The sequence below is a fragment of the Phyllostomus hastatus genome, unplaced genomic scaffold (genome assembly GCF_019186645.2).
Source record: "Phyllostomus hastatus isolate PE091 unplaced genomic scaffold, TTU_PhHast_1.1 phas_scaffold_55, whole genome shotgun sequence".
Taxonomy (NCBI): domain Eukaryota; kingdom Metazoa; phylum Chordata; class Mammalia; order Chiroptera; family Phyllostomidae; genus Phyllostomus; species Phyllostomus hastatus.
Window position 1 is genome coordinate 13,006,842 of NW_025334035.1, and position 61,052 is coordinate 13,067,893.

Below are 61,052 nucleotides of genomic sequence, written 5' to 3' on the forward strand. Positions count from 1 at the left end.
CCAGGCATGAGGCCACATGTGCCCCATCCCACCGATGGCTCTGGTTACAAGTGGTGTCTACTTCGGACCTCTGCACTCAGAGCTGGTGGGGGGCATTTGGCAGAGGGACATGGAGGCCAGTCCCTGCACTCTGTAGCTGGGCAGACGTTGTTCCGATGCCAGAGAGGCCAGGCCCGAGTGTGGCTGCTCCTGGCCCTGACCGACCATTCCACCTAGCCCCACCCCCTCTCCTGCTGGCCAGCTTCCAAGGGCTTCCCATGGGCAGCTAGAGGGAAGTCTGAGTTCCCCAGCTTCCTTCCAAAGCCCCAAAACCAATTCGATCCAGGCTCCCTGAAATAATTTTCAAAATAAAACATCAACCAACATTCGCTTAGCAATGCAGGGCTCACAATGTGTTGCAAATGAGCTGCCTCAGCCAATTCTCACAGCACAGTGACGACTGGCTCTGGTTTTTGAACAGGGAGACAGGCGTGGACAGCTGAGGAGAACCTTCCAGTGGCAGCCCCAGAAGGAAGACTCGGGTACCCTGGCCCCTAGGACTGTGCCGCCCCCTCGCCACGGCCACTGTGTGCCAGGTTTGCCCTAGCCCAAGGGTCTCCCAGCATGCCAAGCTCCACACCTTTGCCCCTGCCCTTCCCTCACCTAGAATGCCCTCACCATTCTCAGCCAGCTTCACGTAGGCTCAAACTTCTTGGAGGGAATGAATGTGCCCCATCCTCTCTCTCCTCCTGGCTCTTCCTCCTGTTTTGGAAATGCCTGGAACTGAATTCAGGGGCTACGACTAACTGACAGAGTCCCCACCCCCAGGAGCTCAGAGGCAGCGGCTCCCCAGCCTAGCGGGTGCTGGTGCAGAAGTCCAAGGAACCGTCGGATCCCCGGGGGGAAGCCACTCTCCCAGACTTGGGAGCCACTGAGGCCCAGTCTTACAGCACCAGTGAGAATTAAGCCCTTCATGGGAGGTGCTGGGACAGTCTCAGCACAGGAAACAACAGGCACAAAGGCCAGCACAAGGTGAGGGCCAGAGTTGCAAGTGTGGAGGCAAGGAGAGGGAACCAAGGCTGTGGCCCCTGAGCACAGCTCTCGGAGAGCCATGTGGCAGATTTTAGACTTTCCCTGCATGACACTGGGAACCATGTACAGTTTTAAGCAGGATGCGTGTGATCGGATTTGTGTCCCTGAATCATGACTTCGCCCAGCGGATGGAGCGGAGGGCCCCTGGTAGTTTGGATGGCCACTCCCCATCAGGGGCCTTTGAGTCCCCTACCCAGTCCTCTATGGATAGACATCTAGAGGGGCTCTAACATCAGGCTATAACCAGCATATTGCGTTGGAGCAGCGGTGGGGGAGCGCCCCCTCCCCACCCCCCGGCGCTGACTCGCAGTCTGACAGGCTCGTGGTGCATTCTTGGATGAAATGATGCCAAAGCAGGGTTGTAGAGGCTGAGGCCTGTTTTTAAGTTTACAACAGATGCTTTAAACAAAAACTCCCTGTGGCCATTCGGGTCTACGGTCTGAATGTGAGGCCCTCTGTAATTGGCCCTGCGTGGGTCTGCTCCGGGGCATGACTTGGCCCCACAGACTGGGGGGCTTAGACAACAGCAATTAATTTTCTCATGGTTGTGGAGGCCAGATATCCAGCTTGAGAGCAAGGTGTCCGCGGGGTTCGCTTGCTCTGAGGCCCCTCTCCTCGGGCGTGTCGGCGGCCGTCTTCTCCCTGTGCCCTCACATGGCCTTCCCTCTGTGAGTGTCTGAGTCCAAGTCTCTTCTTCTCCTGAGGACACTGTCACTGCGTTAGGGCCCACCCGCTTGACCTTATTTCCCTTAAACACCTATTTAAAGCCTCTGTCTCCAAATATGGTCACATTGTGAGGTCCTAGGGGTTAGGACTTTGATATATGAATTTTGATGGAGTGCATTTTGGCCCAGAACAGGCTGAGTGAACAGCAAGCATGTGAAGAGGGTGAAGGGAAGAGCTTGGAGGGCCTTGGATTCGGGCTGGGAAACCAGGCTCCATCCCCTAGAAACCAAGTGGAGAGGCAGCACAGTGGGGTTCTCAGTAGAGCATCTGAACCCTCACTCTGGCAGTTGGTAACATAGATCAGAAGGGGAGGGAAGCAGGGGGCCCATCTAAGGGGTGGGAGGAGGGGCAGGAGGCACCTGGAGGCAGGAGCCACCTCTTGCAAACCCTCACACAGCCCTGAGATGGGAATGAACCCCCTACTTTACAGAGGAGGAGACTGAGGTTTGGAGAGCTTAAATGATTCCCCAGTGCTCACACGGGTCTCTGACATTAATGCTTCAGCAGCTACAATGCTCGGGCATTACACTTGCTATGTGTAAAGAAAGAAATGGAGAAGCCACAACTGGAATACGGGGGACGGGATGACGGGCTGCAGGGGCAGGGCCCAGCAGAGCGTGCAGGTGGGGAGGTACTGAATGATGTGGGGGACAGTAGAAGAGGGGGTAGAGGTGACAGTGGTGAAACTGGGCAACCCCACAAGCACCTTCCTGGAGGTTCACAGCAGCTGGTGCAGTCCTAGGCTGCTGGCACCAACCCTCCCTCACGCTTCATCTTACCCCCAAGTCAGAATGTGGACTCGGCTCCAGCCTCTCCCCGGCTCTGTACCACCCTCTTTCTAAGGGCCATGCTGCCCACCCGGGTCTGAGTATCCAGGCAGTCTGCCAGGAAGCAGAGACATGGCCAGCTGTTGCCTGAGGAGCAACCTCCTCACCACAGACTCTGCCCAGTGGGGCCCAGGTCCCCCAGACCCCGCTGAAGAGAGAGGCAGAACCTCCCAGCTGGTCACTGGCAGACAGCCCAACTGAACCCCACTGGGGCCTGCTGCAGCCCCGACTTCTGCATAGGCATCTCCACGGGCCAGCTGGCCTGACTCTCCTCCAGTGTGGGCCAGACCAGCACAGTCGGAGGGTGGGCACACTGGGCAGCACCCAAGATTTGGCAGGGTTCAGATATAGATTCTTCCCAGCTCCCTGGGATGAGTTACTCCCCTCACTAAAGCTCAGTTTTCCCAGAATTCAACTGAAGATAAAAATTACCGCTGTTCAGAGTTATTGCATAGAGCCTGACAGGCAACTGGTGTTCAATAAATACCAGCCATTAATATCAGCCTGCCTTGGAGGCCAAGGCAAGCAAGCCTGCATCACACACCTGACTGTGCCCACATCTCCCCAGGTCCCTGACTTGGTTCTCAACCTCCCTCCCCAAGGCCTCACTCCTTGTTCTTTGTCAAGTATAAGCCAAGAGACTCCTACAGAAGCAGGACCTTAGAGAGTGCATGAAAACAGTTGCCCCACAGATCAAGTACCATTGATTTGTCACATTGATAATAATGACCACACATATCTACTGGGCTCCTAAAATATGAGTCCTTGTACAACCGAATCTCCAAGTCGCCCTGGATTCTTCTAAATGTAGAAATATCAGCTGCATTTTACAGATGATGAAATAGTGCCCAAGTGACTCACAGCCAAGCCCATCTTGTCTCTGCCTGTCTGTCTCTCTCTCTGTCTCACACACAGACACACACAGTGTTTCTCCTTCCTCTCTCAAACCCTTGGCCAGTTGCTCCCCCCACCCCCACCCATGACCCAGGGCTGGGCAGAGCAAAGTGGCCCCAGCAGCCAGGCCCTTAGCAATCCATGGCACAACCTGTTTGTTGATGAAATGAATGTGGAACACTGTGAAGAAAGATTAGGTAACAGGAAGTTAAGAGTTGACCCCAGAGGTCAGAAAGGGAGTGTCCAAAGGCTGGAATTTGCTTCTGCTTTCTGACGATGAGTCTGGTGGCAGGGAGAACAAGAGGTCCCCACCCCACTCAGATGGTCCAGGTTGCTCCAACCCAACTGATGTCCTAGTGCCAAGAAGGAAGGAGGAGAGAAGGCTGTCAGCTGAGAGGCAGCTGTGGCTGAGCAGACGTGGGAGCCTCCAAAGGGCACAGGCCACCCATCCGATGCACAGGGCCCACCTGAAACAGCCGACAGGCTTGAGGACCTCAGCTCCTCGCTCCCCTGCTGCTCAGCCACCCATCTCCACCTGCAACCAGCCCAGCTTCTGAAGACTGTTCATCAAAATGTGTCCTGTCAGGGCAAGGGAGCCTGCTGGGCTGCCAGAAACGTTTGCTCTGGGTCATGGTGGCAGATGTACATATCTGCACGTGACATTTGTTTGAGGGACTTCCACTTGCAGGAAAATGGGGTCGATGTGCTTTTTCCTATTCCTGTGCAAAGTATGACTAAACAGCCTGGACATTAGATATAAAACAAGGAAACGCTGAAAGGAGACATGAAGGCTGATGGGCTGGGGCCATCAGTGGAACTACAGGGAGCTGAGGGCCCTGGGTTTTCTCCTGCCTCACTGTCCCAGGCTTAGACACCAGGAGCAGGCAACCTGGAAATGCCAATGGGCACAAACAAAACAACCCCCCACCCCTCACAAAAAAACAAACCCTGCTCTCTCTAGCCAAAAAGCCAGGAAAGGGAAAGTCTGGCAAGACAGAAAACTAGACAATATATACTCTGTTCCAGCCACACACCACAGAGAAGAAGCAACCCCCCCTTCACCTGCCAATGAGGTCCAGGTGGAAAGCCCAGATGTCCCCTGTCACCCAAGTGTATTGGAGAAGACCAAGTAGGGGCCCTAACTTTCCAGCCAGTAACAGCTCTCTCCCTGACCCCAAAGTGTTAGTGGAGGTCACATAGGGAGCCAAAACTCTGATCCCATGGAGCAGTCACAGGACTCCCCACCCCAGCCACTGGATGTCAGCAAGGCAGAATGAGGACCCTGGACTTCTGCCCCCATCTGGCATGCCAGGGCAGTACCTGGCCCCCACCTCCCGCCAGAGGGGTGTCAGAGAAAGCCAACTAAGACTAGTTTAAACAAGATAACTGTTTAACAGTGATAACTGTTTAACTCATAACATGATTTAAAACTGTACAGTTTTCATTTGAAAATCACTCATCATACTAGGACCTGGAAGATCTAACACTGAATGAAGAAAATGACAGAGGTGTGAGAACTACTGACAAACTGGTTAGAGCAGCTGTGCTAAAACACTCCAATGGGCAATACAAAGGCACTTGACACCAATGAAATATAGAAAGACTCAGCAAAAAATAAACACTGTGCAGAACAACCAGATGGAAACTGTAGAACTGAAAAATACAGTAACTGAAATAAAATGTTCAGAGGATGGGCTCAACAGCAGAACAGAGGGGCAGAGGAGAGAATCAGCAAACTGGAAGATAAAACAATGGAAATATCCAATCTGACAACAGAAAGAAAAAAGACAAAAAAAATTTTCTAGAGACTCAGGGACCTGTGAATCTATAACAAAACATCTAATGTTTGTGTCATTGGAGCCCTCAAAGGAGAGACAAAGGAGGAAAGGGCAGAAGAAGAACTCAAAGAAAAAATGGCTGAAAACTCCCCAAATTTGACAAGGGGCATAAACCTATACATTAAAGAAGATGAACAACCCCAAACAGGTATCCCAAAGAAATCCAGGCAAGACAAATCATAATTAAACTTCTGAAGACTAAAGATAGAGTATTTAAAGTAGCCAGGGAAAAATAACATTTTATCTATAGGGGAAAACAATCAAACAACAGCAAATTTCTCTTCAAAAACCATGGAGGCCAGCCCCAGCCTGTGTGGCTCAGTGAGTTGGGTGTCATTCCAGAAAGCAAAAGGTCATGGGTTAGATTCCCAATCAGGCCTGGGTCTTGGGCCAGGTCCCCAGCTGGGGCACGTGTGAGAGGCAGCCGATTGATGTGTTTCTCTCTCACACAGTGATGTTTCTCTTCCTTTCTCCCTCCTTTCCCTTCTCTCTAAAATCAATAAATAAAATCTTTAAAAAAACCCATGGAGGTCAGCCATGCCCGGTGTGGCTCAGTTGACTGGATCTTCACCCCACGTACCAAAAGGTTGTGGGTTCAATCCCCAGTCAGGGAGCCTACAAGAGGCAACCAATTAATGTTTCTCTCTCTCCCCCCACCCCACCCCATGCCCTTCCTCTCTCTCTAAAAGTACAATGAAAAAATGTCCTTGTGTGAGGATTACAAAAACAAACAAACAAACACACACACACACACACACACACATGGAGGCCAGAATGAAGTGGCACAATATTTTCCAGGAAAAAATCATCTCCAGGATCACATGAGTTCCCTGGAGAATTCTACCAAACTTTTAAAGAATTACATGAGTTCTGTATATCTCCCAGAGAAATGAAAGGGAAAGGAAACATTTCCTAATTTATTTATAAACCTAGTACTGCCTTACATTAAAATCAAAGATAGTTCTAAAAAATAAATGCCCAAACCAATATGTCTCATTAATAGATGCAAAAATCCTTCACAAAATATTAGCAAATAGAATCCAGCAATATTTTTTAAAAAGGAATTATACACCATAACAAAGTGGATATAAAACAAGGCAAAACTGAAAGGTAGAGAGAAGATAAATTAGATTTAATAATCCAGGGATGAAAAATTGGTTCAGTGTTTGAAAATCAATCAATGCAATCCATCATATGAACACACTAGGAAAAAAATCACATAATCATATCAGTTGAAATAAAAAATGTATTTAACAAAAGTCAATATCCATTAATGATTTTTTTTAAAAACCCCTCTTATTAGAATAGGCATACAGGGAAGCTTCCCCCACTTGATAAAGAACATTTACAAAAAACCTACAGCTAACATTATTTATCATGGGGAAAGACAGAAGGCTTCCCCCTGCACCCTGAGAGCTAGGCAGGGATGTCTGTGCTCACCACTCTTACTCAAAATGGTACCGGAAGTTCTAACCAGTGCAATAAGGCAAGAAAAGGAAATTAAAGGCACACAGGAAAGGATGAAATAAGCCTGTCTCTATTTGCAGATGACATGGTTGTCTGTGTAGAAAATCCCAAGGGATCTATACACACACACACACACACACAACTAAAAATCTCCTAGAAGGAATAAATGAGTTCAGCAAGATCAATGGCCACAAGCAACACATACAAAAATAAGCTCTATTTCTCTGTGTTAGCAATGAACACATGGATGCTGAATTAAAAACACAATGCTTTTACAATATTTGAGTATTTATAACACTAAAAAATACTTGATTTCTTTGTGTTTATCTATTTGTTTAAAGATTTTATTTATTTATTTTTAGAGAGAGGGAAAGGGAGGGAGAATGAGAGGGAGAGAAACATCAATGTGTGGCTGTCTCTCACGCATCCCCCTACTGGCCCACAACCCAGGCATATGCCCTGACTGGGAATTGAACTGGTGACCCTCTGGTTCTTAGGCCAGCACCCAATCCACTGAGCCACACCAGCCAGGGCTCTTTGTATTTATTCCATATTTTGTAGTTATTTTGTAATTATTTGTAATCTGACAAACCACATGCAGGATTTGTATGCTGAAGACTACACAACTCTGAGAAAAGAAATCAAAGATCTAAATAAATGGAGAGACATACCATGTTCATGAATTGGAAGATTCAAGATAGTAAAGATGTTGATCAATGCTCTCAAAGTTGATATGCAGATTTAATGCAATTCCTATCAAAATCCCAGTAAGATATTTTTGTACATATAGACAAAATTATTATAAAATCTATAAGGAAGAGCAGAGAGATTAGAATAGTAAAAACAATTTTGAAAAGAAAAAATAAAGTGAGATAAATTAATTTATCCAATTTCAAGACATGATAGAGCTACAGTAACCAAGACTTTGTGGTGCTGGTGGATGGACAGACACATGGATCAGTGGGCCAGAACAGGGAATCAGAAACAGACTCACACCAATATACCCAACTGACTTCTGACAGAGGTATAAAAATAGCTCAGTGCAGAAAAGACAGCCCTCTCAACAAACAATGCTGGAGCAATTGAATATCTATAGGCAAAAAATGATAATAATAACTTTAACTTAAGCTTCACACCTTATACAAAAATTAATTCAAAATGGATCACCAACCCATTATAAAATTATAAAACTTTTAGAAAAAAATAGAACAAAAATCTTTGGAACATAGAACTAGGCAAAAAGTTGTTTTACATGACACCAAAAGCACAATCCATAGAGGAAAAAATTGATAAATTAGACAATCAAAATGTAAAATGTTTGCTCTGTGTAAAGGGTTGGTTTGCCAACCCTGTAAAGAGGTTGAAAAGACTAGTCACAAAATGGGAAGAAAATATTTGTAAACCACATATCTGACAAAAAAAATGAAACTAGTATCTAGAATACATAAGGATCCCTGGAAACTTGACTGTGAAAAAGCAAATCATCCAATTATAACATGGGCAAAAGGCATGAATAGACATTTCACTGAAAAGGATATGCAGATGGCAGATAAGCACATGAAAAGATCTTCAACATTATTAGCTATTAGGGGAGTTCAAATTAAAGTCCTGAGATATAATTATACACCTATCAGAATGGTTAAAATAAAAAATAATGATAATATCAAATGCTGGCAAAGATGTGGAGAAACTGGATGGCTCACACACTGACGGTGGGAATGTAAAATGATACAACCACTCTGGAAAACAGTTGGGCAGTTCCCTAAAAAAGTAAACATTCAACTACCATACAACCCGGCAACTGCACTCCCGTGTATTTATCCCAGAGAAATAAAGAATTGTGTTCACACAGAAGCCTGTACACAGATGTTTATAGCAGCTTTATTCATAATAGCTCCAAGCTGGAAACAACCCAGATGTCCATCAATAGGTAAATGATTAAGCCAAGTGGTCCATGAATACCACAGAATACCACTTAGCAATAAAAAGAAATGAACTATTGATACACACAATGACATGGTTGAATCTGCAGAGAATTATGCTGAATGAAAAAGCCAACCCCAAAGGGTTATATGTTGTATGATTCCATTTATATAACTTTCTTAAGAAGACAAAAATTATCAGTGGTTGCTGAGAGGCAGGGTATGGAGGGAGGTGGGAAGGGAACTGTGTGTAGCTATAAGTAGGCGGCAGGAGGGAGCCCTGTGGTGGCGGAAGCACTCCAAATCTTGTCTGTGTCAATGTCAATATTCTGGATGGGATACTGAACTATAATTTTACAAGTTGTTACCATTAGGGAAAACTGGGTAAAGACACATGGGATTTGTCTGTATTATTTCTTGCAACTGCACATGAATCTAACTGAAAAATACAAATAAATAAAAATTTAAAAGAAGTATGGTCTTTGGCCTTCAAATTCTCCAGCAGTTTGGTGTTGCCAGTCCACGCTCCTGTCCATGGCCCACCGCCACACATTTCTCCCTGCCCTCGCCACCTCCACCCCTCATTCTCTGCTCTGCACATACCAGCCTCCTCTCTGCTTCTCAACACAGCAAGCAGGGCCCAGGAAAGGCCCACTCAGCCTGTGATGCCTCTTCCCTCCTCTCTATGGCCCACTCTTACTCATCCTTCAGGTCCCTGCTTAGATTTCTCTTCCTCCACGTAGTCTTCCCTGAACATCCTGTGGAAGGAATCCCCTATTTCCCTCCCAGCAGACAACCCACTGGGGCCACATACTGGACTTCATCGGCTATCTCCATTTGTGACAAGTCGGGGCCTGCATGTAAGGCTGGCTACACTGAGTGTATTAGTGGGACTCCAGGACCATCCCCTAGAAAGAGCCAGGGTATGTGGGGGTGCCCTCTTTGGGGGAACTGGATGGTCCTCTAAATTAGCTGCAGTCCACAGCCTGGATTAACATCAGGTTGAGTCTCCTGAATCGCTGCTGGAGTTGTGAGCTGGTGTGGTCACTGCGGAGAGTGTGTGGCAGCCTCTCCCAAAGCTACGTGCTGTGTCCTGTGGCCCTGCAGCCCCACCTAGGCAACGTCTGAGGGGAATGAGGGCATATGAACATTCGTGGCCACAGAAGACAGGCCACAAATGTTCACTGCAGCCTTATTCATTATAACCACACTGTTAACAACCCAAATGCCCTCCAACATGAGGACAGACAGGGAAAGAAATTATGGCACATTCAGCTTTATTAGAAACTTTAGCTTGTTTCAGAGGTCACCTGTGAGGGTCCCAGCCCAAAAAGTCATGGCTACCCTCCCTAAGAGCCATGACTGCCCTCATCCAACCAGGGAAGACCTTGGAGGTCACAGGACACCCACCTGGCAATGCCACAGCTGGATCAGGGAGACCCAGTCCATCTGGGACCCAAAAGCAGCCCATATGACACACACCCCTTCCCCACTCCTGTTTGGCCCCACTGTCTGCTTGGCCCTGGGCAGGAGAGCCTACCCTGTGCTCCCTCCAAGGTCTGGAAGGTAGAGGAGGGTATTGAAACTGGCCTTGGTGTTTCTTATCGTGGTAAGTCTCTTTTTTGACTTACGACCAACTCTCTTAGCAGGAAAAAGAACCTGCTGTTAATTTGACCTCAGGCAGAAACTAGATGTTTAGTGTTGGTGTAACCAGATGAAACCGACTGTGCACAGGCCTTAGACTTACTCACAGCCCTTCCTTCCCACAGTTGACAATTATACAAGCCCTGAAGAACATGCCCTATCATCTCTTGAACTCTCCTACTACTGTCCCACTTTGGTCTCCTCTGCTCCAGCCACCCTGGTGGACTCACTGCCACCTCAGGGCCTTTGCACATACTGCTTTCATTGCCCAAACTGTTCTTTGCTCAGATATCCTCACAGCTCCCTCCCTTATTTCCTGTAGGTCTTTGTTCCAGGGGTCAGCACACTATGGGCCATATCAGCCCACCACCCGCTGCTGATCAGAGAGGCCACGTTGGAATGCCGCCGTGCTCATGTGTTCATGGGCTGGCCATGGCTGCTTTGTGCCACAGTGGCAGAACTGAAGAGCTCTGACCAAGACCATATGGCTTCCAAAGCCTGAAGCAATTGGTGTTTAGCTCTTTACAAAAATTTTGCTAATCCCTGCTTTAATCTCACTTTATATTCTCACTGAGCCTGCCCTTGCCCTGGCTAGGTCAAATTTCAGCCCCTCTCAATCAATGCCATTTTCATGGTTTGTTTTCCCTCCATGACACTCATCACCACCTAGCAAGCTATGTAAGTGACCTGTGAGCCTTGTTTATTGCTCTTTCCCCCACCCCCAAGAAATCACCAGATCCAGGAGGACCGGTGATTCCATTTGTTCAGAACCTTGGCGGGTCCCCATTGCCACAAGAGGGGCCATGTTCAGGGCTCAGTAAGATGAATGAAGGAGGATATGGGTGTGCAGCTATTTGTTTCATTCTGTTTCCCTGAAGTCTCAGCACTGTGAGCAGGGCAGGACTTACACCTTTCAGTGCTATGACCCTGCTGTCTCACACAGTGACTGACACGTAACAGGCGCTCCCTAAATGCTGGAGTTCTCAAGGAACGGAGGGATGATTGTGCAGGGGAGAGAAAGGGAGAACTTACATAGAGCTAAGAAAGTTTAGTGCTGAGAGAACTTACTGGAAATAGAATTCTGAGCCCATTAGTCCCTTACATCAGAGGCAATTACACTTGGGACTTGAGCCTGGATTCCCAAACTCATGCTTTTCCACTGTATTGTTTTTACTAAAGGAGGTGCTTTCCTTTGCTTTCCATTGCTTTTCTTTTTTAAAAATTTTAAGTATATTTTATTGATTATGCTATTACAGTCCCCCTCTTTATTTCCCCTCTACCCTGCTCCCCCAACCCTCCAGCATTCTCCCCCCTTAGTTCATGTCCATGGGTCATGCATATAAGTTCTTTGACTTCTCTGTTTCCTATACTATTCTTAACCTACCCCTGTCTATTTTATGCCTACTTATTATGCCTCTTATCCCCTGTACCTTCCCCCCAATTCTTCCCTTCCCACTCCCCACTGATAACCCTCCATATGATGTCCATTTCTCTGATTCTGTTCTCATTCTAGTTCTTTGCTTAGTTTTTGTTTTCGTTTTTTTAGGTTCAGTTGTTGATAGCTGTGAGTTTAATGTCATTGTACTGTGCATAGTTCCTGATATTCTTCTATTCCTTACATAAGTCCCTTTAACATCTCATATAATAAGAGCTTGTTGATGATGAACTCTTTTAACTTGACCTTATCTGGAAAGCACTTTATCTGCCTTTCCATTCTAAATGAAAGCTTTGCTGGATAGAGTAATCTTGGGTGTAGGTCCTTGCCTTTTATTACTTTGGAATACTTCTTTCCAGCTCCTTCCTGCCTGCAAGGTCTCTTTTGAGAAATCAGCTGACAGTTTGACGGCAACTCCTTTGTAGATAACTGTTTCCTTTCCTCTTGATGCTTTTAAGATTCTCTCTTTATCTTTAATCTTGGGTAACTTAATGATGATGTACTTTGGTATGTTCCTCTTTGGGTCCAATTTCTTTGGGACCTGGACTTCTGGAAGTCTATTTCCTGTGCCAGATTGGGGAAGTTCTTCATTATGTTTTCAAATAAGTTTTCAATTTCTTGCTCTTGTTCTCCTCCTTCTGGTACCCCTATGATTCAGATGTTAGAGCATTTAAAGTTGTCCCAGAGTTTCCTAAGCCTCTCTTCATTTTTTTGAATTCTTATTTCTTCATTCTGTTCCAGTTGGATATTTATTTATTCCTTTTGTTCCAAAGCATTGATTTGAGTCCTTGTTTCCTTCCCTTCACTGCTGGTTCCCTGTATATTTTCCTTTATTTCATTTTGTATAGCCTTCATTTCTTCCTTCATTTTGTAACCGAGCTCAATCAGTTCTGTGAACATCCTGGTTACCAGTGTTTTGAACTCTGCATCTGATAGGTTGGCTATCTCCTCATCACTTAGTTCTTTTTCTGGAGTTTTGATCTGTTATTTCATTTGGGCCATATTTCTTTGTCTCAGCACATCTGTTATGTTGTAAGGGGCAGGGCCTTAGGTATTCACCCAGACAAGGCAACTCCCTTTGCTGCCTTGTGGTGCTGTCCATGGGGGAAGGGTCAGAGAGGAAATGAGGCTCATTTGCTCTGCTCTAGCCCCACTTTCCAGCAAACTCTCTCATGTGAGCCTGGGAGTTTCTCTTGCCATGGCAAACCCCACAGTTTACCGCTAGCTTTGAGTCTTTACTTTCCTGTTTAGCCAGCCCCACCTTGCCCTTCCAATCCATCACCATGCATGCATCCTCTCCTCTCAGCTGCCCATCTCAGCCCCTTCTGCCCTCCTACCGGTTTGGGTGAATGTTTCTTTAACTCCTTGGTTGTTGGGGTTCCATGCAGTTTGATTTTCTGGTACTTCTGGCTGTTTATTGTTTTTGGATTGGTTGTTATCCCTCTTTCGGTTGTGGAGGAAGCAAAGCGTTTCTACGTACACCTCCATCTTGGCAGGAACTGCAACCACTTTTCTCATCGTTGTTAGTGTGGTAAGCCTGGCTGTCCGATAGCCAGAGGGACCCGCCACTGCCCCGCTAGGAGACAGGGAGGGACAGACTTGAGCACAGTGCGAGTCAGGCTTTAGCGACAGAGAAGCGGACAGTCAGCATCTGCCTGTGATCTTACCTGAAACCTGGGTACTTCTAGGCCTTTGGACCTTTCTAAAGTCTCTTGAGCATTTTACTTTTAAAATAAATGCTGGTTTTGAGAGCTTTTTTTCCTTTTAAGTATTTTATTTATTTATTTTTTAGAGAGAGTGTAGGGGAAGAAAGAGAGGAAGAGAAGCATCACTGTGCAGCTGCCTCTCGCACATCCCTCATTGGGAACCTGGCCCTCAACCCAGGCATGTGCCCTGACTGGGAATCGAACCAGCCACGCTTCGGTTCACACAGGCTGGCATTCAGTCCACTGAGCCATGCCAGCCAGGACTTGAAAGCTTTTTTAAAAAGGCAAAACATTGTGCCTACAACAGGAAATTATTTAGAAAAAGATGAAGTGTGTATATAACCCATGGGGTTAAATCTGGTGGATTCATCTCTCATTCTTATTTCCTCTTTCTCCTAAAACTCACTAAAAAGACAGCATGGAAGTGAAAAAAGTTATAAACACTCAAGTAGCCTTCCTCTGCCCATTTCTGTGTTTTGTGAAAACAAAAATAAAACACCTCCACCTGGTTGTGTTACTGTGGTCAGGTTTTCTGTTCTGTGGAGCAGCACATACTTCTAATCCATGAGCCACAGTGAGGCACAGCCTCACCTGGACCCACACAGCCCCTCAGAGGTTCCACAGCCTCTGCCTGAATCTGAACAAATCAGAGGCAGGCATCTGATGAAAGCCTCAAACACAAGAAAGGGTGACCAAATCAAACAAACTTAGAAAAGAGAGACAATGCAGGAAACAGAAGAAGAATTCACAAGTTATAGTTTATATCCTTAAAGAAGTAAAGGAAGATATGCATCTATAAAACAAAACAAACCCAATTAAAAATAATGCATGCTATTAAAAAGAAGCAGTTGATTAAACAAGAACATGAACAATCAAATTAAAAAATGGGATAAAGAGCTGAACAGACACTTCACCAAAAGAAGATATGCAGATGGCAAATACGCATATGAAAAGATGTTCCACATCATATGTCATTAGGGAACTGTAAATTAAAACCACAAAACTGCACACCTATCCGAATGGTGACACCCTGCCTGGTGTGGCTCAGTTGGTCGAGCGTCATCCCCTCAAGCAAAAAGTTGCCAGTTTGATTCCTGGGTTGCAGGCCAGTGCTTGGTTGGGGTGCATGCGGGAGGCAACCAACCAATGTTTCTCCCACACACTGATGTTTCTCTCCCTGTCTTTCTCCTTCCCTTCCCCTCTCTCTAAAAGCAAATAAATAAAATCTTTAAAAAACAAAAGAATAACGGTGAAAACCAGAACCCTGATGATACCCGATGCTGGCGAGGACGTGGAGCGGTAGGGACTCTCGTTCGCTGCTGGCAAGAGCGCAGACTGCACGGCCACTCAGGAAGACAGTCTGGTGGTTCCATACAAAACTAGACACACTCTTACCATGCAATCCAGCAATCACACTCCTTGGTATCTGCCCAAATATAGCAGCTTTATTCATGAGTGCCAAAACCTGGAAACAACCAAGATGTCCTTCAATGGGTGATGGATAAACTGTGGTCCATCCAGACAGTGGAATGTTAGTGCTAAAAAGAAATGGGCTCTTAAGCCATGAGAGACATGGGAGAAAGTGAAAGCATGTGACTAAGTGAAAGCAAACAACCTATAAAGGTGCATACTGTGTGATTCCAACTGTATGACACTTTGGACAAGGCAAAACTATGTAGGTCCACTGATTGTGACCAATTTACCACTCTGGTGGGGGGTGTTGACAGTGGGGCGGGTGGGGTGTGCATGTGTTATACAGAAATCTCTCTGTACCTGCTCCTTCCTCAGCTTTGTTGTGAAACTAAAATTACTATAAAAAATAAAGTCTATCTGTTTAAATGGGCAGTTGTTGAACTGTACACATACAGTGAGTAGATTTTACAATATGTAAATTATACCTCCGATAAGGCCTTAAAACAAGGAGGAAATGGAAAATAAAAATAACATGGTAGCCAATTTTTTTTACATCAATAGGAGTGTTCAATATTAAGGGCATGCTCCAGAAATTAGATTTAAAAACACAGACATGGAAAATGTCAGAGAAAAGAACAAATAAAGGTTCAATTTGGGAGGTCTGACATCCAACTAATAAAATTATCAGAAAGAGAGCAGGGAAAATGGAGGGGAGAAAGCAGCTAAAGAAGTGGTAATGGAGAATTTTCTCAGGATGAGGACACAAGCCCCCAGTGTGGCCAGCCACACAGTGAAATGGAAGAGACCCCTCAAGGTCTCCTCAAGCACCAGGAGGGGACCACTGTTTTCCAATAACAGACCTTTCAGTGCCCTTCTGAGTACTACGACATACATTCATTCAGTTGTTTAGAAAACAAAAAACAAAACCTTTCATCTGAATGTTTTCTCCCCAGTAGGCAACATGCATAAATGCACACAACATGCACACATCAAAATAAAACCGAGCATTTACGTCACATAAACCCTCAATGGTAAATAGGTGGGAAGGTCACATCTCCGCATACCCTAATCTCAAAGGCCTTTGGGGTCAAGCTCGAACAAATGCCTAGCCTGGCATTCTATACCATCACCATCTCCCGCCTGCTTCTTCTCTTGGTCACACTCTGAGCTCAATGGAACTGGCCCCAAACTACAAAAAGAGTGTGGAGAGACACCACATCCCTCCTAACTTTACCTTTTACAAAGAAAAAAAATCTAAGGAGGGAATGTGCTCCCTACCATAAGAGATCCTATGTTGGGCCTGGAACCCCACAGCTGCCATGGCCTCTCCTCACCATGGCCTCTCCCACGCCATTCACTGTCCCTTTCTTTTTCAAAACACTTGTTATCATTTTACTCCCCCCTCCCCCGCCCCCCGCTCTCTAGCTCCAGGACAGCCACCTCAACAGGGGTGAAGAATGCCAGATGCATCTAGGAGCTTGTTATGGGCTGAAATGTGTCCCCTGAAAGTCGTATGTTGAAGTCCTAACTCCCAACACCTCAGAATATGGCTCTATTTGGAGACAGAGGCTTTAAAGAAGTCACTAGACCTCTATTAAAATAAGGCCACTAGTGTGGCTCAGTTGGCTGGAGTGTTGTCTGTAAACCAAAGGGTTATGGGTTCGATCCCTAGTCAGGGCAGGTACAGGAGGTAGATGATTGATGTTCTCCCCCACCTCTCTCTCTCAATCTCTCCACCCCCCCACCCCGCCGCTTCCCTCCCTCCTCCTTCATAAATGAAAAAATGTCCTCAGGCAAGGGTAAAAAAAAATTAGGCCCATTAGAATGGGCAATGTGTTCTGACATTCCCCAGCACCACTGGGGAACATTCTTGTCCTGCCCCCCTGATGGAGCAGCCCCTGCCCCTACATGGCAGCTCCAGTGTTCACACCCTCTGGTTTCTCAGTCACCTACAGTGGCAGCCTCTGGGGAGGACTGGATTTGGGAGCTCAGCTGTAGTCTCTTACAGGCAGACAGGCCTGGATTGAGGGATACACCCTCTCCCCTCCTTGAGTGCTCTCTGCTCCTAGGAGTTCCCTCCAAAAATGCCCTTGCTCAAGCCCTCTCCAGCTCAGGCTGAATGTGGGGTGATAATCAGAGGAGTTTGAGGTATTGTCCTTAGCTGTTGTCCCAGACATTCCACAGGCTGCTGCACTTTTAAAACAAAACCAAAGCCCTTGGCAGGAAAAACAGCAGACTCAACTATTTTGTTTGTTTTTAAGAGAATTTAATGAAGGGACTATTTACTTGAATGTGGGCATTAAGGAGCCCAGTATGGGGTGTTGGGACACCTGGGACTAGCAATGGGGAGGTGGGGAGTCCTTACCCTCCCTGGCTGCTGAAGAGGGGTGGAAGAGCTGGTGAGGGGATACTCAAGAGCTATAAAAGTGTTGAGGAGAGGGCACAGCCATCACCAAAACCACACACCTGGGTAGGACCAGAGCCATGGAGAAATACCCCAACCTCTCTTTTCTCCCATCTCCTGCTGGTGCCTCCCATTGGCCAAATCCAGCTGGAAGCCAGTGATGTCCTGGGCACAGAGCAGGACAGAGAAAGGTGGGGTGGAGGGGGTTCAAGTGACTCAAGCAAGGCCAGTGGGATGAGGCACTCTTGACCAGATAAAGCCACAGGCCTGTGCAGTGCACAGTGTACTCCTGATGCTGTCCGCACAACAAGACCATGACCGAGGGCCTGCCTCCCAGAGCCCTGAGCAGCATTAGCTGCCACATACCCAATCAAGCTAGTCCTCCAGTCCTCAGCAGCTGCAAGGCCTGGAAAGCCTCCCAGCAAAGTCAGCCGGAGTTGGTAAATATCATCATCTACATGAGTTGGGTGCCTTTTTCTAACAGACCATTGGCAGAGGCCAGGAGGGCTCTGAGGACCAAGCTCTGGACTTTGCCACCAAAGCCCACACTGCAGTTGCAAAGTCACCACCCACCAGCCAGAGACCCTAGAACTCAGATGCCCCCAGGGTCACTACCACCCCAGGAATAGACTTTTCATGCTTCTGCTTCTGGAAACAACACCTCCCAAATGAAACCCAAGGGAGTGCATTTGCTTGGCTAAACCAAGGTCATAGGCCTTCAACCAAACTTAAAGGAAGCCTGGGAAAGCAAGTACCCCCACTTTCCAAGTTAGGGGGAAAACCCTAAATACTGGAAGATGTTTCCCAGGCTGGGCAGCCAACAATGTCCACTAATACCTTTCTCAACATTAGCGTCTTTCCTTCAGACAGTATTTCCAAAGTGGGGTTTCTGACTCCTGACTCTTGCTATGTTTTATTGCCAGGTTCCTTTCCCTAAAGAGTTAAACTCATTCACCACCACTTCCAGCAAGGAGAACGCCTGCCTGCTGGGCCACAGCCACAAACGTCAAAGCTTCTACAAAACTAACAGGCAAACTATGATGCATACCTCATTGCTTCATTCTTTTTTGTCGGGGCGGGGGTTTCCTACATTTGTTTATTAGTTGCATTCTGCAAAACTCTGATACTTGACTTAGAACACATTTTATGATTTGTTTTGATGACTGATTTTTCATTATTTTCCTTGTTGTAGCCTGTGCTAAAATTAGCTGGCATTGGTATTAGGATTAGACTCAGCAGTGTGTATCAGGAAAAACAACAGCAGGCTTCAGCTAGATGGACACTTGCTTCTCTCCCACATAAGACAGGCCTACAGGCCAGTCCAGAGCGGGCATAGACCCAGCTCCTCCTGGACCATCCCTCTGCCACCCCGAGGGGCCTGGGCCCCACTGTCTCAGGTGGCAGCTAGGGCTCCAGCCCTCACGCTCAGCAACAGGAGAGAGGGCAGGGAAAGAAGGAACGACTGCCTACCTTTACAACCCTTCTGCTTGCATCTTTTTGGCCAAAATTTGGACATGTGGCCTCCCCATGGGAGGCCAGACAATCAGCCCAGCTAAAAACCTGTCAGGATCTTACTGCTCAGGACTACGGGAAGAATGGCTATTGAGAGGCAGGCAACTATCTTCTCCACCAGCAAGGATAAGAATTCAAATGTGTGAGAAGAACCACAGCTTATGAAAATGACTCCCACTTTGTAAACAGTTATCAACTGTGGGCACTTGATAGGATCACCGGGAGGCCGGCTGGCCTTGTGGGGGCTGAAGAGAGGACCGGAGGCCGTGCTGCTTTCTTACTTCATACCTTTGAACATTTCATTTGTTCATCCACTCAACAAAGTTTCTTTCAAAACACCAATTACATTTTCACTGAGCTGTCTTACCCCTGTGTTTGCTACTCCTCGGGGGCAGATAGTGTGTCCCCAGTAGCCAGCACAGAGCATAGGCTCACAAGACACTTGGTCTGTGGATGAAGGCTTGCCCCAGCCTCTCCGCGCCAGGCTCTGCAATGGGCGCTGAAAGCACAGGAACAGAGGCCTGCCCTTCGGCACTCATGGCTGTGGGTGGAGGTTTGGGCCCCCAGGGAACAAACAGAGGGGGCACTGGTGGGGAAGTCAGTGTGGTTAGATTGTACTTCATGAGTGACAAGCCAAGAGGGAGAAGATCCTTAAGGTACACCAGACTTAAAGTTCCTCTCAAGTCCAAGGTGAGAAATTTAGCCTCAACCCTGAGGCAATAGGGAGCCACAGAGGCTATAAGCAGGTGGTGACAGAATAGCCATCTAGATTGTTCTGGCCGCTCTTGCAGGAGGGAGGTGTGTAGGGGGGACTGGACAAGACCTCCCCCACCCCCGCCCCTATGAGAGGCCTCCCAGGAGGCCAGACCAGTGAAAAAGGTACATGGTCCTCAGGGATGGCTGCGGGGCAGACAGGATGACACCGAGCTCAGGGGGGCAAAAAGGGAAGAGGTGAGTGCCCAAGGCTGGGGAAATAGTGTGATGGCTGAGTGGCAAGAGAGGGGAGTCTGAGATTGGATGGGGGCCAAAGCAAGGGGTTTGAAGAAAGGAAGGGGGGTGGTATGAGGTGAAAAAAATACAAAACAAAAGAGGCCCTGTGCTCCGGCAGCCTGTGAGCCAGACAGATTCCCGGGGGAGTCTGGAAGGGGGAGAAGGGGGCTGGAGAGGGGCCCTGGCTGGAGCCGGAGCAGACGGCTGTTGGACGCCTGCAAGCTGTGCTCACAGCTCAGCAATGTCCCAGCCCTGCCAGGAACCAGCCAGCCCCTGCGCCTCTTCATCCTCCTCACTGGCCTGCCCCAGCCTGGTCCCGGCAGCAGGAGCTCTGAAGCTGCCCCCCACCGAGGGGCCTCCCCTCCTCAGAACCCAGGCACACTCACATCTCTCCATCACCCCTCAGCCTTCCCCCAATGGCTGATGACGCACAGGCCCAAGGAGGGGGAGAAAATAAAGACATCGTCCGGGCTGAGCCAGTGAGAGTTAATGTCTGCGGTGCTTTGCCCCTGACAGGCCTAATGAGACACAGGTGGTCCCCTGGCTCCAGCCTATGCTGGTTCAGTGCCCGGGATGAAGAGGGGGGTTCTGCCGTTCCAGGGGGTGGGGCTGGGGCCGCTGGCTGGGGCCCAGCACATAACTCCGGCGGTTGCAGTCTGGGGCAGCAGACACCCAGCCGCTCTGAGCTGAACTGGCAGCATGAAGGTACTGGGCCCTGGGTGGGGGACTCATGTGTGGGAGACTCATGCGTGGGGGACAGAGCCCTTTGTGTGGAGAGGACCTTGACGAGAGAGGGGACCCTAAAGGCCCTGGGGGTTCGCACAATCCAGCTGAAACTCCTAATCTGCAAGGGTGCTGAGCCTGTCCCAGGGAGTGGGGTTTCTTGGGAAGGAAAAGAGGGCCAGAGGGCAGGCAAAGGGTTTCCAGCAGGGGCTGCTGTGGGTGTTGGCAAGTGGAGAGAAAGCTAGGAGGGCTCTGGGGCTGGAGGCATGGACTGTGCTGAGGTGACCCTGTTTTCCTGTCACCAGGCCCTCTTGGCCCTGCCGCTGCTCCTGCTGCTCCTCTCCATTCCCCACTGCGCCCCACAGGTCTCCGGAATCCGGGGTGATGGTAAGCAGCCCACGGTTGCAAATTCAGCCTGGCCAGCAGGCTGGGCAGAGAGGCTGTCTGAGCCACATCCCTGGGAGTCAGTCAGCTCTGCAGGCCCCAGTCTCCTGCTCTATAAAATGGGGCAGGTGGATGACATGATCTTCGAGCAACCCTCCTCTCCAAGAAATCTTGCAATGTCTTGTGACAGAGTACCCTGCTCCCAGGGACGGAGGCAAATTGTAGGGTGCCGAGGTGTGAGTTATGCCTTAGCCCCCTCTTGTCCTCCCTGCCCTGCTTCCCAGCTCTAGAGAAGTCTTGCCTTCAGCAGCCCCTGGACTGTGACGACATCTACGCCCAGGGCTACCAGGCGGACGGCGTGTACCTCATCCACCCTCTGGGCCCCAGCGTACCAGTGCCTGTCTTCTGTGACATGACCACCGAGGGCGGGAAGTGGACGGTGAGTGGCAGGAGGGGGACAGATGCCCAGTTCCGGTCCTAGTGTATGGCCCAGCTTCACCTCTGGGAGCCTCAGTCTCTTCATCTCCAATGTGAGGATAACAGTGCTGATAGCATAGTTTGTGAGCTGCTGCCAGCACGGAATTCTAGGTGCACATAAGCCTCACAATAACCCTGAGAGAAATGCACCCGCACAGACAAGGAACTGAAGCCCAAAGGGCTGAAGCACCTCATTCAATGTCACACAGCCAGCACAGCACTCCACCCTGGCGTTTGAACACCCTCCTAAGCCCTCCCCAGCACCGAGCAGCTGCCCCCTGGGGGATGCCAGGATACATCCTGTTTTAAGTCCCCAGCTCAGCCCTTTAACAAACCACTTCAGCACCATAGCGTCCACACCTGGATGAGGCTCCTCCCTGCCCAGTGGACCCTTGAAAACCCAGGCCTGTCGTCTCTGCTCCAGGTTTTCCAGAAGAGATTCAATGGCTCAGTGAGTTTCTTCCGGGGCTGGAATGACTACAAGCTAGGCTTTGGCCGGGCAGATGGAGAGTACTGGCTGGGTAAGGCGGGGCCCAGGTAGGGTGGGGGCCGCCCCAGAGCCAGGTCCTTGCTGACCAGTTGCCCTGCCTTCCTCCCCAGGGCTGCAGAACCTGCACCTCCTGACACTGAAGCAGAAGTACGAACTGCGAGTGGACCTGGAGGACTTTGAGAACAATACAGCCTACGCCAAGTACATCGACTTCTCCATTTCACCCAACGCGATCAGTGCTGAAGAGGACGGCTACACCCTCTACGTGGCAGGCTTTGAGGACGGCGGGGCAGGTAGCACCCTCCTGATAGACTAATGAGGGGATGTGGGGGGACAAGGCAGGGCTGGCACTGCCCTATTGGTCCCAAACCCCTTCAGGCCCCTCCTTTCCCCTCCTGGCCCAGAAGGGTCATGGCTGGCTCCCCACCAGCTCAGGCCTCAGCTTGGGGAGAGACCCTATCCACTCCACTCCAGGCAGCCCCATGGGGAGCAGCTGTTTCTCTTCACTGCAGAAGCACAGCTACCCAACATCTGGCGCAGGAAGGATGCCTCATCCCACCAGGCTGACACGTAATGTCTCTGACAGCATCACTGGTCACTGCCATAAACCCCTGCCCACAAGCCCAGGGCTCAGGTCCCTGCTTCAGTAGCCCCTCCCCTCTTCTTCTCTGCCAGGTGACTCCCTGTCTTACCACAGTGGCCAGAAGTTCTCCACCTTTGACCGGGACCAGGACCTCGTTGTGCAGAACTGTGCTGCCCTCTCCTCAGGAGCCTTCTGGTTCCGAAGCTGCCACTTCGCCAACCTCAACGGCTTCTACCTGGGTGGCAGCCACCTCTCCTATGCCAATGGCATCAACTGGGCCCAGTGGAAGGGCTTCTACTACTCCCTCAAGCGCACTGAGATGAAAATACGCCGGGCCTGAGTGGATGGCCCCATCGGGCCCCAACGCCCCTCTGGCTGCTCCATCTCCACGAGCGCTCCCTCTGCTGTGCCTGTCACCCCCTCACCCCCAACATCAGTTCTGCTGCTCTCTTGGCACCTGCTTCTCACAGGGGGCCTTATGGCTCTAGCCCCAGCTGATCTCTAAGCCAGGCCTCTGCTCCCCTTGACCTGAGGCTGTGCTGCTAACCGGTTTCCCAGGCCTCCTTGGAAAGGCACAGCCAGTCTGGACCTGGCTGGGCTCCACGAGACTCTTAGCTGCCTCTGCCCCATACCAAAGGCTAAGGGCTAGGAGCTGCCCTCCCAGGCTGCAGGCTCTCGTGTTCCACCTTAGCCAGCTTCCTTACTGTGGGCTCATCTGTGTGAGGCCACCCCAACATGTTTGTCTGAGCTGGTGCAGTCTGATCAACACCCAGCATATGCCAGACCACCTGTGTGTGACCACTATAACTACCCCCAGCAAGCCCCCAGCTGTTCTGAGTGTCTCTCATCCTTTGCCTGCCTCCCACCGACTTAGTCTCTAGTGGTGAGCACCATCAACCCCCTAGCCTCATCTCACTATCATACTCAGCTTCCCCTGCCTCCTGTCCCAGGCTCCCAAACCTCAAGGCCAAAACTGTATTTCACCACAGCTACGGCACACCACCCAAAAACAGCCAGTCAAGGTAGGCATAGATATAAGGTCCTCCCACCTGCCCCAGGGTTGAGGTTTGACCATGTGAGGGGGTAGCAGACAACTTCTGCGGGACTGGGAGCAGGTAGGGAGTGGAGTCTCAATAAACCTCAGGACCTGAATGAACTTGGCTTTGGCTGTTGTACATGCAAATGCATTTGTTTGGTCCCCAAAGGTGGGGACCTGCCTCCTCTGTTTCTTTACTGACAGCACATTGCCCTCCACTCCAAAAAATACCTGGAGTTAGGCACTAGAGAAAAACTTGTATTTTGCAGGCCTCATTTTGATGGCAAAAAGAATGACTAATAATAAAATTATATAATAAAAATATAATACTGAAAAGGATCGCCTGGAGAACAGGGATGTCCTGATCCTCTCATGGCTTCGTGGTGGCTCAGGTGGCTACTTAAGGCTGCAGGGTGGGTCTGAGATGAACCTGCAGAGTAATCCCAAGCCGAGCTTCCCCTGCAGGGCCCAAGGCTCCAGCCCTGGAGAATGCTCCTGCAGGCCTTGGGCTGGGTCTTCCTCCTGGCAGCAAGGCCCAGGCTGTGGGCCTCAGGGCTACTGGAGCTCAGGCAGGTCAGCCAGCAGCATCGGGGAATCCATCTGGATCTCACGCTGCAGAGACTCAATGTCGGAAGGATTCATGCCATGGCCCTCGAGCCAGTCAGCAAGCAGGGAGGCCGAGAGTGAGGCCGAGTCTGTCTGGCTGCAGGGGAAAGGAGGGCAGAGACCAATGAGCGTACGTTGGCTCCTCCTGCCCCAGGAACCCACAGTCCCACTCTGGAGGTTTGGTCCAGACAAACTTACCCATCCTGTGGCCCATCAGCCATGCCCATATCAAAAGACTGGTTCAGGAACTCTTCCAGGTCAAAGCCAACACCATAGCCAGCCCCACTGCCCTTTGGAGTGCCTGAGAACACGGGGGGCAAGGGGTCCTCCACCTGCGGGTAGAACGGCCGGTTACAATACAGGCACCACCAAGAGCAGGCAGAGTTCTGCAGGAAAGACGCTGTTCTGGTACTGCTGGTGACTCTGCCTGGATGCCCGTGGGGGACAGCACCAGCCCTGACAATCACCAAGTTCTGGCTGGGGTCCATCTCCAGGTCAGACACTTCCTAGATGCATCATACTTAAGTCTTAAGACCCTGCTCATTAGCATTATGCTCCTTCTATGAGCAAGGGGACAAGTTCAGAGACCAGCCCTAAATGCTGCTTAGTATTCATAGAATAAAACACACCAAAACCTCTTGTTTCCCTGTCCCCACTGAACAGCAAGGACTTCCCAAACCCATTTTTCCTGGGCCCAGATCCAGGTGTCCTCATAGTCTGGGTTTCTCCTCTCACCTGAGACTTGGACAGCTGCTGGGTCACCAGGTTGACATCGGGTGACTCTGAGGTGGAGGTCTGAGTGGTCCCCCTAGGGTCTGGAGGGGGTGGGCCAGACGGGAAATAAGGCAGAACACCCAGGGTGCTGGAACCAGGCATCCCAGGGGGTGGCATAAGTGACTGGGGAGCCAGGAGGCTAGAGGTGGTGGTGGTGGTTTGGAGTGGAGCAGGGCCAGGAATGGGCCCAGGAATGCCAGAAGCGTGAGGAGCAGGGCCAGGGGTGGGGCAGGCAGATTGTGGTGCAGGACCCGGAGTGGAGCCTACAGGTGGCAGTGGGTGTCGAGTGGGCTGAGCTACAGGGCCAGCGGGAGGACTGGTGGGTTGAGCTGGAGGAGGTGTTGTTACTAGGGCAGGGGCTGGTGCAAGGGTAGGGGCTAGGGGCTTGGCCATTCGAGTCCAGCGCTCCAACAAGCTTCGATCATTATCACTGAGCACTAGCCCAGCCAAGGGATCAGTGGAGGGGCCCCCAGAGGCCCCGGTCCCTCGCTCCTTGCGCTCCCGCTCCTGCCGCCGCTTTTCACGCTCCTTTGCTCGCTCCTGCCGCCGCCGCCGCTTCTCCTCCCGCTCCCGCTGGCGCTCCTGGGCTGTCACTGGCTTCCGAGGTTCAGGTGCCTCTACAGGGGCGCTAGGGCCATCTGCAGGAAGTTGGACAGGGAGAAAGTAAGAGCCTGTGGCCCTAAGCCCAGAGTCCCTCTTCTACCTTCCCACTCCCAAGTCAGCAACTGCTTCTGCTCTAGGCACCTCTGAGCCGGCTCCGCAAAGACTTGAGCAGGGCAGCTTTGAGGGCTGCCTTGGTGTTGTCTGAGATGGCACCCTCCCTCTTTGGAGGGGCTGGTTCACTGGCCAGCGGGGCGAGTGGCTGCAGGGCCATATCAATGGTGTCAGGCACAGAGCCAGGGCACGGCAGTGGAGCTGGTGGAGGTGACTCCATGGCACAGTCCCCACTGGGAGCCCAGGAGCTGGGCATCTCAATGTCGGGGCAGCTACGCTCACTGGCCACAGGCTGCAGAGAAGGCTGGAAGCGTATCTGCTGGCGAATGCCCTCACGCCGTTCATGAAAGTCCTCAATCTCAGCCACAATAGCCTCCTTAATCCGCTCCCGGGTGAGGGCTTCTCGGTCAAAGGCAAAGTCAAAGGGCGGTGCACAGTCAGGCTCATCATCAGGGTCGTGGTACTTGGCCAGGAAGGGGTGGCGAAGGGCAGCAGCTGCTGAGATACGGGCACTGGGCTCAAAACACAGCATTCGTCCCAGCAATGAGAGGGCCTGGCGGTCAGCACCTGGGTACACTGTCTCCCAGGGCACAGGCTGGCGTGGTGGCAGACTCTGGATATATGCCCGCACCCTTTCAGCCCCTACAGCTTGAATCACAGCTGGTGACGGGGTGCCCAACACCATCATGATCAGCTGCAGCTGGTGCACATAGTTTTTGCCTGGGAAGAGCTGGCGCCTGGCCAGCATCTCTCCGAAGATGCACCCCACAGACCACAGGTCAATAGCCTGCGTGTATTCGTGCAGTGAGAGCATGAGCTCAGGGGCACGGTACCAGCGTGTGGCCACATATTCAGTCATGAAGTACTGGTGCTCAGCAGGCGAGGTGCACAGGCCCCGTGCCATGCCAAAGTCACCAATCTTGAGTTCGCAGTTCTCATTCACCAACAAGTTAGAGGGCTTGAGGTCACGGTGGATGACCTGAGCTGAGTGCATGTACTTGAGGCCCCGCAGCAGCTGGTACAGGAAGTAGCGCACATGCTCCAATGTGAGTGGCTGTGAGGAGTGGATGATCTGGTGCAGGTCGCTCTCCATCAGGTCCAGGACCACATAACTAGAAGCGACAGGGGAGAGAGGTGTCAGCTATCTGGCCCACTCTCTAGCCCAACCTCACCACGCCCTCCTGACCCCAGACAGGTGGTAGCCTTACCATCAGACTCTGTAGGGGCCATGGCATGGTATGAAGATTCTAGAGTCTCTACAACTGTTCCATGAACTTAAGTGAAGTTAAATCCCTTTGTCTCCAGATCTATTTCCCCATCAGAGAAAAGATGAGGTTGGATTAAACCAGAGCTGACCAATGGGTTTAGTTTGGGGTATGTCTCCATTGTTTGGTAGTGGCTGCTTGAAAGACTATGATAAAAATTGTGGTGTCTTGTCCATTTTCTTTTTTTAAATTTTATTTATTTATTTTTAGAGAGAGGGGAAAGGAGGGAGAAAGAGAGGGAAACATCGATGTGAGAAACATCGACGGGTTGCCTCTCCTACATGCCCCAATTCAGGTACCGAACCCGTAACCCAACCCAGGCATGTGCCCTGACCAGGTACTGAGCCAGCAACCTTTTGCTTTTCAGGACGACACTCAACCAGGCCACATTGGTCAAGGCATCCTGTCCATCTCCTGCAGGAAAGTGTTCTATGATGTAGTTATAGTATGAGTGTCTTACATTTACCATCCTACATACTTACATTCTATGAAATTAGAACACCTGTATTCTTCCTTAAGGAAACATATTTGTCCCTGGCAAAGTCTTAAGGGAGCACTGGTCCTGGAATTGTGGGAATTTTCCCAGCCTGTCTGACATTAGGTTCAGCTGCCCTTCCGGAACTTCAGCAACATGGTCCCAGCCTTCAGAAAAGGTCCCAATTCTGCCTCCCTCTCCCAACCCCACTCCTTACACAGATTTGAACTCGCCATAGGGCACAGTGGGCCTCAGGATGTCCTTGATGGCAATGATGTTGTCATGCTTGAAGTGTTTGAGTATCTTCAGTTCCCTGAGAGTCCGCTTGGCATTGGTCACCACATCAAAGGCATTGGGGATCTTCTTAATGGCCACCTGCTGGCCTGCAGAGCAGGAAAAAGGCAGATACTATAATGTACCTTGGGGTAGCTGCACAGTGGCATAAGGCCCCTATCAACACCTCATGTCTAGAATGCAAACAACAGCTACTATGTACTGAGTACCTGCCAGTGCCAAGTCCTGTGCTAAGCACTTAACACACATTATCAGATTTTCCCTTCACATCTCCTGAGTTAAGAGATGAGGAAATCTTGTCTCAGGAATTCACTGGGGGTTGCATAGCTAGTTAGTGGTAGGGTCTAGACTGTATAATGCCTGTGCTCATTCTACCTCTCTCTCCCTCTCAGACCTCACCCATCCTATCACCAATCCCTTGTGCCATTTTCTGGCTCCAGAACACACTTCTCTTTTAGAAACCAAGGGTACGATCTCCAATCTTCTCTAATTGGGATTGTCATTTTTCTAAGGAGGAAGTAGACTGATGTGCTGGCTGAACCACCATGCCCGAGTTTCTGAGAACTGTATCCAATATAGAGACCAGCACCCGGATGGCACATAACCAAAGTTTGTTGACTTAAACCAGAATTTGCGTCCCAGTTTTCCTTCCTGGCTGTTTAAGATGGGGCAGCTTTCTCACTCTCCAGAAACTGGTTTCCACGTCTGTGAGCGGTACACCACAGGGAAGCTCACCCGTGAGACGACGGCGTGCAGAGGACACCACCCCGTAGGCTCCGTTGCCTATGGTCTCTATGATCTCGTACTCGTCCCCCACGTCAAAGGTCACATCGAAGGAGCGAGCTTTAAGGAGGGCCAGGTTCTTGGCCGCTACAGAAGCAGCGGTATTGGCAGGTTCCGCCTTCACCGGCCCGGGGGGCTCCCCGGAGCCATCCTCGCCGTCTTCCTCCTTCAGGGGCTCGGCCATGGCGTCTGTGTGAAAACGCTGGTGAGGAAGGGCTCGCCCCGCTCAGGACCTCAGTTTCCCCTCTGTGAGGCTGCTGGAGCAGGGAATTTCCAAGTTCCCTAAGCCAACAGGAGGCAACCGGATAGTGACAAAAGAGAGTGGTCGGCACGTAGCAGACGTCCCACACCCAGGACTCTGAGCTCAGAGCTCAGGTCCGGGTGGAACGCAGGGTCGGAGGTAGAGGAGGTGCCACAAGGCGCAGTCCAGGAAGAAAGGGAGGGGCGGGGCACTTCGCTTTCCCCACTCAACACTCACCGAAACTCGCCTCATCTGACGCCTCCTCGGGGCTTTCGGAAGTCCTCGGAGCTCCCGGCCTCGTGTCCCAGTGGAGACGGACTCCAGGAGTCGCTAGTTCACTTGTTCAAGGCCGCCGCCACCACCTCAACACCGCGCTGTGCCCCGCGGGTCCCAACGCCCCGCCTCCCAGGATCACGCTCCTTCCAGCCTGTGACCAATCGCTGGGCTGTCTCTGCGGAGGTTCCCACCCCTTCTGTTTGTTTCGTCCAATCCGAACCCATCTTCTGAGGAAAACACGCCTCTGTCGTCCCCGCCCCCGCGCGCCGCTGTCCAGCTCCACGGCGGGAGCCGCCCAAACTGAGCTCGGCTCTGGATAGGTGTGTGCTTCGGTCCAGCGCCGTCTTCCGACGCATGCGCGCTGTCAGTCCGGGGCACAGAGTGAATGGAAGGCTACGCCCGGGTGCGTGCCAGAGCGCAACACGGTCCCCTCTATCTTCGGCCGTTAGTAGCTGGTCTTGGGAGTCCGTAAGGGCTGAGGCTGCCGGCCCCTCAGCGACTATCCATCGCGGCTGGCTCTCGAAATCTCCCTCCTTTAGGCCCTCTTCCTTTATCAGCCCCCGTCGCTTAGATGCTAGTGCCCTGCCATTATCCCGATCGGCCCCGGGAGCCCGGCTCTGGAAATACACCATCCCGGACAGAGGGTGATCCGTCAAGTCCAAATGCAGAGTTCCCGGTCTTCCGGGATTCTAGAGCGTCCAGCCAGAAGCCGTCACTGACTTCCGGTGACTGGTCATTTCTACACAGTTTCCGGCGTCTCTGGACCTAGACTTGCTATTTCCTGGCTCCTGGCATATTCCCTCAGTGTGGTAGCTCCCTCTGCCTTAGGGCGGCGCGCTTTTGACGGGTTAAGTTGAGAGGGTAGCGGTCAGGGCTTTCCAGCCTCTAGCCGGGTCACGGGAGCCCAGAGGGGCAGAGCCAGCACAGGAACCGACCGCTGGGCCCTGACCCACTCCACAACCCGATAGTTGATTCCTTCGTGTAGCAAATGTTTATCAAGCACCATCCCTCTAAGGCTCGGTTCGAGGAGGCAGAGGTGGACGTGGTAGGCCCTGTGAGCTGAGAAAAAGGTATTCAGCAGGACGTTCGAGGTAGGGCTAAAAGGAAGGTTTTGGAGCTGGGACTCCAAAGATAGGTGTGTTTTCACCAAGTGAGAAGAAAAGGTAGGTTGATTAAACGTCGACTGACAGTATGGAGGTGGAGAATGCAGGTTCTGTGGGTTCTTACTCTGCCCTGAGTGATAAGGGTGGGTGGAACCCAATAGTTCGAGTCTGAGTGCCAGATTGAAGGTTTTTACCTGGAGTCGCAAACTAGCCGTGGGAGAGTGGACCCACATAAAAAATTAATTTTGATAAGCCTATACACTTAAATTTTTTCATTTTGTTTATATTCCCTGCTGTTGTTTTTGTTTTTTACTTTTTACTAAAACACATACAGAAAGTTCCACTGATTTTCACAAACTTAATACACAAGTGTACTGAATTCAGATGAAAAAAAAATTACCAGCCCTCCAGAAGATCCTCTTCTAATGGTGATAGTTTTTGTAAACTCTTTTCTATGTATATTTTTTTGCACTGAATTTTAAGTTTTATTGGGATACATACATTGTGATGAAAAGTAGATACTACATTACTACATTTTAAAAAACTCAACATAAGGAAAATATACTTCAGAGTATTAATATTAGGACAAATAGAAGACATAAAAATAATATGGGCCTCCAGAGTTAAGGTTAAACTATAAAATTTGTTCCTGGCCTTTGCTGGTGTGGCTCAAGTTGGTAGGAGAGTCCTCTCACAATGGAAGGTTCACAGTTTGATTCCTGGTCAGGGCACATACCTGTTTTGCCAGCCAATCCTGCCCCAGCACTACAATCCCTAGTCTGGGTATGTTTGGGAGGCAACCAATTAATGTTTCTCTCTCCCATTGATGTTTCTCTTCCTCTCTCTCTAAAAGCAATGAAAAATAAATAAATGTCCTTAGGTGAGGATGAAAAAAATAAAATTTGCTTCGGAAATTCTGACAGCATAGCAAAAAGCCAAATTATCTTTTACATGATTGGACATGAATAAAGGAACCATACCATGGGAAGTGAACATTTTCTAGCACTGAGGTCTGAAAATATTTCTTTCATGGCTTTTCTTTTGGTGATAAATGGGCAACCTTCCCCACCTGTGAAGTAGATGCAGTATAAGGCTTGTGGTGTCCTCCAGGGTATGGAGAGGGCATGCAAAAGGAGGAGACAAAAGCACATCTTTTCTGGGAACAAGGTGGACAGCTGCATGATGGTCCTGTCTGATCCAGGAATAAAACATAAAATATCAGAAGAAACTCAAAAACTGTATCCTTTAAACTCTCTTCAATTAGGCTGTGTACAATAGTACAAGTCACAGACTTCAACATTCCCTGCCAAGAACTCACTGATTCTCGTTTATTTTCAATCGACCATGAGCTGTTTTGCTCTACCCCCACTAGGCCCTGACTCTGTCCTGGAAAAGACATCAATTACTTAACTGTTGGGTTGGTCAAAAAGTCCGTATGGTTTGTTCCACAAAATAAAAGAAACATTTTTCATTTTCACCAATAACTTTATTGATTTGGATATTTTGAGTATGTTGGCTGTCTCCCACATGATACAAGGTTGATTGGTCTCAATGTCTTGATCACTATCAACTTCAACTGGTCTATCCAACCATGGAGCATCGTCCAGCAAGAGTAATCTCCAGTACAAAACTTCAAAAACCACTTTTGACACTTTTGATCAGTCACGTACTTTCTCCACACACCGCACAAATCTTTCTTTGCGTTTCAGTTGCATTTTTACCTTTCTTGAAATAATAAACCATAATATCCTAAGAGCGTTGCTTATTTTCTTCCATCTTCAATACTAAATGACTGTACAAAAATTCACCAATTTTGATAAGTTTTTAAAAATGCAAGCTGATATAACAGCTGCCACAATACAATCTAACAAAATTGTTTCAAATGAAGTTAAAAGCAACTAAGTGCTACTAGAGCCATTTTACAGAAAAAAGTAAACGAACTGTTCTGGCCAACCTAACATATTACATTGTTTGATTATACTGCATTCGGCTTATGATGGACATTTGGGCTGTTTCTACCTTTTGGTTATTAAGAATGTGAGAAATGTTATGTCTTTATGATTTTAATTGACATTTTCTTCATCATTAAAGCTGTCGAGCATCTTTTCATGTGCTTATTGACCACTTATCTTTTAGGAAATATCTATTCAAATTCTTTATTTATTTTTAATTGAGTTATTTGCCTTTTTATTACTGAAAGAGTTCTTCATATATTCTGGTTATAAGCCCCTTGTCAAATATACGATTTACAAATATTTATTCCCATTCTGTGGGTTGTCTTTTCCTTTCTTATTTCTCTCTCTCCCTCCCTCTCTCTCTCTCTCTCTCTCTCTCTGTGTTTGTTTAAACATCAATGTGTGTTGCCTCTCAGGCACCCCCACTGGGGCCCTGGCCTGCAAGCCAGGCATTTGTCCTGACTGGGAATCAAACAGGCAACCCTTTCATATGTAGGCTGGCATTCAATCCACCGAACCACAGCAGCCAGGGCTCTTTTCATTTTCTTGGTGGTATCATTTGAAGCACAAATGTTTTTAGCCCTGGCTGCTGAGGCTCAGTGGATCAAGTGCCAGCCTGTGAATCAGGGTTCACCAGGTTGCTTCCCATCTAGGGCACAGGCCTGGGTTGCAGACCAGGTCCCCAATAGGGGACACATGAGAGGCAGCCACTCATTGATGTTTCTCTCCCTCTCTTTCTCTCTCCCTTCCTCTCTCTAAAAATAAATAAATAAAATCTTTTTTTAAGTTTTTTAAATTTAAATTTTTAATTGAGATGAATTCTACTTTATTTTATATTTATCACTTGTGCTTTTGATGTCAAAACTAAGAAACTACCTCTTTCATTTTTGCAGCTGCATAGTATCCCTTTGTGAGTGTAATCTGACCAATGCCATATGGGTAGACATTTAGATTCATTCAAATTTTTCCTATTGCAAACAATGCTGCAATAAATTATCTTGAATATATCATTTCACACACTGCAAATATATCTGCAGGATAAATACCAAGAAGTGAGAATTCCACATTACAGAATATTGCATTTGAATTTTAACAGTTAATGTCAAATTTCTGTCCTTAGAAAGTATACCAATTTAGACTCCCACTAGGAATGTAGGGGAATGAGTCACACAGTGCTTTTTAACACCTTGGAATTATTTGCTTGTTAACAATGGGAGATATCTCAAAGAAATCCTAGTTTCTGGCTTCTTTCAGAAACCTGGGAGATCTGACAAGGTCAGACTTCCACTCCCACATAACAGCAATGGACCACACCTGGGTCACAGCCCTGCCCCTGGAGGGGTGTAGGCGCTGCAGCCTCCCAGGCTCTGCTCCTTCCTGGCACTTCTCTGGCACCGCCCAGGGGTCAGAGCCATTTATCCCTGTACTTGCTCCACTGTTTTCTACATGTCACTAAAGTTAGGGAGACAGAAGAGGCTGAGAGAAAGTGTGTCTCCAGAAAGAGAGAGAGAGAGATGGAGTATATCTCTTTGTGGAAATGAAGACAGCACAGGACTGTGTACACACAAGCTGCACTGTGGGCTTCTGTCTTCCGCCTGGCCACGGTGGGCTCCTAGGAGCCTCTGAGGAGTTTTGGGTAGGGAAACACCCTTCAGAATTGCCTTCCTGAAACATACTTTTTGCAAATAGCATGGAGGGTTTACTTGAGGGAGAGAGACTGGAGGTAAGGAGGGGATTACTGTGACAGTCCCCGTGACAGCCCTGATGGGGGTCTGGATTAGGCAGTGGCAGCAGGAATACAGAGCATGGGCCCTTGAAAGAGGTATGTGGAGGGAGGTGGTGGTGGTGCCAAAGCATTTGGGTAGACAGTGGAGGTGTCACCAAGATGAGGACCCTGGGAGAGAACCAGGCTGGGCAGTGGGCGATAAGCTTAGTAGTGGGTGCTTTGAGACTCCTTTAGTCATGTCTTATCACATGGTGATCCCTGTCTCTGATCCAAGCCCCAAGGACCTGATGAGCTTTCAGGAGCATCAGGGAGCTCCCAATGCCAGGGTCCTTCCAACGACATCGGGGGAACCCTAGTTGTGGTAATAGGCCCCCCTCTTTGTCCACAGTGCCAGCAAAGGTAGCGGGCCTCTCATGGGACAGGCTTGGCCAGGGAAGGGAGTGTGCTGATTGGCCACACCTCAGGTACCTGTCTGCCTCTGGAAGGGGGAGTGGGGAGGGGACTGCAGCCCCAGCAAAACTCCTCAGACTTACAATAGCTGAGGGCCATTTTCCCAACAGAAGCCTGAGCTCTGAGGAAGGTGGAATGGGCGCCCAGCCAATAGAAATAGCAGGTGTGTCCTCACCATCCACACCCTTCTGCCCTCAGAGGAGGTGGAAAGTTGGAGGACCACAGGGTCGGTCTCCATCTGAGGAAGCTACTCTACCAATGTTATTGCCTCCCCTCCAATCCCCAAGCTTTTTAGTTTTAAGAAGACATAGTTTGGGGTCAGAATCACCTGGGTTTGATCCTGCCCCACCACATTGTGACCAAGGCATCCTTTATTGTCTGTGCTGTGTTGGGGTCATAGCCATGAACACAGAGCCCCAGCCCACTCTCTCACCCAGGAGACTGACTCTCACCCAGATGGCTGCTGTCCCTGGTGATGGGAACCAAGGTGGGAGATGCTCAGGCACTGGGGAGCAAGGAGTGGCCCCTTGCCCAGTCACGGAAGTCAGGGCTGGAGACCTGGGTCGGGACCTAAAGGACAAGCACGATGCAGCCTCGTGAAGAAGCTGGGAGAGTGGAGGAGAAAAGGGGCTGAGGAGGTGGGCAGAGGCCGATCACGAAAGACCCTGAAGCCAGGGAGGGAGCTGGGACTGAACACCCCTGACCTCAGTGTCCTCATCTGCAGGGCAGGGCCGCTCAGACCTCGCTGGATAGCTTGTTTCATGGATTTGAGAAATGACCAGGAAAGCACCTGGATCAAGGCCTGGCCCTGCAGAGGTGCTGGACTCCCCACAGACCTGGAGCCCTCTGAGTAGTCGTTGTCTGGTTTATAGCTGAGAAAAGGGGTTCATTGGGAGAAGTAGAGTGAGGGGCCCCAGGCCACAAAGTATGGGGGTAGGGTGGGCTGCCTCTGCCCTAGCACTCCCTGTGGGCAATTCTCACTCTTTTGAAGACACTCCTCTCTGACTGACTCAGGCCTCCAGCACAAGGAAGAGTAGTGAGTTCAGTGAGTGACAGGACATGGCAGGGGTTGGGGGCCGGGGGGGGCGGGGACCCTGCGGCTCACATCCGCTTCTGCAGAGGCCAAGGACGCTGCTGCCTCTGAGAGCAGAGGGGCACTCTTACAGGGCAAGCAATCTTAGTCTTCCTAGGGCACTGGGGACTTCCCTGCTCTCCTCAGCTGGCCCTCCCCACCCTGCTCCTGACACCACCTGTTGGACAGGGTGGCCTATGGACAAAGCAGACAGGATGCCCCTTCCAAGAAGGGGGCCCGTTTAACAGGTGAATTTGTGAAGGACCCTGCCTCTCCTCCACGGGGGCATTTTAGGCACCAGTGCAACAGTATGGCAAGGGGAGTTTGGCAGCAAGAACCCTCTCCCTGAGCCCTTAAAACTCACCACAGAGATGAGGACTGAGTTGTGACTGCCTCAGCTCTGGCAAGCCTTGGCCCCCCAAATCTCATCTCCTCTGTGAAATGAGGGGAGTGACCTACTGCACCGTCATGCTGGAAGGAGTCTCCCTAAGACTGAAAGTAGGGAGTTGATATAACTTACACCTGGTGCTAGGCCAGATTTGAACATGGATCCTGCTTTAACCACACAGATGGCAGGGGCTGGAAGTGGGCAGGACTCTGAGCAGGCTAGAGGGAGGGGTGAGGGTGGGTGCGTGACCAGCCAGGATGACCAATTCTCCTTGCCCTCAACCTACAATGACCAGTTAAGACTACATCAGGCTTGTAAGTAACAGAAACCTACCAAATGTAGTTTCAACACGAACATTTATTTTTCTTTCATCGTAAAAAATCCAAAGGATTTTGTTCACCTTGGTTTAGCTGGTCAATAATGCTCACCAGGGACTATCTATCTTTCTGCTTTGCCATTATCCTAATGACATTTGACCTCTCTTGACTCATGGCTGCAAGGTGGCTGCTGCACTCCAGCCATCAGATTCATGCTCCAGACGAAAGAAAGATGGGAGAAGGACATGTTGCTATATCTGTCCCCTATTATCACAAGAGCCAACACCCTCCTGGCAGCCCCCAGCAGACACACACATCTCCTTAGAGCTACGTCCCATAGCTGCCACCAGCTGCCAGAAGGCCCAGAAATGAAGTGCTTAGATAGCTACATTGCCCCCCAAATCAAGGTGTGTTAGGAAGGAAGAAGAGGAGGAGAACAGATACTGAATAGGTAGCTCACAGGTAAAAGGCAAAGCTAGAGCTGCTGGTCAATAGGGTGGGTGGGAGGTACCCTAGTGTCCAAGACCAAGAGAGGCAGTCCCCTTCTAGGAGACCCTGAAGGCTGACACCATTGGGGGTGTGGGAGGTGTAGGTTCCCCAACCCATTGTCTATCTTCCCCCCACTCCGTGCAACCACCCTCCTCATCAGTTCCAGTCCTGCATGCTTCCATGCTCCTTCCGTAAAGTGGCTGCCCTCGGCCCCAGAGCCTAGTGTCTCCCAGGTGACAGGCAGGATGGCCAGGGGTGGGTGTGAAGCAGGGACTGGCTGGCAGCTTCGGCCTGCCACTCCGCTCTGCACCCACCCCGCCAGGCCCACAAGTCCCACATGGGCACACAGTGACACACCAGCGCACCAGCACAATTACACCACAGGGCTCACCTGCTTGCAGTTCACTTAGAGCCATAGGAGCAAGGACACACTTAAAGCCACACACAGGTGCACAAAGCACAGGGGCATTGCTGTGCACACACACTCACACACTCAATACTCTTGCATGCAATTTGCACAAACATGCAGAGGTTTGCACAGATGTGTATATGGGTATATGCACACACAGAACAACACACAGGGACACATACAGATCCACAAACTGTTGGAACACACACTCCAGGACACACGCCCACACACCCTCTCCTCCCCTCCTTGTTGCTTCTACTTGGTCTGACTTTGCCTCAGCACACAGAGTGACCAGAACAACCTTTACTACACAGTCCTGAGGAAAAGAGGAGCAAACATGGATGCACCTGACATGCTGGACCATGGCAGGCAACACTTACCCTAGAGCAGGGGCGTCAAACTCATTTTCACTGGGGGCTGCATCAGCCTCGAGGTTGCCTTCAAAGGGCCAAATGTAATTTTAGGACTGTATAAATGTAACTACTCCTTAACTAGGGGCAAGGAGCTTGGCGTTGCCGCCAGGTAGAAACAAGGTGCTGGGCCAGATAAAATAAGGTGAAGAGCCGGATTTGGCCTGCAAGCCTTGTGTTTGCCACTTGTGCCCTAGAGCGACCAAGGCCTGCTGAGAAAGGTGGAGCTTATAAGACTTGGGCAGCCAGGAGGGAGCTCCAGAGGCCTGTGACGCAGCAACCAGGAAGTGTGGCCTGGTGGCAGGGCAGACCTGCCAATAGGACACAGCAGTGGCAGAGCTGAGCCTCCCTCCTGGCATTCACTGTGCATGGCTGAGTACAGCTGGCAGCATTGGCATGCCAGGGTCCCCACGGGAAAGAGACTTCCCTAAGGCCAGCCTGTGAGTGGTTTTGGTGGAGAGGACAGCAGGCAGCCTGAAGGAAAGTGGCTGTCCCTGGCTGCCAGAGGCCCAGGTGGCTCCAGTGATACCATCTGTGGCTTTTTGGGGAGCCTGTGCTCATCACTGCCTCTTCATCCAGCACCCACAGGCAACTGCAGACCTGAGACGGGAGATCGGTGATGTCCTGTTACAGCTCCTGGGCCTCCACCATCAGTGCTGTAGCCCTTTGTAGGCCTGGTAGCCAAGCAAACATGCCAAGGTGGACACTGCCCTCCCCAGAACATTCCCAAAGCCTGCCTGGGCTTGCCAGGGGTCCCAGCATGGGGGCTTATATGTGCTCTCTGTCCTCAGAAAGGTCCCAGGTCTGTAAGAAAGACAGACACAGAATGAATGTCATCATGGATGTCAACACATGGCTGCACGCTTTTCCTGATGTCCCCCTCCTCCTGGTCTTCTGCCCTTCTCTGGAATGTTGGTGTCTTGAGGCCTGACCAGGGGGCCTCTCCTCACTTTGCTCCTTCTCCCTAAGTCTGCACTGACTACTGTCAGCCCTGCTCTGGCCTAGCCCTCTCCCCCGAGATCCAGACCCAAGCTCCTTAGATATCCCCAGGGGACACCCTCAGGCCCTCCAATCCCCACAATCACACCTCCTCACCAAAGCCCCCAGCCAGGCAGCCAGGGCCCATCCTCACCGTATCTACCACTCCAACCTACAACTCCAAAGCAAGGCCAAAGTCTAAATCTTTAGCTCAGCCAACTGAACATCTACGATGTATCAGGCACTGTTCCAGGTGCTGGGGATTTGGCAGTGAACAAGACAGACACAAATCTCTGCCCTGGAGAAATTGAGGCTTTGGTTGGGAGAAATCAAACAAGGGAAATCACTCAGTTATACAGTGTCTTAGAAGATGACAAGCACCATACAGAAAACTAAAGCAGGGACTGGAGGCGGGAAGTACTGAGGGGGGAGTGGTTATCATTTTTAATTACATAGTCAGGGAAGGATGACAGAGCAGCAAGGACTTGATGGAAGAGAGGAAATGAGAGATCTGAGGGAATAGCAAGTGCAAAGGCCCTGGAGTGGGGAGTGTGCCTGGTGTTTGAGAAGGAGCAAGGAAGCTGTGGCTGGAGCACAGTGAGCAGGGAAGACCAGGTAGGAGAAGCACCATGTTACCACTAGCTGCCTGGTTCTGCCACCCTCTTTCTCACCAGGACTACTGCAGTCACCTCCTACCATTCTCATGACTTTTCTTGCTCCTATAATCTGTTCTCTGCTCAGCAGGCAGAGTGATCTTTTGAAAAATGCAGATCAGATTACGTCCCTGCAATAACATCCCCATCTCATGGAATAGTCCAGTACCCAGTACCCAGTACCTTCCTAAAGGCCACGTTCAGGAAGAATGGAAAAGACCTGGAGGAGGTGGTAATCAGGACAGGAACCAGCTTTTCTCAGGCTGAGTCCAAGGTGCGGCAGCAGCTCCAGCTCACTCGGTTTCCTGTGAGATCAGTCCTTTCACCCATCTGTGCCCTGCCCCTGCCTCGTTTCCTCTGTCACATCTGGAAAAGCTCAGAAGTGGCTGAGGGGTGTGTTCAGATCCAGGATCAGTTGGGGTGGGGGCTGGGGGTGGGGTTGGTGTGGATCCTGCTCTGAACATCCCAGGAGGAGGGAATGGCCATGAGGGAGGCTCCCTCCAAGGACTGGGGGTGGGGGGTAGGAAGAGGCATAATAAAGCAACAAGTCCCCCTGAAGGAGTGTGGACCTGGCTACTGTAAGTGGGGTTGCCAGATAAAATACAGGGCACCTATTTCAATTTGAATTTCAGATAAACATTTCTTAGTTATGTACATCCTAAACAGTGCATGCTTCTTGTATTTCCATTTGCAACCCTACCCAGACGACCACATCTACCTCCTTGCCAGCCTCCCAGTTACTCCCTGGCCCCACCTGGTGGCCAAAGAGACCCTGTCAAAACCCAACCCTCCAGTTACTCTGAGGCCCTGGGTGATCTGGGCCAGAGCAGTTCTCTAAACCCATCTACTACCTGCAGTGGTAAAGTGACTTTCTGAAAAAATAAAATATAAATATAAAAAAAATCAAAAGCCCTGATTTTAGTATTTGCTGATTTCCATAGTGTAAATATTTCCTCCATGGCTGATGTCAAGCCACCAGCTTGACATCACTAAAGGCAGAGCTGCACACAGTTCTCTCCTGTGAGTCAGTGCAAGCCAGTGTAAATCCACCTCTCTGTTCCAAAGCATAGTGCACCACAGGGCCTTTGTACTTACTGTGCTCTTTGTCTGGACAAAGATCACCTCAGATCTTTGCATGACTCACCCCTTTGTTAGATAGAACAAGGATCTCAAGGTCTGGGCCATTCTTACTAAATGCTATTATTGCTGAATGTTAAAATGTAGCACAGTAGTTTTGCAGATCAGCTGCAAATAGGATGAGCTTGACAGTATCCCAACCTGATAAATGTAGCCAACTGCAAAGAAGAATCAACATTTAATTGCCCAAATAGTGCTTACCAGCAACGGCTAAGCTCCCTTCTGGGATGCAGAGCTTTGGATGTGAATACCTGCTCTCCTTTACTTGCTGAAAGTAAATAAAACTACCTTGCAACAAGCATGTCTCTTTTCTGAATAGACCACCGCAAGTGGTGAACCCTTTGAGTTCAGTAACAGATTTGGTGACAGTGGATGGAACTCTTAAAAGAACTCCCTCTGGGCCTGTGGGGGCACTTGGAGGAGCAGTCGGCAGTGACAGCTCATCCAGGCCTTACTCACCTGCGTCTCCACTGGACCAGGAGTCTGTTCTATGGGAGACTCCCCCTCGGCACTGAGCATGGGAGCTTCAACAGCGAAGCAGAGTGGCCACCTGAACCTCTTCTGTGCAGTGCTTCAGCAGGGGAGAGGGTAGTCACTTTAAGTAGCGTTTCTATTCCCGTTAGGGTTGTCAGAAAGGTAGTTTCAGTTCTGGTGTGGGCTCGTTTCCGGTTGGTCAGGCAGAAACTGTCTCCGGGATGCTGTATTCAGGGCCTGACCTGAGGGTTGAGGGACGCCTGCAGGGCAATCCAAGACATTCTCAGTAACAAAATCTCTGGTCTGGTTGTCTGGTTGTCTGTCCTGCAGGAGATGGATTTTGTCCTTTGTGTGGACATTTGCATTTGCCTTGTCTTATATGTACATGTGCCGGCTATGGGAAAATTAAATTTGATAACTGATTGCAGCCCCTGGGGTGTACTCATTTTTCAGAATTTGATAACAAGAGCACTGTTTATTTGAGTTAAAGAAATTAAGCTCTTGCCCTGGCTGGTGTGGCTCAATGGAATGAGTGCTGGCCTGCGGACTGAAGGGTTGCCACTTCGATTCCTGGTCAGGACACATGCCACTACGAGCCAGGTCCCCAGTTGGGAGTAGGCAAGAAACAGCTGGTAAATGTTTCCCTTGCACATTGATGTCTCTCTCCCTCTCTCCCCCTCTCTCTAAAAAATACAATTTTTTAAAGATTTTATTTATTTATTTTTAGAGAGGGAAGGGAGGGAGAAAGAGAGAGAGAGAGAAACATCAATGTGCAGTTGCTGGGGGTCATGGCCTGCAACCCAGGCATGTACCCTGATGGGACTTGAACCTGCAACACTTTGGTTCACAGACCACGGTCAATCCACTGAGCTATGCCAGCCAGGGCTAAAAATACAATCTTTTTTAAAAAAGAAATTAAACCCTTATATAAACTGAGAAATATGACAAACGGGTCAATGGTAGGAAACCGTCCTGTCAGGGCAGCCCTGCTCCAGGCCAGGAGTCCACTGTGCATTAGGGAGGCACTGTTTTCCAAGTGCAGTGTTACGAGCTGACCAGGGATGGCCCTGCTAGGAAGCCCAGGGTGGGGCAGCCCTGTACTTTGTGCTTTGTCCCAGCAGAGGCAGCCATGGGGGCTAGGAACAGAACACCGCCCTGCCAAGTGTGGGCTGGGACAGAGACAGCTGCAGGGAGGCCACACCACCAAGAGTGGTCCTTTCAGCAGACTGGGTCTGCCCTGCGGCAGGTGAGCCAGGCAGCCTGACCTGTCCTCTGCCTCCCACAGGCCCACGTGTCTGGGACCTGGGGCCAGCCTTGGGAGGCCTTCTCAGCCCGATGGCTCCAGGAGTCCAGACACCAGAGGAGGAGAGGAGCCAGGACCTAGGACTGCAGTAGGGGGTGAGTGCTGTGCAGGCGTCTGCAGCTGGACCGAAGTGAGACGGGGCGGCTCCTCGTGTGAGCAGCCCCTGCCGCATGGCTGACTGTCCTTACTTTTCTGTCTCATGACAACTTGTGCCTGTACCTCTTTCCTGTCTTCACTCTCAGTCCTGAGCTCCTATTGTTTCCAAACTGGGGACAAAGGGTGATGGAGCCACAGTCTGTGAGAGGTGGGAACTGTGGGCTGTACATACCTCAGGTGATCTGCTCTTCTCAAGGCTTGTCCCAGTGCCTGCTACACAGTCGGTTTTGGGGACAAAGAGGTTGCCAGTGAGTGGTGCTCTCTCCCTGAATCCTGATTTTCAGAGGGGTGATTGCCTCTGAGCTGCAGCTGTGTAGCCAGCTAACTGGGGGATGGTGTCTAACAGGATGTCTGATCACAGAGGGCCCTGTGCTGTGTGGGCTGGGACAGGGTGGCCTCATGTGTGTGGCCTTATTCTCCTCCCATCTGTGTGTGATTGTGTGTACACACACAGAGCTTTTGTTCCCTGGGAGAGTCTGCTGCCCTCACAGGGGGCTCCTCTGTGGTGCACTGTCCCAGGGGAGCGGATGCAGAAGGCTGTGTCCAGCCTCCCTCCCCAGGCCCAGATGCCTGGGAAGGTGCGGCTCTTCACTCTATCACCTGGCAACAAGCGTCAGTATGGCTGAGAAACCATGGGATGCCGACTGCATGTTGTGTAGACCTGTCCCATCTGGTATCCCTTCCCCCTCTGGGGTTACTGGGCTTCATCCACTGGGCTCGCCCTCTCCACAGGGTCACTTCCTGCCCAGATCCTACCTGTCCTAGCAGCTCAGTAGGTGACCCCTGAATAAAAACCATGGCTCGGTGTCCTGAATTTTATGGGAAGAGATTCAAATATGATAGCACCTCCCCTTCGCTCCCTTGCTAGATCCTTTGTCCTCATGGAGGCTGTCACGCTGGTCCATCTTGCTCATTGAAGCCCCACCAGAGTGTGAGTTCGTGGGTGGCAGGGCCTCCGTCTCCTTGGCTCTTCCTGCTGCTGCCTCACCCTTTATGATGCATGTCTCCTGTTACAGTAGAGCTCTCTTCAAGCCCTTCTGTCCTCAGGACCCCCAGAACCTAGGGGGCCCCAAGGTTTCCATAAGTCAAGCAGCCAAAGACTTTCGCTGCTCCATGTCCAAACACACACTCCATCCATGCTCAGCAGGAACCAGTTACAAAGGGATGGCCCTCGTCCCTATTCCCTCAAGAATGTGCAGTGGAAAATCTCAGGGAGGAATTGTTAGACAGGGCAGCGATCTCAAGATCTGGGCCATTCTTACTAAATGCTATTCTTGCCTACCGTTAAAATGTAGCACAATACTTTAGACAGCAGCTGTAACAGAATGAGTTTAACAAAAACTCAAAGGATAAATGTAGTCAACTGCAAAGAAGAAATTAACATGTAATTAACCAAATAGTATGTATAAGCAAAGGCTAAGCCTCCCTTCCCACAGAGTTTTGGCTCTGAATCCTGTAATAAATAAATCTACCTTGCCAGAGCAGTGGTTCCCCTGAGTCCAGCAACATTACCATTAGATGGAGAGAGTGGCCGGGCGGGGCACAAGATTTGGGTTATCCTGAGTGGATGGAGGGAGAGGTAATAAATATGAAATGCGCAATACAAACCATGGTGAGTGCTGAGACAACTGGAGCAATGTGTTAGCAGAAGCTAGCACCTTCTGCGCAGCCAGAGAGGAACCGTTATTTGCGCAATGTCCTGACAGAACCGTGGGGGTTTTGGAGCATTCGACTTGCTCAGTGAGTGCCCGCACTCTGAACCCTCAGACCCTCTTCCCTTGACGGCTGGGTGACTGGGGTGCCAGATACTGCCCCCTCCGTGGGCCTGTTTCTCAGTTTCACACCGAGGATTGGTGGCTTGCTTTATGGATTCTTGCGGTTCCTTCCAAGTTTAATAAACCTTTCTGAGATAAGGGTCCCAAAAACTCCAAAGTGAGCATCCACCTGACCTCACTCGGTAGCGGTTTGGCCCCAACTGGGTACTCTTTCAGAACACAGGTGCGGGGACTCTCGTCTGAGATCCCAGCGTTGGTGCTTTTACTCCGCCAAGCGGTGGCCCTCGGCCCACGCCCAGCAGGCTCCTCCCACTGCCATCCCCGCGGTAGCGCGCCACAGCGACATCGCGTGGCCAAGAGCTACTGTAGCACTTGGCTTCCCAAGGGCTTGCCAGAGACGGACGCGCCTCCGGCTGCAACCGGGCTAAACTCTACAGTCTGAGCCCAACCCCCTCCGCCCCGCAGCGCCTCGCATAATGTCCCAGCAGTCCCATAGAGAGGAGGAGCCACTGGCTGCGCCTGCGCACCGCCATCCACGGGCACACGCCTTCCCAAAGTTCCAGCTTCCAAGAAATGTGTCCGGTGTGCCACGCCGTCCGTTTCCAGGGCAATTAGGGCTCCCTAGTAGATGCGCGCGCAACCTGGATGGTTTACCCCGCGCGCCCCCTACCATGGCGGCCGCGGGCCCCAGCGTCTTTCTACTCATGGTCAACGGGCAGGTGGAGAGCGCCCAGGTGAGCGGCCAAGGTTCCTGCCCGGGCACCACAGGCTCCCCCCGGGGAACAGTCCCGCAACTTCACGGGCTTCTTTTTGGCCCCAAAGAGGCGTGTCATTCCTCAGGCTGGGTAGGGGAACCAGCACATGAGAAGCTTGACTCAACATTGCTAGAAATCTTTAACCCCGATGTGCGCGTGTAGAAACACATCGAAAGGCTGTCATAGTACCGAGGCCACACTCGGCTAAGTTGTGGCCCCCGGCTCGGATCGTGCGCACTTTACTGAGGAGCCTAACGCGGCCCGAGCTCGTGGTGTCCGAGGCGTCTGCGCCGCTCGCGTGCGCACTGATTGCCTCACACTCCGAACTTTCAGATCCTGAACTTGAGTTAGATTGGAAATTATGCGGTTAATCTTATCCAACGATGGTAGTGTCCTGGAATGATCCAGGGAGGATGTGCCTGTCAGATGCGAGGGTACGCCACTCTACCTACACCCCTACACTTTATAAGAACTATTTGTTTATTTAATATATATATATTTTTAAGTGTCAGCAAGTATTCACTGTGTGCCAAACGCGGTGCTCAGCACTGCTCGTTCAATCTTCACAACAACCCTGTGAAGTATTACTAGCATGCCCATTTTACAAATGGGAAAACTTGCCCAGAGAAAGTGGCAAACTGGGATTTGAAGCCAGGTCTTTGTAACGCCAGAGCTTCACTGCACTGCCCTTTCAGGTTGTGTGAGGGGCTCCCTCATACAACCTGAGGGTCTCCGCCTCTGGGTTCTGAATGAGTACCCAGGTGGGGCCAAGCAGCTCCCGAGTGTGAGGTCAGGGGGATACTCACTTTAGAGCTTTTGGGACCCTCATCTCGGAAAAGTTTATTAAACTTGGGCTGGGTCATATGTGTGCACTCTAAGCACTCATCCCACTCCCATCTGCCTGCCCCTCTGCTCTGGGCCCCTCCCACTCTTCAGGCCTTCAGCTGCAGCTGTGCACTGGGTCCTGGCAGCACCATGGGCTCTCAGACCTTCAGTTCCACACCATTTCCTTAGATCTTCTCTGTGTCCACCCCTGTATCAGGTACCGGGGCACAGACAGGCATCATGCCTGTTCCTTGCTCATAGTCTAATGGCGTTATTAACAAGAGTGAACACAGGCAAATGCTTTGATAGAAGGAAGCACCAGGGACTGAAGGAGCCAGAAGAGGGCCCTCAAGACAGCTTGGAAGTTAGGGCAGCCCCCATGAAGGGTAGGTTTTGGAGGATGGGCAGGAGTTTGCTAGATGAAGGAATGGGAAGGGCATGTCCGACAGAAGATGAGCCTGTGCAAAGGCCTGGGGACAGCAGCAGCTCCGGACTATCCCTTGGACTCCTACTGCTTGAGCCCCAGCACTGAACTCCACTTTCACATCTGTGGCTGTTGCTCACATCCCAGCCCAGGCATCTCGCGTTCAGAATCACTACTGGTTGTACCTGCCTAGCCAACACGTTGGCCTCAGCATGAGTTCCTGTAACAGAAGCTGTGTGTGCTTGTTTCCACAGTTCCCTGAGCACGATGATCTCTACTGCAAGTACTGCTTTGTGTATGGTCATGACTGGGCCCCCACTGCGGTAAGCTGGCCTCCCTCACAGCTTTCCTGACTTGGAGTTTCTGAAGGTGCTGAACACACCCCTTCCCCTCCCAGTTCAGAAACATTTGAAAGGTAGATACCGAGTTGAGGAGACCCAAATGAGTTTGTTCTCAGTGAAGCTGGAGTGGAGAACACAAACACCACTGAGCTCAATGCTGTATCCCCTCTGGCTGGGCTGGCTCACATGCCCTATCCTGGGAGCTTGCACGTGGTGGCAAACAAATGTATGGGCAGTGCATCTGCACACAGGCCCCAGAATGCCAACCTGGACGTGGCCGAGCTGTAGACACTCTGGGCCAGTCTGCTGGCTGACCTCCTCAGCCTGTGGGGAGGACTCAGGAACTCTCCTTTCAAGACTTCCCAAGGAACAGTCCCTTTGCTCCAGGACAGCTTCAGCCTGGACTACACCGTACTGTTTGCAGAGCTCTTATTTAATCCTCACAGCAGGGGAGGACACGGAGGCCCAACTTATTTAACCTCCTGAGTTTGTTTCCTCATCTGTACAACTGAGATGACAATACTTATTTTCCATCTACCCATTAACTGAATAACTGCTTATTCAGAGTATTCTGGGTGCTGGTGATAAACAGTGGTGAGCAAGGCCAGAGAGAAGTCCCTGTCTCGCTGGAGTGTACATTCTTGTTGGGAGTCATGCAGTTAAGTAGTGAACATTCTAGTATGTTAGCCAGGAGTCAGGGCTGCAGAGAAAATAAAGTTAGGAAGTAGAGATGGGACAGATAAGAGAGACTGGAATCTAGATATGGTGGTCAGGGAAGGCCTTGCTGGGAAGATGATGAGTAAAGACCTGAAGGAAGGGAGGGCACAGTCCATGTGGAACCTGTGGCAAGAATGTGTTGGGCAGAAGGAACAGAGAGTGTGAGGCCCTGAGGCAGGAGTGAGCCTGGCATGTCTGAGGACTTTTGAGAAAGGCCAGTGTGGCCGGTGAACAAAACGAGCAAGAAGAGTGGTTGGGGATGAAATATGAAGGTCACAGGCAGATCTTAGAGGGTGTGGTAGGTCAGAATAAGGACCAAGACCTTTACATGGGTTGGGATGGTACTCAAAGAGTTTTGAGCAGAGAGAAAGGTAATCTGACTTGTGTTTTTGAAGGATCTCTTTGGCTTCTTAGTTCAGAGTAGACCGTGGGGGAGCAAGGGCCAAAGCAGGGAGACCATCGATTATAAACAGGTGGGAGAAGATGGCATTGTGGACAAGGGGAAGTAGTGGGGGGAGGTGGTTGGGTTTTGAAGATGGAGCCAACAGGGGACGTGAGAAAGACGGGTTAAGAATAATGCCAGGCTTTTCAGTCTAAGCATTTAGAAGTAGAGTTCAGCAAGAAGACTGTGGATAGAGCAGATTTGGGAGAACTTGGCAGTGGAGCCGGGGCAAGGACCAGGCTGGAGATGATGAACTTAGGAATCGTAAACACACAGACCACACTGAAGGCCCGGAAACTGAGGAGATCCCAAGTGCAGAGAGAGAAGCATCCAAATGCTGAGCCTCAAGACGCTTCTGCTCAAAGGAGGATGCATAAGACCTATAGAGCAGGGGCCTCTGGGGGAAGGAAAGACCCAAAGACATGAGGCACCCCAGAAACCAGGTGGAAGAAGGATGTCAGGCAGTGACTAGCTGTATCAGATGCTGCTAGTGGGCCAAATAAAATGAGAACAGAAGTAACCGTAGATGCCAAGGTCACTGGTATCATTTACAAAAACACTTTGGTAGATTGGAGGCCAGTGGTCAGACTAGAGTGGGTTCATGAAAGAAAAAGGAATTGGAGCCAGTGAGTGTCGACAACTCTTGCAAGAAGCCTGGCTCTAAAGGCGGGCAAGCACGGGCTGGTGGGTGGAGGAAGAGGTAGGGTCAGCGAGTGTTACCTTGTGATGGGGAAGATGACGTGCACACGCACGCTGATGGGAAGGGTCTGGGTGAAGCTGGGGCTGTAGAAGAGGAACAACCTGCTGGGGCCACTCCTTTAGGAAGGCAAGCAGGGTGAGTTCTCGCACCCAGGCAGAGGTGACCTCTTAAAGGTAACATTAAAACACCTAGGAGCTGATCCTGTACCTCCCAGTGCTCTTTGAAAGTCAGTGTTTTGTCAGAAGGTAGTGAAAAAAACAGCCCTCCCACCCACCTGCCCAGGAAAGGGGAATGTGTGACTATCTGGAGTTGGATGCTAGCTATCAGTGTCATTGTCCTCACAGGGTCTGGAGGAGGGGATCTCCCAGATCACATCTAAGAGCCATGATGTGCGACACTCACTGGTGTGGAACTTCCCCATTGACGTCACCTTTAAAAGCACCAACCCCTTTGGCTGTGAGTCTTTTGGGGCCCTGCAGGAACCAGGGGGAGGCACCCCAGGGCAGTCTCAGCTTCATCCCTCTTATCGCCATCAGATCTTGGTTGCCCATCCCCTAGGCCCTTGCCCCAGCCTTGTAATGTGCTCACACCACCTGGCCATTTCCCTCCGTGTCTTCCTCCTGCCATCCTAGTTCACTGCCAGGCTAGGCAGTGGACAGTTTGGAAGTTCAGAGTGCATCAGGTGAGGCCCTGCCTGAAGCCTTGGATGGTTCTGTGCCTGGGAAGGGCAGAGCCTGGTGTCTAGAGCTGCAGTGACCTGGAGAGCTGACCGTGAGGTCTCAGCTCTCCATCATGTGATGTGCTCCAGCAAAACCAAGCCACCTGCTCCTCCTGTGCAAGTCCCTCACATCCCCTCTTCTGAGCTGTGGTTCATGCCATTCCCCCAGCCCAGGATGTTTTCCCACATCCTACCTCTGACCTTCCCTAAGGCTTCCTTGCTTGCAATATTTACTTTCTATCTTGTCTGGTAGCTATTTTTCACTTTTACTCAAGCACCTACTGTGTGCAAATCCTGGGGTTAGCTCTGTAGGGGCTATGAGTGCTCTTCCTGTGTGGGCTTGTCTAGCTTCCCTGATCCTACCTGGCAGGTAGGTTACTCTCCATTTCTTTTCCTGTGTTAGGAAACACTCAAAAAGATGCCACTTGCCTTCAGCTTTACACGTAGTAGGTGAGCATGGATTTGATTTCAGGATCATTTGATTTCATACTCCAGGCCTTTCTGCTGCATGTGACCAGGCCCAGGCTTACCAGGTACAGAGGGCCTGGAGCAGGGGCAATCTGGTGGTTCTCCTGGGCAGGGCTCACTGTCCTGTCACTCTGCACAAGTAAGACACTCCACAGGCTTCCTGGGATGGGGCACTTATAACGACCAACTTCTTCTTGCGGAGGACAGCTAGGAGAAGCAAATAAAACATTAAAAGGCAAAAACAAAAAACCCAGCCACTTGAAGGCATCCGATAGCTAGCAAAGTAGTGATTTACCAGGCCAGCCTCTACGAGAAAACCAGTCCAACAGAGACAACTAAGAGGAAGCTTGAGACTTTTGATGGCCTCTCTGGGTGCAGGGCACAGGACTCAGTGCTCAGAACTCCAGCAGGGGCTGGGTGGAGGGCCTCAGGGAAGTCCTTCCGACATGGGCTGGGACCTCAGAGAGCTGTGCCCTATGATGAGGAAGAAGTAGATGGCGGCAGACCACTCTACAGAGACTGCAGCCTAGCTCCTGACAATTCCAGACTCTGAACATGGTTGCAAAACTCCAGACAAAATGCAAACTGCATGTAGCAGGGTACAAAAGATGATAATGAGCAAGTAGTGTTTATTTTAGAAATACAAAGCTTGGATAACATCTAAAATCAGTGTGATTTACCGCATTACAAAGAAGTCATGATGGTCCCCATAAATGAAGAAAATGTGATAAAACTCAGCATCCATTCATGATAAACACTTAACAAACTAGGACTAGAGGGGAACTTCCTTAATCTGATAAAGGCCAGCTACAAAAAACAGAGCAAACATCACTTTTTTAGTGAACTGTCGAAAGATTTCCCCTCTGAGATCAGGATGACCACTATCACCAATATTATACAGATAAAAGGTATAAAAATTAGAAAGGAATAAAACTCATTCACAGGTGTGATTATGTGGAATTTACAAAACAAGCTTCAAATAAACTATTAGAATTAATACATTGGCATGAATGCCATTTGTAAGGTTAACATACAAGAATCAGTTGCTTTTCTATAAGAATAAATAGAATATTTTGTATAAAAAATAGAAAATATTTCAAAAATAAAATACTTATAGTATATCACTCTACCAGATACCAAGCTCTAATCATAAAGCTCAATGACTGAGTATCGTTTTGGCACAAGGATAGACAAGCTGACCCGTAGAGCACCCCATGCCTGCACCTGTGTAGGTGATTTGTGACGAAGGGGCACTGCTGAGCAGCAGGAGAGTTTTATTTTTCTTTGTGTGTATCTGGGAGTCTTTTAATCCTCTTTTATTTTTAGAGGGGAAGGGAGGGAGAAAGCGATGGAGAGAAACATCACTGTGTGGTTGTCTCTTGTGTGCCCCCTACTGGGGACCTGGCCCACAACCCAGGCATGTGCCCTGACTGGGAATCAAACCAGCCACCCTTTGATTCGCAGGCCAGCACTCAATCCACTGAGCCACACCAGCCAGGGCTTGAAAGTCTTTTTAATAAATGGTGCTGGGACAATCAGATGCCCACAGGGGAGAAATGAAACCTGATCTGTACTTCACAGTACACATCCACAGGAGTCAGTCCCCATGGGCATATAAAGGTGAATGTGAAAAGCAAAGTTAGCCTCAGGAATATAGCCTGGGACACAAAAGCCACAATGTCAGGGTAGGGAAAACTTTAAAGAACATCCATAGATTTGACTGTTAGAGTTAAGGGCTTCTGTTCATGGAGAGACATTAAGAGTGAAAAGACAAGCAACAGAATTCACACACATTATGAATCCACAAGAGAGAAAGGGGCAAGAGACTTGAGCAAGCACTTCCGAGTGACTGAGAAACAGGACAAAGTCTCTGTTTTTAGTAAGAACAATTACAATCAAGGAAAATGAAAATTAAAGCTAAAGCGACTCGAACAGCTCAAATTATATGAGCACAGCAAGCTCTGGCAAGGATGCAGAGGAGTGGGGCGTTCGTTAGCCTTTAAGACTGAATGTAGCCCTGGCTGGCGTAGCTCAGTGGATTGAGCACAGACTGGGAACCAAAGTGTCCCAGGTTCGATTCCCAGCAGGGTACATGCCTGGGTTGCAGGCCATAACCCCCAGCAACCGCACATTGATGTTTCTTTCTCTCTCTGTCTATCTCCCTCCCTTCCCCTCTAAAAATAAACAAACAAAATCTTTTAAAAAAAAACAAGACTGAATGTATGCAAACCCTGGTGCTTCCTTGGGTACATGCCTAACAGAAACGTGTGCACATGTGTGACCAGAGCTTGTACAAGAGGAGCAGAGTGTCCCTGGCCTCAGCATCTGTGAGAGCCCCGGAGGAGGAACAGCTCACGTGTGTGTCAGCATGGACGGGCCAAGTCCTGCGGTCTGTCCAGAGGATGGGTGTGGTCCAGCACCGAGAACAAGCCAAGCTCTGTGTGTGAAACAGCTTGAATGAGTCTCACAAATATGTAGAATTAAAGAAGTTAGATACAAAAATATACTGCATGATTTCATTTATATAAAGTCTAAATACATGGGTCGAACCCAAGCACCCACTTGTTTGGGCTGCATTCTTTGTCGGTGAAATTTTAGGTGGCTTCATAAAATTCAGAATAGCAGTTACCTTGGGGGGAACTACAGGAAGTGTGGAGACCATCCCTGACACCTACTGAACTCCGATTTTCTCTTTCCGGTGTCCTAGAGAGGAGGGGGCAGGAGGGAGGGAGTTGCCTAAGGCTAGTGCCTGGCCTGTCACCTGGAGCAATGATCTTTCCCCTGTATCCGGGTGTTACCTCCAGATGGAGGTGAAAGGACCTGAAATGCCTTTCTGGGAACAGACATAATTGTTAATATTTTAAAGGAGAGTGCATGGAGAGCCTTTGCTCTCTCTCTGAGCTTTCCCACAGATAACCCCAAACCAGCCCCTCACCCAGGTGTCACGTGCTTAAATCTGACTGCTTCCATCAGAAAGGAAGCTCCCAAGAGCAGGCGCTCAGCACAGCTTAGTACTAGTCCCGTGCCTTGAATGGGGCCTCTGGAGACACTTCTGTGTTTGTCTAATGACAGAATCAGGGCAGCATCCTGGCTCTGTGACCCCACAGGGCATCCGGGCCAAGCCAGAGGCCTGGCTGGCAGGTTCTGGTTCCCCCTTGCCCCACCCCCCACCCCCCTGGGTCCTGAGTTGGCAGAAGCCCTTGGTGCTAAAGGGGTCCTCTGTCTCCCCAGCTCTGGCAAGCCCCTGCCCCGAGGGCTGTGAGCACCCTCCTCCTCCTGTGCCCTACACCTTCCCTGGGTTTCCACACGCTGAGCCCCACCTTGTCCTTCTCCAGGGCCACAGATTGTGCTCAGTGTGTACGGACCGGACGTGTTCGGGAATGACGTGGTCCGAGGCTACGGGGCAGTGCACGTGCCTTTCTCCCCTGGCAGGTAGGTCCTCCCTGCCATGCTCTCTGGCCCACTCTCCCAGCCACAGCCCGCCCCTCACTGGGCCATGCTGGCTCAGGGACCTGGGAATCCCCAGCAGGGCTTTTCCTGGGACAGACTTCACCTCTAGGCCGGGGATGTGCTAGGTGCTCCAGGAGCCTAGCATATGCCCCACTGGTAAGGGCACGGCTCGTATGTGGAAGGGTACCCAAGTGGGTGAGGTTCCTGCTGCCATCCAAGCACAACGGGCCAGGAGGGGGTGCCAGAGGCCCCAGTGGGGCATATTGGGCCATCCTGGGAGTCCCAGGCAGTCAAGACCCAGGGTTCAGACACCCATTCCTTTGTCTCTTCCCCCCTTCCATGTCCCACAAGCCCTGACCAGTGCCCCCTGTACCCAGCTGTTGGCGTCAGAGGACCAGGTGTGCCCGCCATGTGTGTCCATGGGGGCTCTGCCCTCAGGAGCCCCCAGAGTCACACGCTTAGGGGCAAAGACCCAGCTCTCCCAATCATAGTTAACAGGGTATAGATGGAGTGTTCTGGGGCCCAGAGGAGGGCCAAGGCCAACCAGCTTTAAAGGACAGGCGTTCATCCAGAGAAGTCAGGGGGAGGAAGAAGAGCAGCTGTGGACTGCGTATCTGCCCTGAGTGTCACTGTTAGAGCCAAAGGTGCGGGATGCCCGGGAGAGAGAGTCCCAGAGGAGAAGGACAGGACCCCAGGCTCTGAGGAGGCTGGACTAGGCAGGCGGCCCCAGTCGGGGGAGGCCCAGGGCTTTGTCAGAGGCTTCCTGGAGGAAGGGCATCCGAGTTGGGCCTCGAAGTTGGCAGAGCATTAGGACATTGGGAAGAGGACGAGGTCTTTCTGAGGGACACTGTGGGGGCTGGGACCTTAGCTTTGAGGTATGTGACCTTTGACATCCTTTTGACCCCTGGAAAGAAACTAAATCCTAGACTGAGCTCTTCAAGGTTGGGCCCTGTCCACTGTGTCTGCAGAGCCCAGGCACATGGGCGTGGTCAGAGGGCTGGCCTAGTTGGCCTCGGCCCCGGCACAGAGAGTTCCACCGCCTGTTACTCAGCACATCCATCTGCAAAAACATTCGTTTCAGGCACAAAAGGACCATCCCCATGTTTGTCCCAGAGTCTACATCCACACTGCAAAAGTTTACAAGGTGAGGCTTCTGCCCGTCACCCCAACCCTGCCTTCTGACCTAGGTAGTCGGAGTGGAGAGAGGGAGGTCACATCCACCCTTCACTCTGCCAGTGACCCTATCAGGTATTCAAGCTGCTGCCACTTTGGGGGACAAATGGAAATGAGTTCTGTGGAGTTACTGAGGGTCACTGGCCTGGGCAGTTGTACTCTGTGCCATTCAGTCTTTGTGTCAGGATGGAAGAAAAACTCTTGTCAGAGTAGAATGTGCTCACAACATCACATGGCATTGAAATGGCAAGACATAAGAGGGTACAGCACCGGGAACAGCAGCAATGATCACAATAGGGGCTTCTGTTGGTCAGGTGGTGAGTGTCTTCACACCTGAGAGCCTCCGTGAGGGTAAATCCAAGCAGAGACTAAGCTGAGGAGCCAGCTGGGAGCCTTGGAAGAGCATCCCAGGCACAGGGAACAGCCTGTGAGAGGCCCTCAGGAGAGCGTGAATTTAGCCTATTAGGAGCGGCTGGGGGTGGGTGTGGCTCGGATGTGGTGAGCAAGGGGGAAGGGGGGCCAGGTAGACAGAGCCTCAGGCCTTTTGCCTCTCACCACATGCAAGTAGCAGAGGGAGGGCCAGCCAGGCTCTGGCTGACTGATCCAGGGCTACAAGCCACTGCTGCTCTCCCGAAGGTCAGCCAGAAACGGCTAGACAAGGGGAGAGAGAGGGGCCTGGGTTCCAGGGCGGAGCTGACAGAGCCCCTGCAGGCCTGGCCAGTATCGGGGAGAGACCTGGGCAGGTGGCAGCACTGGGCCTGAACTGAGGAAGCCTCCCGAGTTGTGAGGACTGGGAGAGGACAATCTGGATGCCTGCTGCCCCTAGAAGCCCCTCTGAGAGGCCACCCTAATGGGAAGGGGCCTATTAGCCAGATGCCCTGGGCCAGCGTAAACTGGAGGTGACAGCCTCCATCCCACGGGGCTGCTGGGGGAGCAGGGGTGGTGCCCATCCAGCAGGGTGGGGGTTAGGCCTTTGGGAGTCCCCTCGGCCACCCTGGCCCGGGTGCTGGTGCTGCTGCGCGCCATTCAGCTCGGAGGGAAGGCTTTTGGGCTTCTCCCGAGGAAAGGACTCTCTTGCTGAGGAGGTCAGACCTCACAGCCTACAAAGCGATCCAGGTTTTTGCCAGTGCCTCAGGGCAGCTCTCATCTGGGCTAGGCCGAATGTGCTTGGGTTACAGACACCGGGGAGAGGTCTGGTGAGTGAAGGCAGTTTGGTGACAAAATCTTCCTGGACAAAGGGTCCCTGGAAGCCACAGGGTAGCTAGCTCCAGCTGCCCCATCTGCTCAGGGTACAGTCTCTGCCCCTCCCCGTCCCAGGCTCTCTGCAGCGCCACTTTCTCTGTTGTCCCACTGCCTCCCCAGGAGCCCTTCCTCTGCGCAGGGTCAGTTTGCCATGGCTGTGGCCGCTGTAACAACCAGCCACACACTTGAAGGCTTAAAACAACAAAGTGATTTTCTCCCAGTTCTGAAAGCCAAAGTGCAAAGTCAACACTGCTGGGCTGTAACCAAGGTGTGCAGGGCCGTACACCCCACCTTCCGGACTCCAGGGGAGCATCCCCCCAGCCTCTGGTGTCCGAGGCCTTCCCAGGCTCGTGGCCACATCACTGCCTGTCTGCCTCTGTGGTCACCGGACACCTGCCTCTCCTACGGACATTTCTGGTGGCATTTAAGGTGCACCTGGATGACCCAGGGTAATCTTCCCGGGATAAGAGCCTTGCCTAAATCACATGTGCAAAGACCTTTTTTTTCCAAGTAAGGTCACATTCGTAGGTTCTGGGAACTGGGACCTGGCATCTTTGGGGCCATTATTCAGCCTATGACAGTACCTCCAATCTAGTCTTCACACAGCAACAAGAAAGGTTTTCCCAAGACACAACTTTAGAAATCACTTAGGCACATCTCTCTGTTTCAGATTAACTTTGGTGAGGTTTCCAGGCCCCCCATACTCTCTGCCTCCATGACCTTGTGCCCTCTCCCCACTCACCTCTCCCTGGCCCGCTTCCCCAGCCTGCCAGGTCCTTCCCCGCTTTGTGCCCTCGCTTGGAACACTGTCCCTTGGAAAGTCTGCCTCTTCTCCTGCCCCAGCCCGCCAGCAGTGGCTACAGCCACTCTCTGTGCCTCCCTGGGGTCGTGCCAGGCTTGCTCCTTCCACATGGGAGGCCCCCAGGCCACCCAGGGGCCCACCTGCACTGCCTGAGTAATTCCCAAAGCAAGTGGCCTGGGGACAAAGCCCGAGGCTACCTGACCCACCCAGCTGGGACTAGTGCCCCATGTTTGTTTCCAGCTCAGTGGGTGTGTCAGAGACCAGGCCGTGCTCCAGAGGGAGCTTGCCTGGCTCCCTGGGGTCTTGAGCCAGAGCGGGGTGGGGCGGGGACAGCAGGGAGACCCCTGTGGGGGACTTGTGGCCAGGGGCCTCCATGGGCTCCTGGAGGGGAAGGGAGATGGCAGGGGAGCCAGGGCACTGTGGCAGGTGCGGGCCTGGTGTTGGGCACACAGCGCAGGCCCATCCTCAGTGTGCCCCAGGGTGAGAATCCCAGATAGTAAGTGAGGCTCACACATTCTGTGGCAGTTGACAAAGTAACTCCACCTCAGAGCCCATGAGGTGGGTACCATTATCATCTCTATTAGTATCAAGAATATTGGGGTTCACAGGTGGGAAGTAACTTGTCCTGGATCTCACACTATTAAGAGCACAGTGGAAGGCCCAGATGTGGCCCCTTTTGCTGGACTCTGAGATGGGGCCTTCTCCCAACGAGGCAGGGATGGGGGGAGGGAATCACACTGGCCCCAGGTCTCCCACCCCTCCCCCACCTCAGCTGTGATCCTGTCTGGTATTTCCAGCTGGGTTCAGGATGTGCATCTGCCCCCATCAGCCCCAGGTCTCTTCAGCCCTCACTCCTGGTGAATCAGGGCCAAGGAGGACTGGCTGTGATGGGAAAGCTGGCCTCCAGCTGACGGGGTACTGGGGAGCTGCAGGGGCCCCGCAGGCCTCCTGATAGACACCATCTCTGTCCGCCTCGCCTGGCCTTGGACAGGCAGAGGGGGGGTGCTGGGGGAAGCCTCTTCGCAGGGCCTGGCCTGGGGATAGGGGTGCGGGGGAGGGGCTGGTTCCTGACACAGAAGAGAGCCCACACTTAGTGTCTGTCTGTGGGGTCCCCGGGCTATGGCCAAATTCACTTGCTGTTCTCCTGTCTTCCCAGCTGGTTCATGGGGCGGCGACCCGAGTACACAGACCCCAAGGTGGTGGCTCAGGGTGAAGGCCGGGAAGGTAAAGCTGGAGCCCCCAACACCATCCACCCCCCCGCCAGACAGGTGGGAGCCTGGGAGGGACTAGGTGAACCCCCAGAGGCAGACCGGATGGGTGCCAAGAAGGTCAGGCTGCAGCAGTGGGGCCAGAGTTCCTCAGTGTCACCCAGGAACAGGCGTGGCTAGAGCATGGGGGGTCTGTCTTGTCTGTCTGCCCCAGAACAGCCCCTCCCTTCCCGGCCAGTACGGGCCAGGCCCTGTCATCCCTGTTTCACAGGAGACACCCCTGGGACAGATGCCCAGTGCAGCCTGGCCATTCCTGCCCCAGCCCTGCTGACGCCTCCTTCTGTCTCCAGTGACCCGAGTCCGCTCTCAGGGCTTTGTCACCCTCCTCTTCAACGTGGTGACCAAGGACATGAGGAAGCTGGGCTACGACACTGGGCCTGCAGACATGCTGAGGGTCGAGGGGCAAGGCCTGCCCCACGGCCTCCCTCAGTGAAGGCGTCGGCCCCTCCACCGCCCAGTGAGCTGGCTGGGCCAACCACCAGTCCACATGCCTGACTCAGGTGCAGCTGAGGCAGGGAGGTGGTATTTTTTATAAAATAAATGGTTGCATTGTCACAGAACCCAGGCCTGGGCTGCATCCTTCTCCCTTCAGGACCTCATGTCTCACACTTCTGGCCCCTAGCACTTCGCGGAGATGGGAGTGTTTGTCATACCAGTGCGGCTCCTGACCACCAGCCTCCTCGGCAACAAGAGAATGTCCTGTTAGCAGGGGGTGGGTGGAGAAACACCCAGCTGGCTCTGCAGCCCTCTGCCTGCCCCCTACTCCGCAGCCCTGAGAATGGGGCTGAAAATCCACCCACTGGGGGCTGCAAGAATTCCAGCTTCCTGCCAAGTCCCACAGCAGGAGACGAAGGGGAGCCTGGCCGCCTAGCGCCCTGACCTCCGAGAGCTACGTCCTCTCCGCACACAGGCCTCACAGCACCCTCTCCCCCTGCCCGAGACCTGAGACAGGGCTGTCACCTTCTCCCCACACACGCCTGGCCCTGCAGAGGCAGTGTCTTTCCCCCTCCTCTACCACACACAGCTTCAGGTGAACCCTTGAGGGGGACACAGCCTGCACACCACTGGGATTTAAGGGGAGCCACCAAGTGCCTGTTTTGGTTCCTGTTAGCCCCTACCTCCTGGCTGGAAGACCACCAACCCCTGCCCCACACACTGCCCTGGAGGCTGGAGGGAATCTGAACTTATCCTAAGAGGCCACAGAAAATGACCCTGGTCCATCCTTTATCTTGGTCCTCAGCACCGGAAGTTTAACTGCTCAGGGGACCCCCGTCTCTTGCCCCCAACTCTGGGTGCTCTGAAACTCAGAGCCCTCAGCCAAATTTCTGTGATCCCAGCTCTCTTGGATGGGAAGCACCATCCCCCACCCCACTGGCCCCTACTGAGACCCACACTGCCCCCTGCAACCCACCCACCCCCACTCCCACATGCCACATACCAGAGCTTGGAGGTAGAGTTTGTATCCTCCCCATGGGGACCCCAGCCCAGTGCCTTCAACACCCAGCCATCATACCACACTGCTGGTGTCCACTAAAGACGGGCTTGTCCCCGCCTCCAGGCACCCATGCAGGACACCACCACTGACCATGTGGGTGATCCTTCCCACAGCTTGGCTTCTTCCTCAGCCTCCTCCCTTGCAATGAACTTGACCTATGCCCCTCAGTAGTTGCCCATGGTCAGGGCCTTCTTATGACCAATGACTAAGTCTCTAAAATGTGTATCCAAGCATCCCTCACCCAGACCCTTCCCTCCTTGTGTGCAGCTCCTTTCCTGTGGCCTCTGCCCCAACAGTTTGCTCCATCAGGGCCTCTGAGCCGCCAGCCAACCCCCTTCACACTGTCAGCCCTTCTTTCCTCCTCACCCTGCCCAATTTAGAATTCACAGTCAGGAATGCACCTTCTCTGTTTCCCAATAGGGCCACAGATGTGTTACTCGGATTACAGGAGATTCATCTGAAACCAGCTTTTCTCTGTGCTCCTAGAAAAATGCCTTCCATTGTGAGCTGCTGGCTGGCTGAGCTCAGACTCAGTGGAAGCCTTCCAGCTGCCTTCCAGGGGACGTAGGCTCTCCCCAGAGCCTCACTGTTATAGGTAGGGCCATCTTTTGAGGAACATGTCATCAGGTTGACCTGTGCAGGTCACTGTACTAACACACCAGAGCAACAGCTAACTCTGGTGGTAGGTGGTATGAGAGACCCTGGTAGGGACAAGTCACTGAGTGCTGACCGCCGTCTTGTTCTGACCTGTGCACACGGCGCAGATCCTATGTGATGGGGAAAGGACAGATTTCAGAGTGGGTTTTATTTCCAGAAGCACAAATAAAGCTCTTTACAGTGGATATAATGTGTATTCTGATGGTCAAGTAATACAAGGACAAAAGCATATAAATCCACCATTTGGCTAGATTCTAAACAGCCAGGGTCCTGGACAAGCTGTTCTAGCAGTTTCAGAGGGAGCAAGTGACGTTGCGCACACACAGGCCTCGAGCCCCGGGACAGCCGTGGATTCTCCTTGCTGCTTAACAAACGTGCTGCTTGGCGTGCCGCCCATCTGCACGGAGAGGAGAACACAGCAGCCCTGTTCTCCACCACAGCAGCTTCGCCCTTGTTCACCTTGTGGTCCACAGAAACTGACCACTGAGATTCTGAAGCACACCCAAAAATATGGTTTTTGCTGATCTGACCAAAAAATAGGTACAATTTTGAGTCATTCACACTGACAGCTATTGTTGTGAGAATGTCGTCCCTTTTCTGTTTGACAAACGGAGTGAAAGAGGTCAGTGCCCCCGACTACACAGGTACTCGTGTTAAAAGTTCTCATGGCGCACGGGGTACAAGGTGCTGCTCTAACTGCATAGGCCCACTCTCAGGTACGCAGGATGTGCGGACCAGTCAGACAATCAGTCACAGCGGGGCTAACTTCAGTCCAGCGTAGCCATGGCTCACGCGCAGACCCACGGCAGCGCCTTCGGTCGCCCTCCGCTCCCAGGCCTTGTCCCTTGCTGTGCTCTCGCCTGGCCAGGCTGAGAGCCACCCGCTGAGGGCCAGGGCCTGGTCCAGTGTCCAGCGGGAGGACCACCCCCACCGTGACCATAGCCAGGTCTCCCTCGAAGTGTTGCCAGGCCGTTGCCCTGATTTCCTTCATCCGCCCCTCATGTGCTCAGAGGAAACCCATTCACCCTTTCCTCCTTGAGAACCTTTTGCCCCTGTGCCCCTCCCCTGAAGGGCTCGTGAGGAAGTGGTAAGATGAGAGCTCCCCCACCCCCCACCGCATCTGTTACCAACAGACCTTTGCTCGGGAGATGCCAGGGGCCTGCCAGAGGCCGCCCTGGTGGTCCCATACCTGCTGCCTTTCCACGAGGTGGGGGCATGGAGGGGTGTCACTGTCGCTGCCCCGCCCCATGCTTTTCTCTGCAGGACCACTGCCATCAGCCTCCACGAGGGCTCTCATGTGATGGAGCAACCATGCAGCGAAAAACCCTGGACCTACTTTCCCGCCGCTCTGCCCCGTCCTGCTGCAGCTTCACCCACGACTGAATTCTCTGCCCACTTCCTTCCCCATCCATGCCCAGGCAGCTGCAGGTGCTGGTCTGTCAGCACATTTGTCATAGCAGTTAACCCTCTTACTATGATTCATGTTCTAGTTTTTGTTTTTCATAGGTGAAACCCTTTTACAGTGAACACCCATATGCCAGCCACCTGGAGTGCACCGTGACCCTTGTCCTAGTGTTTTCACATCTGCCCAACTCATCCTGACCCTATTTTTAGCACATTTCAAAATACATTGCAGACATCACCACACCTCCCAAATATGTCAGCATGGTAATTGCTAGAGGCGTTGTTTGTTTTTAGGTGTTTTTTCTTCTGAGGGAACACTTGCATACAATGAAATGCATAAAAGTACAGTGCACACTGAGTCTGGACCAGTGCATGCCCAAGCCCCGGCTGGGGCAGGACATGGCCA

The 61,052-nt window shown here is 51.3% G+C and overlaps 3 protein-coding genes and 1 long non-coding RNA gene across 10 annotated transcripts; 3 read left to right on the top strand and 1 right to left on the bottom strand.

Annotated features, from left to right (window-relative positions):
• The first annotated feature begins 20,404 nt into the window (after window positions 1-20,404).
• On the top strand, window positions 20,405-23,662 carry MFAP4 (microfibril associated protein 4). Its single transcript, XM_045824318.1, has 6 exons — window positions 20,405-20,554; window positions 20,878-20,959; window positions 21,241-21,395; window positions 21,858-21,954; window positions 22,034-22,216; window positions 22,599-23,662. Exons 1-6 carry the CDS (start codon window positions 20,549-20,551, stop codon window positions 22,844-22,846), a joined length of 771 nt encoding a protein of 256 aa, XP_045680274.1. The 5' UTR covers window positions 20,405-20,548; the 3' UTR covers window positions 22,847-23,662.
• A 188-nt stretch (window positions 23,663-23,850) lies between these two features.
• On the bottom strand, window positions 23,851-29,130 carry MAPK7 (mitogen-activated protein kinase 7). 2 transcript variants are annotated; one of them, XM_045824316.1, is made up of 7 exons: window positions 28,932-29,130; window positions 28,406-28,735; window positions 27,594-27,759; window positions 25,667-26,748; window positions 24,884-25,560; window positions 24,347-24,480; window positions 23,851-24,245 (listed from the first exon to the last, which is right to left on the bottom strand). In XM_045824316.1, the coding sequence occupies exons 2-7, from the start codon at window positions 28,635-28,637 to the stop codon at window positions 24,098-24,100; spliced, it is 2,439 nt and encodes an 812-aa protein (XP_045680272.1). In that variant the 5' UTR covers window positions 28,638-28,735; window positions 28,932-29,130; the 3' UTR covers window positions 23,851-24,097. The 2 variants fall into 2 exon arrangements, with proteins under 2 accessions (XP_045680272.1, XP_045680271.1); XM_045824315.1 differs by having other exon boundaries at window positions 28,406-28,642; window positions 28,932-29,116.
• Window positions 29,131-44,313: 15,183 nt separating this feature from the next.
• Window positions 44,314-57,650, top strand: B9D1 (B9 domain containing 1). Of its 6 annotated transcripts, none has more exons than XM_045824634.1 (7): window positions 44,314-44,499; window positions 46,024-46,092; window positions 48,314-48,425; window positions 52,491-52,587; window positions 53,687-53,749; window positions 56,979-57,046; window positions 57,269-57,650. In XM_045824634.1, exons 1-7 carry the CDS (start codon window positions 44,437-44,439, stop codon window positions 57,583-57,585), a joined length of 789 nt encoding a protein of 262 aa, XP_045680590.1. In that variant the 5' UTR covers window positions 44,314-44,436; the 3' UTR covers window positions 57,586-57,650. The 6 variants fall into 6 exon arrangements, with proteins under 6 accessions (XP_045680590.1, XP_045680591.1, XP_045680593.1 ...); XM_045824635.1 differs by having other exon boundaries at window positions 57,302-57,650; XM_045824639.1 differs by having other exon boundaries at window positions 44,315-44,499; window positions 57,381-57,650.
• On the top strand, window positions 49,149-51,714 carry LOC123809440. Its single transcript, XR_006784000.1, has 2 exons — window positions 49,149-49,294; window positions 51,441-51,714. It is a non-coding gene; the product is annotated as an uncharacterized LOC123809440 (long non-coding RNA).
• Window positions 57,651-61,052: the final 3,402 nt, after the last annotated feature.

Excerpts from the sequence above, each read along its gene's own strand:
- MFAP4 (XM_045824318.1), top strand. Across the intron at positions 20,960-21,240 it reads CTCCGGAATCCGGGGTGATG|CTCTAGAGAAGTCTTGCCTT; the intron begins GTAAGCAGCCCA and ends CCTGCTTCCCAG. Across the intron at positions 22,217-22,598 it reads CTTTGAGGACGGCGGGGCAG|GTGACTCCCTGTCTTACCAC; the intron begins GTAGCACCCTCC and ends CTTCTCTGCCAG.
- MAPK7 (XM_045824316.1), bottom strand. The coding sequence starts at position 28,637 with ATGGCCGAGCCCCTGAAGGAGGAAGACGGCGAGGATGGCTCCGGGGAG. Across the intron at positions 26,749-27,593 it reads TATGGCGAGTTCAAATCTGT|TTATGTGGTCCTGGACCTGA; the intron begins GTAAGGAGTGGG and ends TGTCGCTTCTAG. Across the intron at positions 25,561-25,666 it reads TTTGCGGAGCCGGCTCAGAG|ATGGCCCTAGCGCCCCTGTA; the intron begins GTGCCTAGAGCA and ends AACTTCCTGCAG.
- B9D1 (XM_045824634.1), top strand. The coding sequence starts at position 44,437 with ATGGCGGCCGCGGGCCCCAGCGTCTTTCTACTCATGGTCAACGGGCAG. Across the intron at positions 52,588-53,686 it reads GTGCCTTTCTCCCCTGGCAG|GCACAAAAGGACCATCCCCA; the intron begins GTAGGTCCTCCC and ends CATTCGTTTCAG. Across the intron at positions 57,047-57,268 it reads TCAGGGTGAAGGCCGGGAAG|TACGGGCCAGGCCCTGTCAT; the intron begins GTAAAGCTGGAG and ends CTTCCCGGCCAG.